General features: G+C 31.7%; 3 protein-coding genes across 4 annotated transcripts in view; 2 read left to right on the plus strand and 1 right to left on the minus strand.

The window, feature by feature from the left end:
* The window catches only part of LOC115890523 (long-chain fatty acid transport protein 4-like), an 8,474-nt gene extending 6,909 nt beyond the window's left edge, over nt 1-1,565 (plus strand). For both annotated transcript variants that reach the window (XM_030910772.1, XM_030910780.1), the window contains one exon: nt 1,096-1,565. In XM_030910772.1, coding sequence (XP_030766632.1) covers nt 1,096-1,407 — 312 coding nt within the window. In that variant the 3' untranslated portion in view covers nt 1,408-1,565. The remainder of the gene's footprint in view (nt 1-1,095) is intronic.
* A 1,374-nt stretch (nt 1,566-2,939) lies between these two features.
* Nucleotides 2,940-11,797, plus strand: LOC115890534 (Bardet-Biedl syndrome 2 protein homolog). Its single transcript, XM_030910791.1, has 11 exons — nt 2,940-3,454; nt 4,822-4,984; nt 5,047-5,480; nt 7,054-7,276; nt 7,343-7,590; nt 7,816-7,998; nt 8,051-8,165; nt 10,010-10,266; nt 10,316-10,479; nt 11,042-11,190; nt 11,261-11,797. The coding sequence occupies exons 1-11, from the start codon at nt 3,329-3,331 to the stop codon at nt 11,359-11,361; spliced, it is 2,163 nt and encodes a 720-aa protein (XP_030766651.1). The 5' UTR covers nt 2,940-3,328; the 3' UTR covers nt 11,362-11,797.
* Nucleotides 11,209-60,608, minus strand: LOC115890541 (tubulointerstitial nephritis antigen-like). Its single transcript, XM_030910805.1, has 9 exons — nt 60,377-60,608; nt 16,377-16,542; nt 16,096-16,303; nt 15,785-15,952; nt 14,720-14,908; nt 12,900-13,031; nt 12,643-12,845; nt 12,432-12,583; nt 11,209-12,347 (listed from the first exon to the last, which is right to left on the minus strand). Exons 2-9 carry the CDS (start codon nt 16,540-16,542, stop codon nt 12,201-12,203), a joined length of 1,365 nt encoding a protein of 454 aa, XP_030766665.1. The 5' UTR covers nt 60,377-60,608; the 3' UTR covers nt 11,209-12,200.
* Between the last annotated feature and the right edge of the window lie 340 nt (nt 60,609-60,948).

Here is a 60,948-nt window from a genome sequence, read left to right on the forward strand (position 1 = left end):
CGTACCTGTATTACAAAACTATTGAGTAAAAAATATACATTTCCGTCGCTTTCTACGTAAAAAATGTCTCTTGGTAAAAAACGCTACGAGTAATGGTTCCCAAGATATTTAGAATCGAAATAGTCAATACATGTCATAATAAAATTATAAAAATTATACATGTTGACTGGATAATTATTAGTCTAATATAATAAATTTGAAATGTTGTTGTGCCAAAGATTCAACAGAAACTGTTTTATCGTATTTTGTTCTAAAAAAATTATGATTAACTTAAAAAAATAAAAAGTTCCCAAATTTATCATTTCAGTCAATAACTATCTCGTCAACATGTTTATTTTTTGTCAATAATGACATGTATTGATTATTTCCATTCCAAATGTCTTGAAAACGTATATTTGAAATGTATATGTATATTTTTTACTCGGTAGTTTCATACAGGTACGGACGAAAAGTTATTACTCTTCAAATTAGTTAAAACATTGCTAAAAACTTAAAAGTGGCGCCCCCTACAAGTAGAAGTCATAGTGACATCGAAATCAAATTTATAATGCAAAAAACTCACCGACACCAATTTTACTCCAAATATAGACGTTAGTTCAGAAATGATTCATAAAAAAACAAAATACAAATGAAATTTCTACACCCTGTATCTATGAAACGAGGCATTTTAGGACAAACATTTATACGAACTTTTTTACTTATTTTTATCTGCGGAATATGCTGCTGAAGTTTCCCTAATACAAGTCGGACCACCCTGTATTTTTAGGACTATCCAACTTTTCCCTTAACAGTGACTTAAACCACAAATATTCATGTTTTAAAGTTTTATCACTCTTTACGTTGTATCTTCTTTTATTTTGAACTGAAAATAATCATCTTTGTAAAAAAGATATATGTATATTAATAAACAAAACAAAATAAATATTCCTCTATTGAACTTAGTTTTGACAAAAAATATATTTAACACGCATCATCTACATTATTCTTCTTTAAATTGACAATCGTTACATCACTACATACATGATAGTTTTCTTAAATTGTGTAAACGATTAATTTCAATGCTCACGGAATACTTTAATTAAACAAAAATTTCAGATACCCGGTACTGAAGGAAAGGCCGGCATGGTAGCCATCGTCGATCAAAGCAAAACCATAGACTTAAAAGAACTAGCCAAAGAACTGAAATGTAAACTACCATCTTACGCCATACCCATATTTTTAAGAATACTCTTATCTGCTCCAATTACAGGAACGTTTAAATTGCAGAAAGTCGATCTGAAAAAAGAGGGTTTTGATGTGAACAGAATAAAAGACGATCTGTACTTTTATGACGCCAAAGTGTCAGAATACGTTCCCCTGACGACTGAAATCTATGAGAATATTATAAGTGGCAAAATTAAGTTATAATTTAATATTTTATGTGACATAAATTGCTTGCATGTTTTAGACAAATTTTAGATTTATATTTATATAAGACTGAGTAGTTACGGTGTTATAAATAAAATAGGTATTTAATATTTTTATACCAGTAAAGAAGAATTTTATAAAATAAAACAACCTCAATATTTTTTTGTTTTATTCATAGCTTTGAATTGGGCTAGTAACTAGAAAACCACGCGTGGCACTCTGTAAATTAAATAGCATTTCGGTGACTGCAAAATGAAAACAGTAAATCACCACAATACACCAAAACACTTTTACTTTTACACTGGACGCGCGTTTCGCTAACCATGTTAGCATCATCAGCAGATCGTTATAAACTAGTTTAAAAAAAATAAAATAGTTTAAATTAGTCTAAAATAGTTTATAATCATCTGCTGATGATGCTAACCTGGTTAGCGAAACGCGCGTCCAGTGTAAAAGTAAAAGTGTTTTGGTGTATTGTGGTTATTTAGTGTTTTTATTTTGCTGTGTAACACCAAAGGTTCCAACCCTCAACTGTAAAATTCGGTGACTATTGTTTTGTACGATTGGATATGGTTCTTAGTGTCGAAAATTGTGCAAAAATCATTGATCTTGTTGAAGATAGTCGAAATTATGAATATTCGCTTGGTCCTTGAAGAAGAATGGAAAAACATAACACAATATATTTGCAGCCTCTATAAATCGACGTCTACAGACAGTTAGAGCAGTCGGGGGAAGCAATATAAAATATTAGGATATTTTTTACAAGTTTTTTGTTTGTACACTTAGTTATTACAGTTGTTATTTTTTTAATATCTTTAGTTTTGTTAGTGTAGCGATCAAGAAGTCTATACTGTCGTTTGGTCATTTGGTTTCCACAGGTTGACTATTAGGGTTTGCGGAACTGGAGCTGTTTTTCGGAACCGAGAATTTTGGTACCATTCCTTTAATGAACCAGGATTTCACGGTTTTCTCGGTACTTTCGGACGAATGGTACCGTTCGTCAAGTCTATCTTCGGCTTTTGATGTATTACATCATTTGAAAACTTACACCGCTTTCAAATGAAGCGGAGCGTCCGCGCGGACCGTCTGCGACTTCGAGCAAGTACCATGAGTTTATATGAACAATTGCACATGGGTCGCGTATGCTCCGTCCGGATGACGATCATATACATAAACACATTAATCTAAAAACACGCGAACGGTCGGCTCCATCTGAAAGCGCTGTTAAATTTGTTTATAAATTATTTCCTCCTATTTTTTGTATTTTTGCGATAAATTCCTACTTACAGCGCTTTCAGATCGAAAAAATAATGTGTTTATGTATATGGCCGTGATCCGGATGGAGCATACGCGACCCATGTGAAATTGTTCATAAAAACTTATGGTACTTGCTCGAAGTCGCGGACGATCCGTTGCGGACGCTCCGCTCCACCTGAAAGCGCTGTCGTTTACTTTAAATATCTACTATAAATTTCAGATTTGTGATACAAATGCTTGGAATATAAGAATAAGTTTAAAAAATGAATTTCTATGTATCATATATTAGAAAAAAGTGTCTTTGGAATAGTTCATAATTATTTGGAGCTACTAAGTAAAAAATTGTAAAAAAGCGCACATTCAGAGCGTTTGCACAAACACCGACAAATCCGGGGCCGGCAACCGGCACCATTTGCTGTCCAATTTAGCGCATCAGAGTATGTGTGAAGGAGGTAATTTATTTTTATTGCAATCGATACCAGTACCGGCAGCACCAGCACCGGCTCCGGTTTTACCGGTGTACGTGCAAACGCTCGAGGACAGTAAAAAATCGATTAAATCACCCTGGCTACGCTTCAATATCCTATTTGTTTGTATTTCCCACAATTTAACCTATACTTTCCCATGTTGTTCTTTTAATATTTCAATATAACCGAATATACAAATGGATAAACAAGTTAGGCCAGTATTTACACTGGAATTAGGTTATAAAATAGTACCAGCACTTGTGACAATCGGTAAATATGACGGAACGCATCCGTGTATTACCGCAGCTACTAACACAGACAAGGTAATACAAAATATATCTATTTTTTAAATGCATATTTTTTATACTTATTGGAAATATAATAAACCTTATAATATATTTATATACCGAGTGCGTCTCACAAGTTAGATAAAAAAACGAGATTTGGTATATACCAAATCTATTCTAACATTAGTATATATAACATAAATTAGGATTGATTGACGTATTCAATCCTTTTCAGCCACTTCCTGTTTCACCGAAAATGACTACAACTTCTGATTTTTAAATGACACCCTCGGTATATTTTTATTTAATTCGATAGAAAATGACACTCTGAATAGAATGACATATTATCTGTCAACTTTTAACATTTTCGCTTAAATCAAAATTAAATTTCAATTGGTGTTAAAAACACTAATTTTTAATCAAGGAGCCTTGAAAAAATACATTTGATCGTCTAAAGTTTTTAGTGTCTTGTCCTGGCCGGTTAAAAGAAGCCCAAATCGTATTTTTAATCATATCTCAATTTTTTCAAATAGAACGAGGGTGGTTCATTAGCTTATTTGGAAAAAGCATTTTTTTACGAATAATTGAACCGCTCTTGAATAACCCCACACTGGATATTTCGAGTCAAATTGTCGTTATCGAGTGGTGTCTCACTTGGGTAAAAAATGTACATGTACTGCGAAGAAGACAGTATATGTATATGTCTGCTATATAATTATAGACTGCCGTAACACTGATGCCAACGGCGGCCAGCGCATCCAGCGACTGCCATGGAACTGTATACAGGTTGTTAATTTGTTTATTTCTCGCGGCAAGAGCTTTATAGTTGAAATATGGCAACCTCGGCCCGCTCGTCAATAGACAACGCGACAGGACGAATCGGCAGAAAACCCTATAAGTGCAGCCGTTCTCAATAGGCAGTGTTGCCATTCTGTTTCCCGTTGTAAGTAACTGTTGAGTTAACAATCTGTATAATTCCAACAGTGAGACACAACCCTTCGTTCATTATGAACCGCATGTTGCAATTTCAAATAAACCATATTCGAAAATGTCAAAAGTTCACATATGATATGTCATTTTATTCAGAGTGTCATTTTGTATCGACTAAAGTAACAAAATAACGATGGTGCAATTTAAAAATCAAAAGTTGTAGTCATTTCCGGTGAGACAGGAAGTGATTGCCGAAAACAATGAATACGTCAATCAATCCTAATTTATGTCATGTACTAACATATAAAAATCTCGTTTTGTACCCTGAAAAAATATGGAGACGGGAGTCACTTTTGAGACGCACCCGGTATTTCATAATTCATAATGGAAATTCTGATACCCGTAAAAAGTTTAGAATTCATGTTACAATTCTTTTTTTCCCTTGTTTGGTTCAATATTTTGATACTTTGTAGATATTAATACACAGTCCTCACAGAAAAAATGCACCAAGTATTGGTAAAATTGTTTGGTCAGAATCTAATAAGGAAATAGCAACTCTAAACATTAACCAAAATATTACAGCTCTAGTATCAGGACAACTTATTCCAAATGAAGAGAACGACGTTCTAATAATTGGTAAACTTTATAAAAATTATCCAAAAAAATGTAGGCATATATATTTTCTTTAATTTAATCAGGTACTGCTTCACATTTACTAGTGTACCACGTTCACGATAACAAAGACATTTTCTATAAAGAATGCGAAGATGGAGTTAAATCCGTTGCTCTTGGTCAATTCAGGACATACAAGACTCCTGTAATTATGGTGGGAGGGAATTCCTCAGTTCATGGTTACGACCACAAGGGTGACGAGATATTCTGGGTAGCCATTGGTGATATGGTGACCTCAATAATGTTAATGGATTACAACAAAGACGGGAATAATGAGCTTATAGTTTGTTCTGAAGACTTTAACATCAGGATCTACAAGGGGGACCAAATTCTCGCAGAACACAATGAAACAGAGGTGGTTACTGGATTGATTTCACTCACAGAGAACAGATTTGGATACTCGGTATCAAATGGTACTGTTGGAGTATATGAGAACAGTCTAAGGCTATGGAGAATTAAAGTAAATACACTCAAATGCAAAAAAAAACGCAACGGAACATTTTTTCATCAAGTTTAAAGTGTTATATATATTTTTTTTAATTTTCATGAATTTTTTAGCAAACTGTATATAAATCTATCAACTTTTAATCATAAGCTGAGTTTTTTATAAACTTTAGTATTTGGCTTGAATCAATTAAAGGGTAATTTTTTACCCTAACTTTAAAAGTTTCTGTGCAATAATTTCATGAGTGACTTTTCCTAAAACATTATTTTTCTATATTCTCTTCAGACCATTTTCTTTTTTCACTCATATCAACAGATGCCTTGCGGTTAATTTTTAAGAGCAAAATATGAACTTTAAGAGCCACTAACAATTTGCAATTTGGTCAACTATCATTACTTTATTATGTTATTTTTAATTGTCAGGAGATAGCTTGTCGTGACTATTATCGTAATATCATATCGACACTGATTACAGAGCTGATTAGAACACTATATTAAAATTTAAAAAACGTTAAAATATATCGATAACAGGCTTGATTTTAATAAATACCGTATGATCGAATAAAAACGGCGTCAGCGATCCTCATTTCATAGCCATCGCTGACGCCGTCGCCGACAACACTAGAAAAACTAAGGATTTAAAAAAAATAACTGTAGTAACTAAATGTACAAACAAACAAAAAACTTCTAAAAAATACTCTAATACTTTGTATTGCTTCCCCCGGCTGCTCTTACTGTCTCTAGACATCGGTTCATAATGTTAATGAGGCTGTCACTATATTATGTTATGTTTTCCAATTCCCTTCTTCAAGGACCAAGCGAATATTCATAATATCGGCCATCTTCAACAAGTGACTTTTGCACAATCTTCGACACTAAGAACCATATTCAATAACTGTACACAACAATAATCACTACAACTACCTCGCCATTATGAAGAATAACATCAAAAAGTAACGATAATTGAAAAATTTGCAAAATGCTTGTAACAAGTTCATTTTGCTCTTGAAACTTGACCGAAAAATAATGTTTTAGAAAAATTTACTCACGAAATTATTTCACAATGTGTTTTAAAGGTAGGGCAAAAAACAACTCTTCCATTAACCCTGTATAATAAGCCAAATACCAAGTTTACGTTGAAGTTGATATATGTATATACAATTTGCTAAAAAAATCAAGAAAATGGGGCTAAAAATAAAAAAAACATAACATTTTCAACTGACCAAAAATGTTTCCGTTGCCTTTGTTTACATCTGCGTGACATTACAAATTTGTTTGAGATAAGTACCAAGTAATAGACAAAAGTATTTTGTTGTGATTGAGTTAATTTTTTTTCAGTGATCTCTTTGAGAGACTTGATTATTTATTTATTTTTATTTTTAAAACGAATACACTAAAGCATGTCCCACGAGATTATGTGACAAATCTCAGTCATTTTAATCTGTGATTTTAATTCATAGGAAAATTGTATTTACTGTCATTTTATGAATGTATATTATAGTATATCGAAATCTTCCCTGACTCGTTGTACAGACATTATGGATTATATGTTACAAATAATATCTTTAATATAAAAAAAATCTTTACAGTCTAAGAATTTTGCTGTAACTATGCATCAGTACGATTTACTAGGATACAACACACCGCAGCTTCTCACAGGCTGGTCTAATGGTAAAATTGACTGCAGAATACCAAAAACTGGCGAAGTGGTATTCAAAGATTCCATGGGAGCTGGGGTAGCAGGAATAGTGGAGGGTGACTACAGATCTATAGGCAAAAACGATTTGATATGTATTTCAGTAGATGGTGAAGGTAAGTACACTTCTTAATATTAATTATTTTGGTAGTACAATAATTAAAATTTGTTTATTTCCATAGTTAGAGGTTATACTACCACGAAAATCGTATCAAGTGGAGGTAGTTCTAACGTTGAACAAGATACCATTAGAGATTTACTGTCTCAGAAACAGGCGCTACTAATGGAGCTCAAACACTACGAGAGCAACATAAAATATAATTTTAACTCTGGAAATCAAACTGATAGCTTTGAAGACAGTGGAGTTATTCCGTCCAATACAAGGCTACAGATTATCGTTAATACTAACTTGGAAGATAAACATCAAAAAGTATGTTAGACTTTTTTTAACGTTGTGGAAATGAATCAAAAGCATTAGATTTTATTTTTTCTCATACAACATTTTAAGCAGATTCGTCACTGTCCATTATCAGGTTCCACTTAATAGCACATAGAGGCGCTTATGTTTGAAACGTTGAATAAGTAAAAATAAAAATGGAGACAATATGTTTTTATAATAAAATTCAGTTTTTAATGCCTGTATATTTTTTTATAGCCACACGTTGAAGTATACATAAGCACCAACAATGCAACTATCATTAAGGCAGTGATTATTTTTGCCGAAGGCATATTCAAAGGGGAGAGTCATGTTGTTCATCCAGAAACATCAAAACTATCATCAGATATGTCAATACCTTTGTATTTACCGCGAGATAACGCTGTCGACATCCACATTAAGGTAATATATGTAAATACTTTTTATTTAGTTAACATGTATTATGGTTTTTAAGGCTCTGATAGGATACCCTAACAGTGTACAGTTTCATGTATTTGAAATAACCAAACAATTACCATGTTTCTCCATGTACTATTTAAAGAAAACTCCAGGAAAAACTAGGCCAGAAGGTAAGGCTGTAATTTTTAAAATTTTTGTCAAAAGTCATCTTCAAATGCCTAGAAAAAGGAGTAGTTTATATAGGTATATTTATATAGGCATCCAAGTGTAGACTTACAGATTTTATTATTTTACTCCAATCATAAATTCTAGACAACAACAGTGGATAGTTCGTATAGTCAAATTTACGGTAGGCCTTATAAGCAAGGGCTGCCTTATAAGACAGGGAACCAGTAGGCTCATTTCGTAGGTCTATTGCTGGGTTTAGGAACAAAACATTAAAAGTACCGGGTGGCCAACTAAGAATGGACGCCGCCGCCGGACAGAAACTACTTGTCGTATAACTTTAGGGAAGAAATTATAAGTGAACTCTGATCAAGAGAAATCGTTGGAAATTATTTTCAAGTTCGAAAAATGTTCGCTAGGGGGCGTTTCTCTGATAGCCAATCAGGAAACAGAGTTTTTCTCAAAAATATGCAGGTGAACAGGTATTTTAAATATTACTGTTGTAATAATCGAGAAATTTGTATTTTTTTATGTACAGTAGTTTGCTCTATCTCATAAAATAAAGTGGTGGGGGAAGGTTAAACTTGCATTTATTAAACTAAGGATAACTCAGGTTTGGGTTAGCCGATTTAAACAAACTAGGACTCGTTTAAAAGAGTTTTTCTTCCTTAATGATCTCCAGTATAAATTTTGTTTCCATAATTTTTTTCGTGGTGGCTAGAGGGCGCTGTTTGACATCATAACAGATATTGCGCTTTTGCATAAAAATTTAAATAGGAGGCTATATTTCACTTTGCACAGTTCAGAGCACAACATTTCCAAAATATCAGCGCAAACCGCAACTTTCTACCTTCTCTTTAACCGGAGATATTAATAGGACAAATCATGTTAGGCTGCCGCTTACGATTATATGGTTTAAAAATTATAGTACTAGGCTAGGAAACAAAAAGAGGTAATGTATGTATGGTCATCGGATTCAATATGCCTGGGTTTTAATTTATGGGCTCGAATCAAGAACGAACATGGATAAATAACAATTAAATGGTATTAAAATGAAATTAAAATATATGTTTTGATATTTTGACCAAGTTATCTTTTTTGTTTCTTAGCCTACTACTATAATTTTTAGACCATATAATCCTAAGCGGCAGCCTAACATGATTTATTCTCTTAATATCTCCGGCTAGATAGAAGATAGAAAGTTGCGGTTTGCGCTGATATTTTGAAAATTTTGCGCTCTATTTAACGGTGCAAAGATAAATATAGCCTTCTATTTAATTTTTTTATGCAAAAGCGCAATATCTGTTATGATGTCAAACAGTGCCCTCTAGCTACCATGAAAAAAATTATGGAATCAAAGTTTATACTGGAGATCATTAAGGAAGAAAAACTCTTTTAAACGAGCCCTAATTTGTTTAAATCGGCTAACCCAAACCTGAGTTATCCTTATTTTAATAAAAGCAAGGTTAACCTTCCCCCACCAATTTATTTTATGAGACAGAGCAAAACACTCATCAAAAAAATTACAAATTTCTCGATGATTATAATAGTAATATTTAAAATACCTGTTCACTTCATATTTTTGAGAAAAACCCTGTTTTCTGATTGGCTATCAGAGAAACGCCCAAAAATAATTTCCAGAGATTTCTCTTGGTTGATTTACTTTGTACAATTTTTTTTTCCAAAGTTATACGATAAAAGTAGTTTCTGAGATACAGCCGGCGTCCATTCTTAGTTGACCACCCGGTACATTAAGAGTTAAAATCTGATGTTCTCACTCTAACTCTAACTATTTTCAATACTTCTTTTTTCTTATACCTATCGACACTGAAATAATTTCATTTTTCAGGATACCTACAATTTAAAATTAATGAAAGATTACAAAGGATATGCATGTGGATCAATCAAAACTTCTTGTTTTCATCCGATATAGAATTCGAATCCGGTCCAAACTTAGTATTGGATATAAAATGTTTAAGAGACGAAACAGACTTAATGCTGGTGTTTGAAATATCTGGAAAAGTTACTTTTTACACCGACAATATGTTCTTAGCCGCTGATTTGCTTCAGTCTCTAGCTGGTTATCTTAAACTGGAAAGCTTAGAAGTAAGAAGTTATTAGGTCATTTATTTTTGTTAACTTAGTGTTATAATAGTCTAGAGCCTCGTTTTTGCAAGAAGAAGAAAACCTGAAAAACCTAATGCAGAAATTGAGTGACATTCAAGAAGCTAGACTGAAACTGGATACGGATGTTGCTGATAGACTGAGTCACATCAGAAACTTGGTAATCAGAGCAGAAGACAGCAGAATTAACGACATGTAAGTCTCTTTTAGTTTAAGTTCTCACTATGATCATCATCATCATTTTATGTAGACTCCCTCACATATTTTGACACTCTCTTTGTAGTTGGGACCATTTTGGTCTATTGTTGGCTATGCGGGACCAAGTTATCCCTGCTAATTTCGTAATAGCATGGTCCCATCTCAGGTTTGGTCTTCTTCCAGGTCTCTTAATTCCTCGTGGATACCATGCTGTAATTTTTGTGGTCCATCTGATGGACAACAAACCAAACAGATTCTATTGTTCGTCTTTCTTGCCAGGTACCAGGTATCCTGTCCATTGCTACTTGAGGGATTTGATTCTGTGGATATGGCATCTATTACCGGTGTCTTTTGTCGTATCCACTCTATTCTGTTACGGTTTTTTGGTTACTCCCAGCATATTTCGTTCAATTGAGCGTTGTGCGACCTGCAGTTTCCTTAAAATGTCCGTTTTAATTGTCCAGGCATGCATCGGTCATGACTGGTAGTACACATTGGTAGAATATTGTCTTCTTTAGATAAAACTCACTATGGTAATGTTAATTAATCTTGTTTCTAGTAAAGAGATGATTAACCATTATAAAGACTTGGATGGTATAAACAAAGAACTAATAAGTGGATACAACATTAAAGTTCATAATTATAATGAAGGAATTGAAACGATGAAAAAAATCAACAACATCCTTCAAAAAGCGTCGAGGCTGAGAGGTATAAAAAATATCAAAATATTACAAAATGTTTTTTATTACACATTTACATATAAATATTAACTTTTTAGTTGGACAAAATTCGGCAGTTATGATCAACCATTGCAGGACAGCTATCAAAAATAATAACATTGAAGGCTTAATGAAAATTATTCGTACAGGAGAACTGTAATAAGTAGATATAAAAATATAATATTAAAAAAATCTTATTTTTTGTATTTTTTTTTTGTCAAATTGAATTTAGTAGTTAGATGTACTGGATTTATATTGTAAATTTATTTTATATACAAAACTATTTTGAATACATATTACAGTTATATGTTATTAAATTATCTATGTACTAATGAAATAAAATTTTTAAATTAAAAATACACAATGTATAATGCTGAAAGAAAAAAACTGTTCAGCAATAATATAATTTAAAAAATCTATTAAAAATATCTGATGAATACGCATTATTTATATACCGCTGCACACTATAAGTGTATCCTTATTTCCGTCGAAAATCAATACATAATACATATAATAAAAAATAAAAATAAATAAATGTACTCGAATTATCAACAGTGCGCTTCTCATCTGAACACAATTCTGTATGGCAGTTAAAAGAAGAACACATCAGATCAAAAACACATGTTTTTGCGTCACTCGTTTTAAAAATGGCAGTAACTCTAATATTTTCGGGTAATTTTCCTTACAGTCAAAGCCCTCTATTTGGCGGGAGAGAATATATTTCATAAATATATAATGAATATTAAATTAATATACGCACTTTCTACAACCAATATACAGAAACTTTAGTTTGAAACACTTTAGTAGGTACCTTTAAATATGTTTTTGATGTATATGACTGGTAAAAATGGGCATATTAAAAATATATATAGCGAATAAACAGCTTTGATTGTAAACAAAAAACTTAAAAAAATTACTATGAATAAAAAGATCTGTACAAAAATAGTTTTATAGCTACATAAGCTAAAAATGTAAACCTTGTTGAAATTGTGCTTAGCTTTATATACCGTTAGATACCAAGATTCGTCTATCAACTTCAGACCACACAGCCAGCACAAAAGCTTCTATATCACATTCGTTGACACCTCTTACAATTCTGAAGTACCCCGCCTCACCCCAGTCGGTACCCCAACTATTTGCAACTTTCTAAAAATACAAACAACTGCGTTAAAAACTCTCCATAATAATTTTACAAACACAAATATTTAGTCAATGAATCAATAACCTTACCCAATATTTCTGCAAACCATTAGAAGTAAATTCTTCTCCCCAACCAACAATCCTCACCGAATGATACCCTTGCTGATGAGCCAGAGACAAATCAGTATGTTTATAAATACCTCCAGTGTAGGAGAAGAAATCATGATAGATCTTTAATGTAGCTGAAATAAATAAATACAATTAAAACCCAAATCAATAATATGCCATACTTTTTCTTTACCTTGAACTGGTCCAGATCTTAGAATTTCGTACATAATATCGGTCTCATTTCCTAACCTATAAGCTGGACCAACTTTGTATCGTCCAGTACGTTCGCTGTACCTAGGAGGAATACAATGAGCTTCTGCCAAGGAACCTATCCTCCTGATAGAACATCTGGTATAATTTGAACCGGTATATGGGAAGCATGGTTCATCAACAACTCTGAAAGATATAATGTAGGCAAATATTTTATTATAATAAACGACAAAATCTTACCCATATTTTCTTACAAAGGTCCAAGCTCTATCAAGCCGTCCTCCTTCACAACCTTTTGATCTTGGTATACAAGAAATGATATTTTGGGCACTTAATTGTACTTCCTCCTTGCCTTTAGATATAATTCCATATCTAGAATAAAGGAAGTATTATTTTTAACCACAGCTTATTGAGTAAAAAAAATGGCGCGAATATAATGTCCTCATGGTATATGTGCTTTATAGACTACAACAAGGCTTTCGAGTTTGTCAACTGGAATAGGTTATGGGAAGTACTCAACCAAATGGGCGTTCCAGATCACTTAATTAACTTAATCAAAAAGATATAATGACTCGAGACTTCCACCCACAAAGAGGTGTGAGACAACTGTGCGTTTTATCTCCTACATTTTTTAACATATATGGCGAAACTATGATGGGGGACTCCCTAGATGAGGTGAAATTCTTGTTGGGGAAGATCAAATAAGCAACTTACGCTGTATGTACTGATTTAGTTGGGTTTGGTTGACACCACCATATTTGCTGTAGCGGAGAAGAAAATGGCAGTTCTCTTAAACATATTAGAGCCAAAGAGTGGAAAGTTTGGTCTAACAATAAACAGAACCAAAACAAAACTAATGATAAGCCTAATGTCGTAAACAGAACTCACCTGCTTGACGATCTCGAAAGGGTAAGCAGCTTTACATATCTGGGGTAAATAATAAGCAACATGGGCGGATGCGTAGAGGAAGTTAAAAGAATAGCCTTGGCCAAAAGTGCGATGCTGAAACTTACCAACATATGGAAAAGCTCATACATAACTAAAAACACTAAAATGAATCTGGTCCGAACGTTAGTCTTTCAAATCTCCTCATATGGCTCAGAATCGTGGACACTTAAAAGAACGCAAATATATTGATTACTTTGAAACGTGGTGCTACACGAGATTGCTTAGAATTCCCTGGACCGCGAGGAGAACTAATCAGTCGATATTGAAAGAGTTAAATGTATCCACCAGACTATCATCATTATGCATGGAGAGAGTGTTGCAGGATTTTGGACACATGGCTAGAAGACGAAATGGCAATATAGACAGGCTTATAATGACGGGAGAAGTACAGGGAAAGAGAAGTAGAGGCCGATCGCCTATGAGATCAAATCAAATAAGTCACAGACGGGTCCCTTCACGCCAGGTTGAAGATCGAGAAATGTGGAAGAAGACAACAGAAAGAAGAATAGAGGCATTCCAAAGAGATCACGGCGCTCATGACTGAGGAAACGAGCAAAGAGAGAGAGAGAGAGAGAGAGATTCAGTACAAGCCGGTCATTTCCGCTTGCTTTCGAGTGTCACCATATTGTGTGTATTTTCGACTAAAAGCACCAGACTCAATCGTGTTTTTAAAAAAAGTTGTGATGGAGTTTAGAACCGGACTTGTTACTTGTTACATAGCATAAGGTAAGTGAATATCTAGGAAAATATGCAGATTGTCATGTAAATGATCATACGACGTAGCAGGCTTGTTATGATTCTTGGTTTTGATTCTAACCATAGCCAATTGAGTGTTCCTAACCAAACCACACTTACGGTCTTTTAAATTTTAGAATTTAAAATCCTAACATAGGTATTCGTTTATCCCATATTTTGTAACAAGTAGGACTGTAAGCTTTACTGAGGCCCCTTTTAACAAAAACCATCTAAACATCTAAGTATTCTGACAACTCGATTTTATAGAAGAATAGGTGTAGTAGGTGTTTCGCGGACTCACTAAAAGACACGAATTGTATAACTGTGTATTGAATATCAATATATATGATCAAGACTTTGTAAAAAATGTGTTTTACCTATCGGAAGCCACAGCAGCTGTTGATACAGCCCAAGAGGAGCCGCACCATCCCTGATCTTGAATACCTGTAATGTACCTAGGCCAATTGACGGAACTGTCAAATTGTCTAGGTAAACTGGCTGGATCGTAGTATCTTTTTACCGGATTCATTCTCATAACGTCTTTCTGAGGTTGTAATGTTCCCAATCTAGAAAAATTCAATCGAAAAAATACAAATCAGCTCGTATTATACCGGGTGCATCTGAAAAGTAGCTCACCCCTACAACTTTTCATTTTTTCAGATAAAAAAGCGAGATTTGGTAATGACATAAATTAGGATTGATTGGCGTATTAAATGTTTTTTGGTCACTTCCTGTTCCACCGGAAATGACTACAACTTTTGGATTTTAAATGACATCCTCATGACACACTGAATTCTGAATAGAATGACATACCATGAAATGTCAACTTTCGTTTAAAAAAATTGTATTTTAAATTTCAATCTAGACTAGTAAAGTAGTATTAAAAACATTAATTTTTAATCCAGGAGCCTTTGAAAATAGATTAATCGTCCAATGTTTTTCGTGTCGTGTCCTGGCCGGTTAAAAGATGCCCAAATCTTATTAATTTGTAATCGTATCTCAATTTTTTCAAATGGAACAAGTGTGGCTCATTAGCATATTTGGAGAAAACAAATTTTTTACGAATAATTTGGTACCACACACTTGGTATTTCGAGTCAAATTGTCGTTATGAACAGTATATTACAATATATATGTTCATTATATTCATTAGAGTCTTATTTTCTATCAAATAAAGTAAAAAATACCGAGGATGTCATTTAAAAATCAACAGTTGTTATTTCCGGTAAAACAGGAAGTGACCGCAAACAATTCAAACACGTCAGTCAATCCTAATTATATTTATGTCATATTCTAACATACCAAATCTCGTTTCTTATCTGAAAAAATAAAAAAGTTAGGGGTAACCCACTTTTGAGACGCACCCGGTATATAATCATGATCAACTGGCTCTCTGTTTAAGGTATTATTTTTACCTGAATCATTAATATAAAAAATATCTACCTCAGCCTAATGCCATCGCCAAGTGTTCTGCCCCAGAACTTTGAGTGGTTTGATGCTCTCCAGCCATGACGAAAATCTGCATTTACGTTGTAAACAATATCAGGCTCAATAAGGCAAACGTTTCTTTCACACAACATCTCGAGAGAGCTGCCAACTTGTGCACATCGACTACAAACAAATTTACTTTAAGTACAAGGAACAAAAAACAGATAGGTATAATTTGCTGTAACAACTGCTGATAATTGGTGTATTATTATAAAACTATCCGAGAAATTACCAGCAAAGAAATAGAGTAAAAATGAAAAACTTACCATTCGTTGCAATTATTTTTTGAAGTTTGGTTAAGAAAAAATACCCTGCCTTCATGGAAACATGACCTTACTTCCTCTGGAGGAGGTCTTGGTGTTGTGGGAGGTAGAGGAGTTGGAAGGTCTATTCCTCTGCAGTAAGACCAAAAATCGGGACAACAGTCGTGCACGTCTGTTCTGTTACAGAAATCATCACAGTAGCATAACGTTCCTGTATATAAAAAACCATTAATACCAAAGATTAGTAAGTAGGTTCTAATAAGACGAAAAAATAATATTTTTACCTATTATAGGTTTTGAACAGGTGTCTTGTCTACTTGTACAGCATCCGATTTGTTCACAGTATGGTCCCCGAAGATCCGCAAAATCATCAATAGGTTGTAATGTGACTAGAGTAAAGAAAGCTGCGAACAGAACACTGCTGGTCCAAATTATCCAATTTGATCGCATCTAGAACAAATAAAATCATTTAGGTGCTAAATATTTAACAGTTATAGAGTAAAAATTAATTAATTAATTAGTGATGAACAAGACTGGTCTTGTGGTATTGGTCCTGGTCTTACACAAACAGCAAGACCAAACTTGACCAAACCAAGACTAGCGTTTGATCCTAGCGTTTTTACCTGTTTGTATGATGGTATTATATAGGAAATTTCTTATTTGTTCAAAATGATTGTTTTAATTTATTACAAATAGTGTTTCCCGACTCTTGCATACAATTTTAAAAAAGAAATGCTGTCGATACGATATATTAAAAAAATAAAGTTTCATTTGCACTGATTTACTAAAATACAATAATTTATTTAAACATGTATTTCAAAGTCCGGCAATAGTGTGCCGGGCATCTCTAGCTCCTAGAATAAAAAACCTTTTTGTTTAAGTGCTAACCTAAAGTATGTACGAGCCTATATAAACAAGGGTACGAGGATGTATCTTCTATAGGGTGACTTAAAAAAGTATGAGTTTGGGATGATTTTTTTAAATGGAACACCCTGTATTTTATTGCATTTTTGTTAATCCTAAGATATGAGTAAATATATTTTTGATAATTTCAGAGATATTAATAAATTAAAAAATATATATTTTTTTCAACCTTCCTTAAAAAATTATTACAAATACAAGAATGGTCGTGAAATCAAAACTGTATTAGGTATTCAATATTCAATCATGCAGGGTGTTCAAAATTCTACTCCAAACTTTTTACAATATAAAATAATTTTTCTTTATTTTTTTTAAATGGAAAACCCATATACTACAGGGTTTTATTATTTTTTAATAAGATGGAGAGTTAAAAAATTAACATTTTTTGTATATAAAGTATTTCAAAATTTTGAACGGTTTTGCAGATACACGCAGTATTACTTCATGTGACTCTTTCAACGGTAAAATACAAGAGAAAAATCATTGCATGGCTTTGATAAAAATGTACTGTGGAAAATACCATATGAAATATAAAACCGCGAATATCTGCAAAACCGTTATAAATTTTTTGAACACTCTAAATACAAAACAAGTTCATTGTTTAATTCTGCGTCTATTGAAAAAATAATATTATTAAAATTCTCCATCTATTAAAAAAAGGAAGAAAAATTAGTTTATATTTTAGAAAGTTTGGCATAGAATTTTAAACATCCTGTATGATTTACGATTACCATAATTATTGCAAAGTAAGTACAGACTATTTGAAGTAAATACCTTAATATAGTTTTCATTTCAGGCCAGTTCTGGTTTAATATTTTTTTTAAAATAGGCTGAAAAATATATTTTCTTATTAATTTATTAATATCTCTGAAACTATCGAAATATACCATATGATCGAAAAAAAATGGCGTCCAGTTGGCTTGGAAATGACGATCGATGACATTTCCCATATAATTTTACATATAAAATGACAGCGATCTTCATTTCATAGCCATCGCTGACGCCGTTTTTATTCAATCATACGGTATTTACATATCTTAGAATTATGTAAAGTGATCTGAAATGAAAAAAAAAATCTGAAAAAAAGCGAAAAATGCAATAATATACAGGGTGTCTTCCATTTAAAAACAATCATCCCGATGTACTCACACTTTTATGAGCCACCCTGTAGAAGGTAAAATATTTTCCTGAAAAACAAAATTCCCAAGTTCCCTGTATGTAGAAAGTGCCTCTACTAAAGATGTATTAAAAAATGCAAAATTTGCAATAATCTTGCGGCAAGACCACAACCAAGACTATATACTTATTACTTATTAACTGCATGACCAAGGGAGTCTTGGTCTTGCATTTGCTCATCACTAGTAAAAATCCATTGACTGTGAAATAGCAAAAACTGATCTATGTAAGTGTCTATTTTACTGAATATTCTGTTTCTAAAGAAATATTTTGATGAAATACAGCTATACACTAAGTAATCCCATAATAATAAATTATAAAGAACTAATATCCACATCAAATAAATTAAATAAATTAAGACATCTTATGAATCCGATTTGTTAATGCCTCTATAAGTACAGTACATTTATTAGAATCCATAGAATCGTTTTAATACCATTTATATCGATTAAGATAGATATAGTCTATAAAAGCACTTAATGCAGCTCGAGCAGTGCGGGTTCAGGGTTAAAATTTAAGTGAATCGTCAATGAACATAAAATAGTTAAAATATAAATCTGAATATTTTGTAGCGAGGTCTGTTGGGATGTGTTAGATGTCGACAAAGATTTTATTTAGATAGAAAAGTATTATCTGTGGTATTATGTGAAACATTTGTTGATCTGTGAGTTGTGCCAGGGATCAACGAATTCAAGGACTCCTTCACTGGTTTTTCTTAGAAAAGTATTCCAATTCCATAATATTGTTTAAAAGCTACATATATATATTTCCGATTGTTAGTTTTCAAATCGTCACTCTGTATATTAGGAAGTTGATAATACAAAAAAAAATTATTTCTTTGCTGATGGCTGAATATCACAAGAATTATAGTTTTATAATATTTAAAGCACTTTATATTTAAATTCTTTTGATAAGAAGAAGCCATACTGGTTTTAATTGCCTATTAAAGCAAGTAGTAAAATGGCAAATAAACAGAAGGAGTGACGTATGCAGCTGCTTGAATAAAATAAAAACAATGCTGGAGTTATATTTGTAACACAAAGGCATCAATTTCTTTTAATCCATTTGTAACTGTAACATTGTACTTAAACAAACTGATATCTATTTTTCTTGGATTTATTTACGTTTCAAAACCCTATGTGATGCAGTTTTTCAGAAATACGTCTGAGGTTTTCTTCCCTTATTTTTAAATTTGGAATTTAAAAAAAAATAGAAATTTTTTTAATTTTAAGTTAAAAATCATAATATCTTCATAATACGGCAACATCAGTAGTATATAAAATTTACAAAAAAAAATCCCAGAAAAGATGGTGGTTTTCAAAATATAACCAAAAAATAATTTTTCTCTTAAATTTTCAAAGTAAAATAATTTGGTTATTAGGAGTTATCTGAAATAGGGTAAAGAGAAAAATATGTTTCTTTTATTGATATCTACCAGCCTATATTCCATTCTAAAAAATTCAAGCATTTAAAATTATTATCTAATAAAATGTAATACTAAACAAATTAGATCATAAAATTATTTGCTTTTGGTACATCACGATTTTAATCGAATTCTTTTTTTATTATTATCTAAATATGTCTCACGTTGAAAAAATGCTCACTTTGTTTACATACTTACGTTACGTCAACGTGTTATAAACTGGAATGACTTAATGTATTTTGAAAGCAAAGGTTTCATACCTGAGTAAATCCATATGTTTGGATACGATCCAAACAAAATATCAACATTAATATAAGAGCCTCTCATTACATATTTTTTAGTGTTTAATAATTTAAATATTAATTTCTATTATAATCCTATACTGCCCTCAAAGTTAATTTTTTTTTGTTTAATTTACCGTCCTCTGCCTTGTAATCAGTGGTAGTTCAATACTTGAGGGCGCACAACCTTAGAAAAAAAAATTATAGGCTCAAATTGTCAATCTAAGGCTGCAAATTAAAGAATATAATTTTATTAAAAATCTAAAAAACTGTGCAAAAGAAATAAGGGGCCCACAGCGGCGTAACAAAGATAATAAACTGACTGATAAGACGAAAGCACTAATAAGGCACTAATAGGCACACAATAAGAAAGGGGATTGCAGAAGACATCAAAAACTACAATGAAAAACTTGTACAAACAGCAATTGAACACAGAAAAAGCTATAAGAACGCTAAGAAATACCTCATCAACAACATCAGAATAACAGGCAAGAACGAAATAATAAGCCTGGTAACAAAATTCTGTACATAAATCTACTGAAAACATACATGAAGAAGAAAGACTGTCCCTGCCACAAGACGACGCCAGAAGAAGTTGTCGTGGGAGAAGTAGAAAAGGTGCTTCAAGATATGAAAAATAGAAAAGCAGCAGCGAATGCTGGAATAGCAGCTCAAATACTTAAGTACGCCGCGGTAGCAGAACTTGGAAAATCCTAGCGAATATACACCACTTATCTAAGAGAATACATATACCGCAAGACTGGAATAGAGCCAACATAATTCTAATACAAAAGATAGGTAGACCAATAAGCTACTACCAGTAACATACAAGATATTAATAAAAATAATAAACAACAGAATACAGAACACGCTAGACGCTGAACAACTATGAGAACAAACAGGCTTTAGAGCTTTAAGAAGTGGTTTCAGCACGATTGATCACATACATACACTAAGAGAAACTATGAGCCGAACGAAAGAATACTTCCACTAGCCATAGCCTTTATAGACTTTGCGAAGGCTCGATATATTCTAAGGCAATAATAGAAACCCTAGCGAAACAAGGTACTGGACAGGCCTTATACAGAAACTCTCGCCAATATATACAAAGAGGCAAGGGTAATGATATATAAAGCAACACCAGAGTTCTCAACTGACAAAGGATTACGTCAAGGAGATGCGATATCCCCAAAGCTGTTTACAGCAACACTAGAAAAAATCGTCCGTCAACTGGTTTGGACCAACAGAGGATAAAACATATATGGAGTACCTATATCTGAACCAATTAAGATTAGCTGATGACATTGTCCTAACCGCCAATGGTCCTGAGGAACAAGCACAAATTAACGAACTAAATACAGCCAGCAATAAAGTAAGTTTCAAAATTAATTTAGCAAAAACTAAAGTAATGTTCAACGAAAAGACATTCTAATAAATAACACAACACTGGAAATATTAGATGAACATGTTAAATATTTGGGACAACTAAGACACAGCTCGGAATCCCTACTACCAGAAATCAACAGAAGAATTAAGTTAGCATAGGGAGCATACTTTTTGAAGAAACCCAATCATATTCAAATCTAGAATGCCACTTTATCTAAAGAGAAAACATTCGACCAATGTGTACTACCGGTCATGACCTATGCGTGCGAAACCTGGTCACTTAAAACGGGCATTATAAGGAAACTGCAGGTCGCACAACGCTCAATGGAACGAAATATACTGGAAATAACCAAAAAAAAACGTAAAAGAATAGAGTGGATACGACGAAAGACACAGGTAATAGAATCCCATCCATAGAATTAAATCCCTCAAGTGGCAATGGGCAGGACACATGTCAAGAAGGACGGACAAAATATAGACCACAAAAATTACAGTATGGTACCCACGAGGAATTAAGAGACCTAAAAGAAGTTCAAACCTGAGATGAGACCATAATATTAGTAAATTAGCCGGAATAACTTGGGCCTGCATAGTTAACAATAAACAACAATGGGTCCAACTACAAAGAGAGTATCTAAATATGTAAGAAAAGCTACACCATAATTGGAAATGCTGGAATAAGCTGAAAATGATGATGATGATACTAAAATTTATTGCCTTGAAATCGAGCTTGAAATATTGCATGCTAATGTCATTTTTCTATTTTGCAAAATTAGTTCAAGTCTCAATCAGACGGTGATAAGTGATAATCCCAATGGTACGGATTACATCTGCACACGAGCCAGCTTAAAACATTAAAAAATCGCTAGTGTGTCGAGAAATTGAGTTTTTATTTGGCATTAACACCAAATAAAAAAATCGCTTTTTAAGTATAAATTTAAAGTACCTATATGACAATTTTTTTTGGAATAGAATTGACGAAAGAATGTTAAAATTTAACAATAGTTTCTTTTTTTTCTCAAAAAGAAGCATTAAATTTGGGGGTTCACCTGCATATATGTAGTTATTGAGGAGCCATCACTGCTTGTCATAATCCTTGTCATAATGCTAATTTATTTAAAAAAAAACATAATAAAATTAAATTAACATAAAATGTTTTTCTTATCTGCATTTCTTGAAACTTAGTATTAAAAATGAAAAGGGATTAACTGAGAAAACTTAGACACATGCACATGAAATTATACACTTAACTTGAAAGTTACGAGTTAAAATTGGAGCCGAACTCACAACATCATTTAATATAAGTAAGGGCCTCGACATGGATGTGGTCTATCTTCAATTTTATTCAATATTTACTTGGATGCAGCATTGGAACAATGGAGACGAAAATGTAGTGGAATGGGCATACCACTCGAAAATAAAACAATATTACCATTCACTAAGCCGACTATCAAGTAATACTGGCCCGAGATGTAGATGACATTGAGTACATGTTTAGAAAATTAAATGAGGAGTATGATGGGGTTTACAAATAAATTTTAAAAAGACAGAATATCTATGCGTGGGCAACAAAGGACAAGACCTAGAAATGGAAAACGGAAACAAAATAAAATCATGTACTGAATTCACATACCTAGATACTAACATACATAATAATGGAAAAAGCGACAATACCATCAATAATAGAATCAACAAAGCCATTACAGGGGCACTAAATTCTATTCTTTGGCAAAAAAATATAAATACCACAACAAAAAAAACCCGCTGAAATATGGCAGATGAGCAAGCCCAATGAGTGCTAAAAGGAGACTAAATGCGTAGAAATGATGTAATTATGAATGGAATGTGTTCTCAGATTAATAATATAAATTGAAAAACCTTATTGTACCAAACGAAGGTACCCGAGATAAACAAACCAAATGTAGGTAAACGGAAAAATGCTTGTTACACTTATTAAAAAAAATATTAAAGAAGTTCATTTAGAATTATTACATAATTTTATAGTAAATCACTAAATCATAAATTTTTTCTTTTTAAAACTGGATGTGGCGTTTTGCTATGTCAGCATCATCAGCAGTTTTAAAACTGAAGTTTTAATCATATGCTAACACAAAGTGCTGGTGTATTGTGATGAATTAGTGTTTGATTTTGCAATCAGATGAGCAAGCCCATGGAAGGAAAGCTTTTAGCAACTGAAATGGACTTCCTCAGAAGATCGACAAGAAAATCAAAATTGGAAAAAGTGCGAAATGAAGAAATAAGAAGAATAACGAAGAAAGAGAAGGCCATCATAGAAGAAATCTAAAAAAAACAATTAATCTGATATGGGCATGTAAACAGAATGGGAGAAGAAAGGCTACCAAAGAATATAATGAAATGGATCCCAACTGGAAAAAGAAAACGAGGAAGACCCCAAGAGACATGGTTAAAGGGGGTAACAAAGGCAATGTCATTGCGCAATTTACAAGCCCATGACTGGATGGACAGAAGGCAATGGCGGCAAGGAACCGGAAGGCGGATCATGCTGTAGAACCGGACATATATATACTTGAAAAATTTATTATTTCATGTGTACAGGATGTGGCAACATTGCAAGACCTCGAATACACCGAGAATGAACCTGCGGTACTAAAAAGTTTTTTTAATTTTCCAAAAAATGTCGGGGAAAATCTAAAATGTTCAACAATTTTTTTTGCAAAACATACCGTGTGGCTAGTGTTTCTAGTAGGGAAAATACTTGCACTTATGAATTTAAAAGAGTCTATAATACACACATTTTTATTAAAAAAATCAGGCAGTTTGAGTAAATATACTTATTATGATTTACTATTCCTTGGTCTTGAATATGTTTTGTTATATAATTACCAACAACTTAGTTACATGTATCTGATTAAAATTAATTACATGAATAAATAATAATCTGACGGTAATTGCTGAATAGATTGATAGATTGTTTGTAGATATTTTCATATTTACATATTACATCGTTCATACATCCAAGTGTAATGGGCTTGATATAAAAGAATTAAACCCTTTTGTTCTGAATTTATGATACAAGTTCAACTGTATTCAATTCTCATTTACCTACGCGTAAGAAATCTTTACTTTCCCCATAACATTTTTTACACGAGATGCGAGTGTTATCTTTTATATTTTATATAAATATAGAGCAAAATAAGTTAATAATTTTTATTGTGGTCAAACCAAACCAAACCAAAGGTTCCAACCCCCAACTGTAATAAATAGAGAGGTAGAAAAAAAGAGTAGATAACCTTTAAACACTATATAGTTTTTCAAAGTATTCTCGATGAAGAGAAATGCGTTTTTTTTTTGGATTGGAACCAATTCTGGAAACAACTATTCCACTCGTTTGTTGGTAACTTCAAAATTGCGATTTTGAAGGCATCTTCTTGGGATTGAAACCTTTGACTACGAAGTTCATTCTTAATTTTTAGAAAAGTATTGTGGAAAAATCTTAATATTTGGAAAAGTAACTGTATGGGGGATGGTCCAACAATCTGATATTTTTTTGCTTTAAAATCTCAATTGTTTTTCGAGCTATGTGGGAACTTCCATTGTCTTGGTGGAGAACCATTCGTTGTTGAGGGTTGGTTTTGAGACACTCAGGAATTGCTTCCGGCAAAAATTTGTGACAAATCGCCACCATCTTTTTGGAAACACTTCGAGAACGGATAACTTTCGTCGGTTTTGGTTCATCCCGGATTTTAATGATTTAATTGGTGTGAGTTTTTTGACACCAACTGACTCAAATAACCTTTATGTTCATTCATCAACAGATGCGGTATCCAACAAGAAACTATTTTTTTACAGATAATTCACCACGTAAAATTTCTTCAATGAGGTCTTTGAAATGCTCAATGATGCTTCGATTTCATGATATGTAACATGTCTATCTTTTTGGATCAGCTTACGTACAGCATCGACGTTTTCCTTCGTTTGATATATTTTTTTACATCATATCAAATTTTCTGAATGAGGTTTTCGAAATGCCCAATAATGCTTTGATTTCACGATATGTGGCATGTCGATCTTCTTTTATCAGCTTACGTACAACTTCGACGTTTTCTTGGTTGATTGCCGTTGCCGGTGGCCCTGCTAGTAGTCGCACGTTTATATTCTCCATTTAAGTCCACGTTTATATTCTCCATATCAACGAGAAATTGTCGACTGATGGGGTGCATTATGCCGAAAACAGAAACCAACTCCGCTAGCCATTCATGTTGAGACAACTATCTTCGAAAATTGTAAAAAATGATTGGCCAAAAATGTTCTCGGCTTAAATTCCATATTTCGACTGACTCGTCAACAATTCGTCAACTTCAAAAATTCAGTTTCGGTATCTATGATAAAAGAAAATAATCTTCTATGTTTCGGTACATTTTTAAGATTATAGGTAATTTTGACAAATGTCAAATGATATATGTTGACAGGCACATAATATTGTCTCTATATGCAAAATATAAAAGACAATTTTCATATAACATTGGATTCTGGACTATTGTTACTCAAGAATTAAAAATAGAGTAACAGCTTGACAGCACATCAATAAAACGCTAAGCAGGTGATTTATCACACGTGCAATTTTTCCGATGCTAATTTTTCCTGTCGAACGTGTCCAAATTTACTAAACGACACCAAGATACTAATTTTATTTGAAATGAATATATACGGGGGCGACGCGGTCCATATCAATTAGTCACTCGTTTTTTATTGTTTTTATTTTATCATTTACATTGTCATTACATAATTGGGTGTTCATTTCAATTATTTATCTATTTGTTTACAATGAGTGCTAAAAGGAGACTAAATGCGTAGAAATGATGTAATTATGAATGGAATGTGTTCTCAGATTAATAATATAAATTGAAAAACCTTATTGTACCAAACGAAGGTACCCGAGATAAACAAACCAAATGTAGGTAAACGGAAAAATGCTTGTTACACTTATTAAAAAAAATATTAAAGAAGTTCATTTAGAATTATTACATAATTTTATAGTAAATCACTAAATCATAAATTTTTTCTTTTTAAAACTGGATGTGGCGTTTTGCTATGTCAGCATCATCAGCAGTTTTAAAACTGAAGTTTTAATCATATGCTAACACAAAGTGCTGGTGTATTGTGATGAATTAGTGTTTGATTTTGCAATCAGAATTGAAAAATCAATCAGTTTTCAGGTTCCAGTATTCAATTTTGACAACACCACAGTTGTTTATTTACAATTTAAGGCCAATTGAGTTATTTGACTAACTTTTTTATAAAAAAAATCTGTATTTGGACGTTGTGCATGGGGAGTATCTTTTTATGAAAGTAAAACATTGGCATATCTATTTATTTAACTAATAAATTTGACTGTCTTTCTAGATTTGAATTTTGAATATGCTATTTTCCCACTATTTTCCGTTGGACTTCTATTCTATAATATACAATGTCTAGTACGTCACTGATTTAGCGCAAGCTGCGCTAGAAGCAATTCTGGACATGCAATCAATCCACGGGCTCGTGAAGGATCTAGCTGCTTAGGGTGCCCTAAGATTAAGGGAATCCAATCTGTGGAACCAGACCAACTACGGTCACTAGAGGATATTGCCAGTAATAGGGAAAATCATGGCTAACACGAGTCCACATCTGCTAGACCAGAAAACGGACTATATGCTCATCAAACTTGATTTTGGGGAAAAAATAAGGATTCGCATCCCGACAAGAGAAGAATGGGAAAGCAACCGCGTAATGAACATTCAAGAGATAGCAGTCTACACAGATGCTTCCGCAACTTCAGGGGGCACAGGTATAAGCATCTTCTCAAAGGAATTAGACACCCGACAATCTTTAAGGCTATCGGATGGCTGTAATGTTCTACAAGCAGAGGTTTACGCAATAAAGGAAGCCACTAGTTGTATACGAGAGAAAATTGATGATAGACCAATAGGGGATATCGTGATATACTCTGACAGCTTGGGCCCTTTAAGAAACTTCACCATGCAATCAGTGAGATCGAAAACCGTGACTGCCGAGAAGCACTGTCCTGGCTGCGCCAAAGCGGGGCCACTCTGTGCTGGGTGCCAGGCCACAGCAATGTGGTGGGCAATCAAGAAGCAGACAGACTCGGCATTAAGGGGGCCAGGGGAGAGGCCGTGGCAGATGCCCACTACTTGTGACGATCAACACACTGAAGGAAGCTATAGAAACTACAATCAAGGCCAAGCAGCAAGAGACGTGGCAACACTGTGAGGACTGGGCTACAGCTCGAAGACTATGACCAGTGGTAGGTAGCAAAAAGACAAAACGACTACTAGAGCACAAAAAGAACCTAGTACGCATAATTGTAGGTATCATCACTGGAAACTGCCCCACCTCGTGAGATGGAAGATTTCCAATGACGACTACTGCAGAAAATGCGGAGAGGAATGAGAAACCATAGAGCCTGCTGTGCCAGTGCCCGGCACTGGAATACCGACACTTTAAAACTTTAGGGCAAGGTTTTTTGGAGGGATTAGAGGAAGCAGCAGAAGCCAACATCAGCGACATTGGGAACTTTGCAAAGAGCTGGAAGTGTTTTAACGCAAAGAAAGCATGAGAGGAAGGTTTGGTACACCAATACAGGGGTATCGCAATAAGCCCCAGACCTCCGAGTGAGGGACCAAACATGATCTCAAACCCCAGCAACCTAATCTAACCTATTTCCAGTACATATCCATTATTAAGGCCTGTTTACACTACGCGCAATACGGTGCAATGGCAATTTTAGTTGCCCGAACGCATGCGCACCTCACACTTTTCGATCAGCTGATGCAATTTTCATTACATTGCATGGAATTAGAACACGCGCTAATTTGATTGCACGTAGCATGCAATTTTTGCTTCTACTAACCAAAAAAATCAAATTTATAATTAAAATAATATAGTTTCTGTTTTACAATTCATGTTATAGGTACAAATAATAATAAATTAAGATACGAACTCAAACTACAAAATCTAAAAACCTTTAATAAGACATACACAACGATACCTCGAAGATAAAATAAAAAAATAAATGAAACAGTTGTTATATTCATTTTATTTAGGTTGGCACAATAGATTCTCAAAATTAAGGCATGTATTTCGTTGCACCCTATGTAAACGGTAAATTGCGCGTGCAACAGAATTGCATGCCATTTTTAAAAATTGCGTTGCATCCAATTGCATCTAGTGTAAACACCGTTTTACAAATAAACTATCAGCGTGCGTGAGGTCTGTCAATGGTGCAAATGCCAAAAGGTGGAGTGGGCTGTCAATGGTGGAAGATGGCGAAGTTCCAAACCTAATTTATTTACAAAATAATTTTCTGTATACTTTTTTTCGTAAATTTTTCCGATATTTAAATAGTTATTTTTCTATTCGCAGCGAAGGGGAATCCAACAAATCAGAGATCATTACAATCAAGCCGTTCTTCATAAATGTTGTAACGAATGTAATAAGTTTAATTATTTAGATAAGCATTCTAAAATATCTTTAATAAAGAAAAAATTGATCAATATAGAAATCACACATCACACAAATTAATTTGTATGCGCTTATAAAAAAGTGTTTCAAAACCGATAACGCCTCTGCACTGCTATTAAGATTTTATTGTTTATTATTTAAAATAGGTATCCGTTTATGGATATAGGCAGAATTCCGCGATTTTATATAGCCCATTGTAATCAAGGCGCAATTAAGATAAGTATGAACAGACTGCACATGGAGCAGATATACATAACATACGTACATAATAATGTAGGTTAATAGGAGGAATCAATTCACCCAGTTCAATGAAAAACAATGTCAAGGAAATAACCTCAGAGATGAGCCCGATGACATTTGCATCTATGACATAGTTGTATAAGGGGTAGTCCTCGAAGTTAATTCTTTTGTCATAAAATTTAACGAAAGGATCAATTTTATATTCTAGAATGCATTGCAATACGTATTATGTTTTGTAAATGATTGCTAATAAAACTCAAATTATACATAAACTATAATTGTCTGACTGTGGTAGTAAAATAGACAAAATATTAGTGTCTTGTCTTAGTAAATGTTTCAAATTTAATAATCTGTACCGACAAAATGTAAAACAAGACCAGATTCGTACGTTACGAATGTAATAGAGTATCTGATATCAATTAAGTTGATAGAACTCGGTCAGGCGGACATATGGACATGTTATGCCCAGCACGATGGAAAAATTAAGAAAAAAATAAGTGTAAATAAACCCGGCGCTTAAAAGTATGAACAAGTCCAGGTGGGTCAGGGTTAGCCACGGAAATGACAATCAATGCAGTGGCGTACTCATAAAACTAAAAGTAGAAGTATATTTATAAAGAGATCTCCAATCCAGGCTAATATATGCTATTTATGAAGTGAAGCTTCTTTGAAAACCGTAACACAGCGGACACACCGTGACCGCTCGTGTCCGACAGCTAGCGATTTTACGCGTATAAAACTATTTGTTACACGTAAAAAACCGTTTTGTATACGTATAAAACTATTTGTAACACGTAAAAAACAATTTTTGACGCTTAAAAAAACTATTTGTTACACGCAAAGCACTATTTTTTTATGCGTAAAAAAATATTTTTTTTTTAATTTATTACTTTTTCAACATTTCAAACTACACTTTTTCAAACATGTCCTTCAAATCCTTCAATTTAATAGCTTAGTAAGAAGTTTCACTTCAAATATGCGCACGTAGTGCACACACAACTTTTGTTATGGATTTTTTCAGAATTTTATCATCTAACAGCCACAAAAACTCCAACAAAATAAAAACTATTATTTTAAATAAAAGACAAAGAGATAAGTTTTACTAATGTTCTTTTAACATTTTTTTTTTTCAGGTCCCAGCGAATATACCATTTATTATCATTATTCCAGTTACGCCACTGAAGAAAAACATTAATAATGTTTGTTTTTGTAAAGGTATTTCGGTAATGAAAAACGGGTAATGGTCAACTTGGCCTACAAAAGAAGACACATCAATGTTTTGTCGAATTTTACTTTTTTTCTCAATTCAAAAAATCGATTAAGGGTGCTGATTTGTTACGTATCATGAATTTAAATTGGTAATTTTCTTTTTTATGTCGTGTACCTGCATATTTAATTGCAGGTACACACAACTGCGATTTCATTTTTCAAACCTCTTTTTTGCATTGATGAGAAATTTTTACAGATTTCATAACAATATTAAGTGAGAATACGTATTGAAAAAAAAAATTAGATATTTCCCACATTATACAATATTTTCAAATTTTACTTATTAGTATTGAGTAAAACAAATTACAATAATAAATAAAAAAAATCTTAAACTCTAACAAAAAATACAACAGTCAAACAAGTGCAAATTCTTTCAGGGCGGATAGATCTCAATAAAACAAACATATTTTCTTTTAACCAATTTTGAAATATGTCCAAAATACTAAAATAGCCGAGTTTTTTTTTGTCTGAAAATTAATAAAAATCTATTAAAATAAAAAATTGTAAATCTGTTTTTGCAAAAAAAAATCATAGCCGTGTTTTTGCTTTTTATTCTTAATCTAAGGTTTTTGCGATCGAAATATGCAACTTCTAAGAATATTTTTTTTTTGCACCTATATAATCAGTCTACAATCAAAACGCACCAAGTCGGATTTTTTCATTGTTTATTAACTCATTTATACAGGGTGTCTCAGAAATAAGTGCAAGTATTTTAAGAGGTTGTAGATCTGTCCAAAAGAAATATATTTTCTCTTTACTATTTTTAAAATAAATTAATAATAACCGAGTTATTTAACTTTGAAAATTAAAAAAAAAATAATGGCAACATTTTGAAAGCCGCTGGCTCAATTTGATAATCAATACCAAGCAATTACCAGCATGTTCGACATCCAGTGAAAACTAACATTAAAAACCGGGACTCCGACAGATAGCAGATCGATGTAATCAGGTTAAAGCGTCGTTTTATCACTTTACCTAAAATCGCAACTCTACACTTAACAACACTTCATATCACTGTGATTTTTGACAGCACTACTTGGCACTACATTGCGCTTACACGTATTTGGCACAAAATATATAAAGGGTGTCTCAGGCTAAGCGTTCCAATGCTAGTTTCTAGAGAACCACAATATCTAGATCGGAGATTTTTTGCACATCTTTATTTCACAACGAGATCTATCGATTAAAAATATTTTCAATATGGCGGCACTTCCAGAAATACCGGAAGTTGACAACAACTTTCTTATTTTAAATGGGTGCCCCCATTTTTTAATACATACTTAAATTCTCTGTAACATTCTATGAATATTGATGTTAAACACTCTATACCGTTTTTGAGAAAAAAATATTTAAAATTTTTGGACGAAAAAAACTACCTATCAGAAAACTTTGTATAGCCTAAAAGCATAGATAAAAGAAAATAATCTTCTATTAAGATAGATATGAAACTTAATAGTAAAATTTTGGGTCAAAGCGCCCCTCCGTGTTCTTAGTAGAGACTATGTTTAACCCAGCGCTTTCGCCTTTTCTGCTGTAAATATTTTTTATGTTTATATTTGATTTCAAAGGATTTAGTTTTAAAGTTACACTGATATATTAGTATATCAGAGTAATAAAACATAAGAATATATATATTTTACAGTATATTAAATATAAATTTTGACTACAAGGTAGAAAGTAAATCACAATATTTGATAAAACTTATAAGTATACCATTTTTACAGTTAATAAATAATAAAACTATTTCTGACTATGATATTTAAAATTTAGATAGATAGAATATTAAAAAACATACCGGTATTTGCAGACGCAGACCCAAATTCAATAAAAACCAAAATTTTTCCTGCGAAAATCGGGCTTTTTTCACAGAAAAGGTATTTTTTGATTTATCAACAATCATTGTCGAGTTGACAATATACAGAGTGTTTTCTAATTAGCCTAAAAAAGTGTAGTGTGATTCCTCATGTGTTCTTAAAACAATTTTTATATAACCATTAGGTCTAAAGTACTTCCTTTCTGATCTACTGGGTGCTTTTTTAAAGAAAATATATTTTTTTCTTGACTGGCCATCCTTTTTCAACAAATTTGATCTTTTGAGTTTTTCTTGTTCATCAAACGGTTGCCGAGAAAAAAATAAATATACTTATTAAGAGCCCGCCTTAAGCCGTTTTCTAACGATTTTTTATTTTTTAGATTAATTAGGAAACACCCTGTATATGCATATCACAGGCAACCGAATAAACTAGTAACCCCTAAAAATTATTTTTCCTACCACTAGCGACATACCGTGTTTTTAGTGAGTACTAAATTATTTTATCAAAATTTCACCATATAAGTTTCCAGGCAATGCCTAAAAGTCAAATTTAGTGATTACCACAGCCACTGTGACATAAAGAGAAGAGATGTGGCTATCTATTTCAAAAATTAAATTGTTCAAATGTCATATAATAGTGGCAGTAGCTGTCATGGCGATTAAAAATTTCAAATGGAAACCCACTTTTTTTATTTCACTAACGAAAAGGATTTTCAATTCGTTACTTTTTAACTACACATGTTCTTATAGGTACCTAAAATAAATCGTTTTTAAGTTATTTAAGATTTAATTTGAAAACATTTATATTTTTCTTGATTTTATGATATTTTATCTAGCTTCCTTTGACATTAAGTGTCAAACGGTCAGAGAATTTATTTCTGTCAGAAATCGAATTATCTGAATTTCCTATATTATAAATACTGTCTGCTTAAGAGTTTAAAAAGTGTATTTATAAGAATATATCTCGTATTTCTCGTACTCTTCGCTCTTTAGTGATATCTAATAGTTGATATTATTAATAATATTCCGTATGATCGAAAAAAAACAGTGCTAAGTTGGCTCGGAAATGATGCTGCTTTTTGAACAAACCGTCACAATATGACATGACCAGATCTATTGTTTTACATCACCGTTTAAAGTTATAGGCTACTGGTTAAAGTCAAGAAAAATATACACTTTAAAACTAAATCTTAAATAACTTAAAAACGATTTATTTTAGGTATAGGAACATGTATAGTCAAAAAGTAATGAATTGAAAAACCTTTTCATTAGTGAAATAAAAAAGTGGGTTTCCATTTGGAAAAAATTATTTATGATTATTTTTTAATCAATCAATTCTATGACAGCTGCGGCCATTATTATATGACATTCGAATAATTTAATTTTTAAAATAGATAGCCACGTTTTCTCTTTATGGCACAGTGGCTGTGGTAATCACTAAAGTTGACGTTTAGGCTATACACATATTTTTGACAGGCAGTTTTTTTCGTTCAAAAATTTTAATTTTTTTTTTCTTAAAAACGGTCAATGTTAGATATAGAGTGTTTAATATCAAAATTCATAAAATTTTACAGAGAATTTAAGTATGTAATAAAAAATGAGGGAACCCATTTAAACTAAGAAAGTTGCTGTCAACTTCCGGTATTTCCGGATGTGCCGCCATATTGAAAATAGTTTTAATCGTTAGATCTCGTTATGAAACTATGATGTGCAAAAAATCTCCGAGCTAGATGTTTGTAGTTTTGTAAAAACTTCTAATGCACGCTCAGCCTGGGACACCCTGTATACTACTACAAAATATATAAAATACTGTTTTGAGTAAAATCTCAAATGAATTGGATAACCTAAAAATGCCATCAGCAGATCTATTTAAATCTAGGTAAACGTTGACTATATATATATTTAGAAATCTAATAGAGGGCGCTGATTCTGAGCTGTTGAAAAGCTGCTATAATAATTGTTCATTATTTAGTTTCATTATTTCTATTTACTAAACTGTAAAACAATATGTATTTAAAATATAATATACGTTGCACTATAGTTAATAGTAAACTACAATGATTAATAAATATACAGTGAATAAAATTAATTTAAGTATTTTTTGTAGAAATTTAAAAATGTGAACTTATAACATATAAAAATACAGAATGTGAATAACGTAGGAGATATGTTCATGGACGTGTTTCTGGGGTCTAACTATACTACCTGATAAAATACTTATTTCTGGGACGCCCTGTATAATTTGACTAGATGTATTCCAAAATATAGAGCAATATTATATTCTGAAAAAATCCTAATAGCTTCTAAGAATAGTTAGTTTCATTTGTAAATTACTAAATTATTTTCTTATTCATTAAGTTCATAATACGATATATTTGTTCAGGAAAAAAAGCATTAAAATGATTTTTCTCAAACGTGACTAAAATATTAATTTTTGCGACGTGATTGGCAATATAAAAAAGTAATTGTAACGTCTAGGCATAAAAGTATAGCACTTATGCGTCTAAGCACAAAAGTACGAAAATCTAGGTATATTCTTTAACGAAAATATATTATTAAACTGACATAAAGTGTCACATTCAACGAGCGTAACCATAGTTTCTCGATATATAATTACTTAGTATACCGAGTGGTGCATCGTCGTTTGATTGTTACCTATTCGGTTTTAATTTAAAAATTGATGCAATGTTTCTTAAATTATTCAAAATCGACTGGTCCAAAAATTTTCAAATTTGGCATGTGTATTTTGTGTATTTACCATACATAAACCTTTAAAAAATATATTTTCGACTTCCCTGTAAAATCAATATGGGAGCCAATATTTAAACAGTTCAAAACTTGCATGGGATTTCCTATGTTTTCAATGACGATGCATCACCCTGTATATACCTTTTAAATTTTTTATGTTATTTGCAACATTTGAAATTGTTTAAAAAATTATTTGTGGTGTTTGCAAAAAAATAGCATGTTCTATTCGAGGAAAAAATGACTTTTTGTATTTTACTCCTAATAAAACAATATATTATTTTCGACTAAATCGAATTTTACTCTATATTATAACCACAGTTATAACCAATAGTGCCCAAAATTACTTTTGTCAATAAATCGCAGTATAATAATAGTATGACGGTCACTAACTAACTTAAAACAATATAAAATCTATTTCTAGTAAGTAATTTACTGCTGCAGAACGCGCTTGTTTATTTCGCGCATTTATAATAACTTGATTACCTCAAGTCTGGAAATATCAAAACAAAAGTGTCTAATTACTAAACACCGACTGGTATCGAATCATTTTATTTCAGGTATTTCAGCAGCTCTTTTATCGTCAAATTGCGAAACAACTTTTATTTGTGTTTAGAGTAATAATAGACAGCCGAATGTAATTTTCTAATATTATTATTTTGACGGAGGGTAGCCTAAAGAAATTTGAACCTAATGCATACGAGTGGAATTATTGAAATACCTTTCTAATTTTCTGTGTTGCTTAATTGATACTAGTCCACTTTTTTTCTTTTAAAAAATGAAAACAGTTTTTTCTATTTTTTTCAACTGTAGTAAGCCGGCGACGTTGATTCGTCCCACTCTTTGAATAAAAATATTAAGGAAGGATTATAATGATATACTAGGTGTTTCCAAAATTGGCTCACCCCCTATAACTTTTTTATTTTTTCGGATAAATAAACGAGATTTGGTACATTAGTATATGACAAAAATTAGGATTGATTGACGTATTCAAAATTGTTTTCGGTCACTTACTGTTTCACTGGAAATGACTACAACTTTTGAGTTTTAAATGGCACCATTGGCATTTTTTTAATTTAGTCGATAAAAAATGACACTCTGAATAATGACATATCATACACACATGGCCAAAATTATTGCATATAACAATATTTTTATTTTATTTTGGACCTAATATGATTCTTTTTATATTTTTGGACATATTGGCTTACTATATACACGACTAACTAATATAAAATTAAAAATCTAAGTGCAACTAGGCAGTTATTATATATTTATTTCATAATGAGTGAAAATCAACAAAAACAAATTTTATTTTAAACAGAAAATATTGAAAACAATTTGAATTATTTCTCACAACTAATAGTCTGTATTGCCTCCTTGAGCCTCAATGCAAGCTGTGGGATATGCCGTGGCAGTGCTCTCAATTAAGTTGTCCAGAAGATGTTGAGGAATGGCTTCCCATGTTTCGCGCGCAGCAATTTTCAATTCATTTAAGATACGGGGGGGGGGATCATTCTTTCCTTTTGGCAATATGGCGTTTTAGCATGTCCCAAGCATGCTCGATCACATTCATATCTGAAGACATCGGTGGCCACTACAGTTTTCTTATTCTCCCTTCCTCACAAAATTCGTGAACCGCTTAAATGCGATGGGGAGGAGCATTATCGTACATGTAAACAAATTCATTCCCCACTGCCCCTTGAAATGGACGCACAATAGGCTCTAAAACGTCTCTAAGAAATGAGGCACCTGTCATTGTGCCATCAATAAAAACAAGAGAAGTTCGAGCTCCGTGCATTATATCTGCCCATACCATAATGCTTCCCCCTTGAAACGGAACCCGGGGTTGAGCTGCATTCAAGCGTGCTCGTCTTCCAGATGCTCTACAGACCAAAATTCATCGCGAGTCTGACACTAGGCCTATTCGTGTTTCATCACTAAACATGACGAAATTCTAGTTAGGTCAGTTTGCTCTCATCTCCTCAGCCCATTATAATCGCGTAATTTTGTGCTGTAAATTGAACTTCCGAACACGTAGAGGCCTCCTTAAATTCAATCCTCTGTCATGGAGTCTTCTTGCTATGGTCTTTCTTGAAACATTTACTGCTTCAAGGCAAGCTAACTCATTTTTAATAGCAGTACTAGAAAGCAGGGGATTGCGTCGTGTAATTAGGGATATTAATTTTGACGGTCTTGCACAGCAGTAGTAACTCTCTTTCTACCTCTTCCAGGCCGGTCTGTAACCTCGTTTGTCTCCTTGATTTTTTTTAATATTCGCGAAACATCGTTTTGGTTAACTCCTACAATTTCAGCTATTGCAAATTGCCGGTAACCCTGTTAAGACAGTGTTACTATTCTGACTCTATTAAACTGTGAAATAATGTTTCTAGGCATTATTATTAAGGCCAAAACAATGGTCAAATTTCTTCTGAAACCCAATGACCACAAATCAAAATATGCAAGAATTTGTAATAATATTGGGTCTAAACGATAAACATTGTTTACCATATACCATAACCATTTTAACAAAAAAATGTTTATTACAGATTATCAAAGCTATGTATAAAAAAAGATTCTTTAAATTCCTTTCCGTATATTTTTAAACGATATATGCATAATTTTGGCCATGTGTGCATGTCAACTTATGACGTCTCACTTAAAAAATCGACTTTTAAATTTCAATCTAGAGTGCCACAAACTTAATAAAAAAAATCAAAGAGCGTTGGAAAAATAAATTTGAGCGTCTAATGTTGTTCGTGTCTTGCCCTGGCCGGTGTAAAAATGCCCAAATCATATTTTTAATCATAACTCAATTTTTTGAGATGAAACGATGGTGGCTCATTAGCATATATCGAAAAAGCATTTTTTACTAATAATTTGGTACTACACACTTGTTGATATTTCAAGTCAAATTGTCGTTACATTTATGGCTGTTAGACTCATATGCCGAATTCGCCCATTGAGCGAAATAAATACCTGTGTAAATACTCATTTGGCTATATGATTAAATGCTATTATTTATGCAATATGCAAATATGCAATCAAAACTCTTTCGTGCAACTATATATTGGTAGTTATAAATAGTCTTTATATAACTTCTTTGCGGATAGGGCTATTTTTTATATAATATAACAACAGAAGATTAACCCCCTCCGCATAGAAGTTGAAACCATTGCAATCAAAACTCTTTCGTGCAACTTTGTGGATGTATTTATTTCGCTCAATGGGCGAATTCGACATAATATGAGTCTAGCATGACCATGACACTATAAATTGAAATTTAAAATAGCTTTTTTTGTGGTAACTTATATTTTTATTACTCTGAGTGAGAGTCTGAATGCCAGACAACATAAATAATATCAAAAATTTACAGGTAGAATTCATTCATATCGTTATTGATAGACCTGCCGTCACTCTGGTATCAAAAAAATACTAATTCAAGATATATCAGCTGGCATATAAAAAATATTTTTAAATGTTTGATTTTATGAAAACATTAATAATGAAGAATTCGATATTAAATCATTTGAAATGCCGATGTTATGAACTGGAAATTTATAAATATTCATTAACATTCTAAGCTTTAAAATATGTTTTTATCGTTTTTTTTTAATAACAAATGAAATTATACCTACAGTATGCCTCCGGATTGTCTTTACAAGAGGAATAACTTTTTTTATTATTGATATTTTGAGAAAAATGAGAAAAATTTGCTTGTTCTGAAATAGTTAATCCCGTTTATACTTTTCCAAATTGTCATACCGTTTCCGAGAAAATTATGAAAAAACATGAAAATACGGTTGAATTTTACCTGGTTGAAAGTCCTAAAATCGAAACGCGTTTCTATAGTAATAAAACTTCGTTTTCATTCTTTGATAGATTGTTATTCATAGAATTTTAATTAACGTCATAATTTTTTGTTATTTTAGAATGTTAAAGAAGCACAAAATGTATTTAGTTCAATGCTACCAAAAGTGTGATGATGCTAATAATAGTTACCTGAAAATGTGATACATCACCAACAGCAAAGAATATGACGTTAATCAAAATTACTATATAATAACCATCTATTTATGAAATCGAATTGATATTACCATAGAAACGCTTTTTAATTTTTAGAACTTAGAAGAAATTCAACCATATTTTCATGTATTTCTTAATTTTCTCTGATATGATATGGAAATTTCGAAAAGTAAAACGGTATTAACCATTTCAGAACAAGCATTTTTATGAAGAATGCATTTTTCTCAAAATGTCAATAATAGAAGTTTTTCCTCTTGTAAAGACACTCCGGGGACATACTGTATACAAACGGCTATACTATTTCATTTGTTACAATGCTACACAACAACACAAGAAATACAAAAAATGTAAATTAGATATTTTTGTGGTAATTATTACAACTATACCAGTCGTTGTAAACTCAACAGTAATGTAAACTCAGCATGAGATACGGAACACCCTGTATATAAATGTAAACTAGCACACTAAATGAGTATGTAGGTAAACTATCCACGGCAGGTATGTCATCATGTTTATTTCGAACAAATAAAACACAATAAAAAAAATAATAACAAACAACAGTCCGAATTCCAATGAGACACCGTGTGATATCGATGCCAAGTGACGTCAGGACACTTTCGTATGCAGAATAAGTAAGTTTGTGATGTCATAATCTCGATTTTTATATTAAGTGTCCATTAAGCCAGGATAATCGCTTTACAATAGACCTGAAAAATATCACAATTGGTATGGTGATGACTGAAAAACGGCATTGAGGTGAAGCATTACAATGACGAAGGGATGCATATATTAATGCTCTGTTATATCATCACTCGTTTTAAAAAATATTTTCATTTTTAGGATTGTTTGTTTTGATTTCAATATACTTATTTTTAATGTTACCAAGTTACGGGAATCATTGTAGATAATTTTAGGGCGCTATACCTATAGATACAGATTTGATTTTGATTCTACAGTAACTGCTTGAAGTCTCGCTTGAAGTGTATCAAAGCAGGCAGTGAATAGCCTGCTTTGATATAGATTGCTTTGGTTTAAACCTTTTTGTTTGTTTTCTTTCGTGTTTATCTGTTAAGTTTCAGGGGATGTACGTGAAATTTAGCAACATCGACAGCTGTGTTATTACTGGCGCGAGACGACAGTCCAATATTTGCAAATACATATATTTGAACATTTGTATGAATAGCAAGGCTGGAACTTGCTCAATTTAGGCGCCCCTCACCTGCTGTGCCTGTTCTGGTGGGTACACATGCAGGCAGTCAGAGTAGACTGGCTATAGTGGATGAATAGGATTTGATAATGTGTTTAATACTTGGGACTAAGATTTTGTTTTAAATTCTAAATCAATTTGTTTTACCTAATAAAAAAAGCTACAAGTAAAAATATTTCGTTTAAAAAATTATGTTCTCTCAAAGTTTAACTCAAAAGTTACATATAGGGTATAGGTCTAAACCCTTAATTTGTTATTAAACATTAAATCATACCACTTGTGTGTTACATCAATTGCAAAAAGCACATAAAATGTGTTTTTTTTCAAACGTCACAAAAGTATTAATTTTTGCGACGGGAATGACAATATAAAAACGTCATTTTAACGCCTAGGCATAAAAGTGAAGCACTTTTACGCCCATAGATAAAAGACTTATACTATTAAATAGATAGGCAACTTATAATACATTTCAATTTTATTATACAAGGGCGCCTCTGGTAGTCGGAGGAAGAAATACTAATGGAAGAGAGGGGTGCGGGGAAGGGGGGTTGTTTTAGTTAATTTAAAATAAATTTAGACATACATGTAAGAACACTTTGTGTGCTTTTAATTAGGTCGAACATATTATAAACGATAAATCAACTTAATTAAAAGCATACAAAGTGTTCTTATGTCGGATATTAATTAAAAAATATATTAAAAAGACTAGAAATAGTATATATTAAGTTGTTACAGTTATAATTTAATCTTTGGCGGTTTTCAGCAAATAGCAGGCAGTTTTACATAATTTTCCTCCCTTTGAAGTGAATTGGAAACGGCTATATAATTTTGGTGTAGGCAAGATTCCCAGTTTGTTTTCCGTTTGAGACCTGAAATAATAAAAACAAATTAAATTAGATGTAATCATCTGCTGATCATGCTAATATAACACAACGCGCGTCCTTAATTCACCGTAAAAATTAAATAACTGCTCAGCAAGTAGCATTTATTAGCAGTACTAATTTAAAAATCTATAACTGTAAGTAGATATGTTTAATTTACTTACCATTGTATCCTTCGGAAACCAGGTGTACAACAATTAAACTCCATGATAAAAATAATTAAGAGTCTATACAAAACACAAATTGTCCCACCATTTTTAAAAAACATTGTCTAAAACAGAATACTGGCAAAAACTCTGAAGGAATTTAATTTTACAATAATTCGACAAATCAAAACGAAATCAAACCGTAAAATCACAACAAAAGCGTCTCTGAGTCACAGTTAAAAATCAAATTTTATTATTGTCAGATATTGACATTTGCATTGATAATATTGACAGTTTTAATATTTTGCACCTCTGCATCTTGGAGGAAAAACTATTTTTAATGAACCGTCATTTCCATTTAAGTTTCTCAGCCATGTTTACGCCTAAGCACAAAAGTATGAAAATATATTATTAAACTGACACAAAGTGTCAAATTCAACGAGCGTAACCATAATTTCTCGATATATCATAATTACAAGGTATTAATTTTCAATAGATATTTTTATATATGTATAATTTGCAACGTGTGAAATTATTTGAGAGGTTTCAAAAAAAATAGCATGTTCTATTAGGAGAGTAAAAATTACTTCTTCTTCTTCTTTTTTTATGAAAAATGTCTTTTTGTGTCTCGCCTGTAATGTCAACGTACAACCTCGCCGCGAAAAGTGTCATTTTTACTTCTAATAAAACAATATACTATTGTTACAATTTTGATAATTATTGTTTATTATTTGAATTGTATATTATTTTATTAATAATAATTTTGATAATAATTATAAAACGTGTATATTTCAGTGATATGATAGTACCGATAGTACGCTATTATGTTACAATACTCAATATATTTCTTATATCTATTTTTGTCGGTTTTTGAATTGTTGTGATTGATCAAAATTTATAATCAAATTTTGATACACAAATGAAGTTTAACAATTTAATGTTTATTGTAGTGAATCATTTATTACGTATAACAGTTATTCTTATCAAACCCATATATTTACTCTAAATTATTACCAGAAATTTTAGAATTTTGACTCAGTATTGTTTACCATCTTATATTACGGTTAAGGTCCGATGTCCGGTTAATGTCGACATTACCCGGTTAATCTCGAGAATAACACGCAACAAAACAACCAAAGACATAACCAAACCCAAACATTAACCTGTTAATGTCGACATTAACCGGACATCGGACTTTAACCGTAACATATACATTATACATCAAAGATGGAAAAATGATCATACAGTTGCCTCGAATAATTATTGATAACCAATGATATTTTTTTGTGAAACCAACCCCTCTGTGACATTTAATAATAATTGACATAAATAATTTAAAAATGAATATTTAAATTAATTGAAAATAATTGACGTTTTAATTTATTAAAGCACAGTACTAGTCAGTAAGTCAGTTAAAAAATAGTGACGGTTGTATTTGGATTAAACTATCATCTATGCTCAATGCTGTCATGCGGATAAAGATTGTAAATTTCTATTCTCTTGTTCAGTACCTTTTGGTTAACCTACCATACCAGGGAATAGCCTGGAAATATATCGAAATTTAAGGCTCATTTACATTTGACACAGGAATCCTGCACAATCCACATTGGAGGAATCGGCCAGAGTGGTAAGTGTAGATCCCCTCTAATGTTTGCTTCATCCATAGATATTTTGATAAAAAAACTCGTTCCTCCATTTGTTCTGAACTTATTGTAAATATTGAACTATAATTCGTTTTTGAGCACATCCAATTATCTATACAGGGTGTCCCAGAAACAAGTGCAAGTATTTTAACTGGTAGTATTCTTCGACGATATTTTTCGGAAAATATTGAAAAACTTTTGAGTGCCGCTTGTTCGGCTTCCGAAAATTTGTTTATAGTGCTTCGGGAAAATGCAAAGTTGTCACCTCTTCTGCCACATGCTGTATGTTTATAAGTTATAAGTTTACATTTTTAAATTTCTACAAAAAAAGTAATTTAATTTTATTTACTGGAGATTGTTTAATCATTATAAATTACTATTAAGTAGAGTGCAACGTCTACAATATTTTAAATTCCTTTTTTTACAGTTTAGTAGAATGAAATAGTCAATTATAGCACAATAGCACAAATAAACAATTATAGCATGTTTTCAACAGTTTAGAATCAGCGCAGTTTCACCAGTTCAGGGTACCTATTCTTGACCACTCGCATCTTCAAATATCACTGGCATCTCCCAGAAAGCCATATAACAATACATGTAAATGGTAAAGTGCGAACGATGTCAAGAATAGCACTACAGAATCAATAAAAATTGTTCGATGCAGTTACCATCCACATATAATTCATGTGAACAAATAGATATATTTCATATCAATTAAAATTTTAGTTACGTAATCGAGGACGCAATTTTTAAATTCATTGTTGCCACCATGGACATATTTGGCGCCGTGCTGACTAACTGGAATTTAAATTTCGCGCTGGGGATTCAGGTGGCTGCTGTAAAAAATGTCAAGTTGCCGCATTTATTTATTTATTTCCTGACATTGTCATTCGTTTTGACACTTTAATTTTGTATATTACGAGTTTTTGGTTTAAATAAATAGTGTTGTGATGCTTTAAGCTAGACGTGTTCGGTGTTGAGATTTGAACACCGGTATTAGGTGTTGATGACCACCGGTGTTTCAGTCGGTGTACCGGTGTCCATTTCAACACCGGTGTTTATCTCGACATCGGTGTTAATCTACAACACTGGTGTTTATCTTGACACCGTGTCTACAACACCGGTGTTTATCTTGACACCGTGTGTTTACCTCGACACCGGTGTTTATCTCAACACCGGCATCGTGATGAACACCGGTGTCGAGATCAACACCGATGTCGGTGTCGAGCTCAACACCGATGTCGGTGTCGATCGTCGATGTCGATGGTGCGGTTTGTTTGTTTTTTTTTAGTTTTTTAATGTAATATTTTTTAGTTTATTTTACAGTTAGGAATTTTTGTTTATGTTTTGTTTTGTTTTCTATTTGTTTTTGATTAAACAATTTTTTACTTTATAGTTGTTTATCTGACGCTTCTACTTTATTTTAGTGATTAGTCTGACAGAAAAATTATATTTAAATTTGAAAGCTTTAAGTTAAAGTCGGTGCGCTTTAATAAACTATAAAAATAAGCACCGATACGACATTATTATTATCAGGTTTATTTTGAACTTATTAATTATCATTACTTCTTCTTTAACCCGTTTACAAATGGCCGGTGTCAATATTAAAACCGGTGTCGTAGTCAAAACCGGTATCGAGATGAACACCGGTGTCCAGACCAACACCGGTGTCGAGATGAACACCGGTGTTGTAGATGAACACCGGTATCGAAATTAACACCGGTGTTAAAACGGTGTTCCGGTGTTTGGAACAGGCCTACTTTAAGCTTAAAAATGTTTACCAGCAGACCTTGCAGTTGAACTGTGCTGTTAAGAAGGTGAGTTTTGTTGATGTAAATAATAACTGTTTATATATTTATAATTAATTTATTTTTGTTTCCTAAAATATTTTGATTAAAAAATATATAAAAGTGGGCAACGCTGTGCCGGTCAAGCTTAATCACGTGATTAAAAGTTTATTTGGTATGAACTGTACTAATATATTTTATAATGCGTTTCGACTATTTTTGTTAGTATAAAACGGTAACAGGTCACTTTAGTATTTTAAACATTGACAACCTTCTAAAACTTTAAACAATTCTCCGCTTTAATGTTATTATAAATGTAATTAAGCAAATCGAAATGTTCCAATAAAACAACAAAAGCAATAACTATTGTCGTAAAGTACGAAATCTAATTATAATGCATCCGTAAACTAGCTATTTTTAAAAATTCCAACGAATTTTTCGTGTTCGACCTGTTCTCCAAAAAAACGCAATGAGAAAACAGTATTAACATATGGAAAGCTTCAACCTACCCCAACATCTATTCATGTCCTAATTATAGGAATTGGCACGACTTTAAAAATGTAGATCAACTGGAAACAGTGCGAATACTCGATTTATCAAGATACCAGTTATTGTGTAATTTTTTTTTGATAAGGGATATACATGTTTTTTTATAAAAAATGACACCTGAATAAGCAAAAGATAAAAAATAGGTGTTTACCCAAAGCAGTTTTAGTAATTTTATTATCCAGACATATGAATGAATGTCCAGACATGTGTAATGTCTGGTGGTTTACTAAATTATTCATACAATATCAAAAATATCTGATGAAACTGAACAGAACGTGTGAGAAAAAAGACTTTAATAAAATAAAATTATTTTTTCAAAATTTCGGAAAAACGGTAAGAACTAGAAAAAAAAGTTCAAACAAAAGTTCTGGGGCGTCAAATTCTACATAGAAATGACCCTTATACTTTTTTTGCTCAGATCAAAATTAACCAAGATATGGTGCATGACTAGAAGCTAGAGGATGATAGAAATTTAAAAGAAATTATAAGTTGCTGAAAAATTCATATACATTCAAAAAAACGCAACAGCGAAATTTTTGGTCAAATTTATTTTTAAATTATATTTTTGTTATTTTTAGCCTTATTTTCATCATTTTTTTAGCAAGCTGTATATAAGTATATAAACTTTAATTCATAAACTCAGCTTTTTATAAATTTTAGTATTTTGTATATTATACAGTGTTAATCGAGGAGTTGTTTTTGTCCGGGTTTTAATAAACATTAATAACGATAACAAAACTAACGATATGAAAACATCTATAATACGTATAAGTTTATAAAAATCTGAGTTTACGAATAAAAGGTGATGTATATTACAGGGTAGCGCACCTCATTCGCCTCGGCTGATTATACGAAAACGGAAAGATGTAGAAACAAAAAATTTTATGGGTATATGTAGTGAGGCAATGTGCATAATTTAAAATTATTTTGACATGTAGAGGGTGTGTCAGAACTAAGATCCATACCAAAGTTATATTTTTTCTTATGGAACACCCGGTATTTTATTTCATTTTGGATTCTTGGGCGTAAAATAATACCTTTATTACACGGGTTTAATATATTTAAATGCTTTGGTTTTTGAGATATTTAAAGATATTTAAATATACATGCTATAATAAAAAAGTTTGTCAACACCCTGTACATTACTTTTCAGAGTTAATTCTTCTTAACTTTGAAGCCGGAAAAATAAACTTTACTAAAAAATTATATTGCTTCCTTAAATGTATACAGGGCTATCAAAAATTGCTGGTCTATTTTAAATATTTATTTTATATAAAATCTTCGTTATCTCAAATACAACACAAAACACAAGGTATTTATAAAAGTCCATAAACTAATGTCGATTTTGAAAATAGCTACTAAGCGTCACTAGAAAATGCCATGGCGACACCGGCCATCTTGATTACAATTTTATTGAAAAATCGCTTTTTATTCAAAATCTGAGCCAAATAGGTATAGGATAATATATACAGGGTGTTTCAAAACAAATGCGAAAAACTTCAGGGGGTGATTCCTTGTTCAAAATAAAGGGTAGTTTGCTTTATAAACGTTGGGTCAAAAATCAACCATTAGGGAGATATCGCGGTACAAAGATGGCGGAAAAATAATGTTTTTATTTTTTTATCTTGAAAACGAAAAGAGATAGACTAATGAAATTTTACGGAAGCATTACTGTTATGAAAACACACTTTCTGGTAATTTTTGCACTTTTTTAAAATGAGTGGAAGGGGTTGAAATAAACTACCCCTATCATTCTTGTTAATGAAATTTTAAGAAAAATCTTATCAAACACATGCAAAAAAAATTAATTTTGATAGTTTAGTTTATTTAGAAACTTTTTATCTCTTGTGTTTTTTGATAAAACTCACCGATTTGAAACTAAAAAAATATAATGTAAAACATTACATGTCAGGACAAAAAACATTTTAGATAAAGAATCTAGTGGGCAGCTGTAATTTTTTAGGAAAAATCTATTCGGCCGCTGTCACTTTTAGGATGTTTCTAATATTGTTTTATTTGACATTACCCTACTGCAATACGTTATTATCTAGATTATTATTATTATCATTATTATCACTAGATTCTTAATCTAAAAATATTTTTAGTCCTGACATGTAATGCTTTACATTTTATTTTTTAATTTCAAATCGGTGAGTTTTATAAAAAAATACAAGAGATAAAAAAGTTTCTAAACAAACTAAACTATCCAAATTAATTTTTTTGCATGTGTTTGATAAGATTTTTCTTTAAATTTCGTTAACAAGAATGATAGTGGTAGTTTATTTCAACCCCTTCCACTCACTTTAAAAAAGTGAAAAAATTACCAGAAAGTCTGTTTTCATAACAGTAATGCTTCCATAAAATTTCATTAGTCTATCTCTTTTCGTTTTCAAGATAAAAAATAAGAACATTATTTTTCCGCCATTTTTGTACCGCGATATCTCCCTAATGGTTGACTTTTGACCCAACGTTTATGAAGCAAACTACCCTTTATTTTGAACAAGGAATCGCCCCCTGAAGTTTTTCGCATTTGTTTTGAAACACCCTGTATATATCCTAATATATTTTGAAAGAGCATTTAAGTCTGCTTCGACTTATTTAAAAAAAATACATAGTGTTGTATTTGAAATAACGAAGTTTTTATGTAAAATAAATATTTAAAATTGACCAGCAATTTTTGATACCCCTGTATACATTTAAGGAAGCAATCAAATTTTTAGTAAAGTTTATTTCTCTGGCTTGAACGTCAGCACAAGAATTAACTCTGAAAAGTAATGTACAAGGTGTTGACAAACTTTTTTATTATAGCATGCATATTTAAATATCTTTAAATATCTCAAAAACCAAAGTTTTTAAACATATTACACCCTTATAACAAATGTCTTATTTCTTGTCCGACAATCCAAAAATGAAATAAAATGCCGGGTGTTCCATAAGAAAAAATATAACTTTGGTATGGGTCTTAGTTCTGACACACCCTGTATATTTCAAATAATTTTAAATTATGCACGTTGTCTTTCCACATATACCTATAAAATATTTAGTTTCTACATCTTTCCGTTTTCCTATAATCAACCGAAGCGAATGATGTGCGCCACCCTGTATATACAGCTTGCCAAAAAAATCATAAAAATAGGGTTAAAAATAACAAAAAATATAACATTTTAAATCTGACCAAAAACTCTGTTGCGTTTTTTTTGCATCTGAGTGTATTTAACATTTTTATTCAGTTTGCTTGGAAAATTATAAATTTCAATTAAGATTTTTTTAAATTCACCCCGAGAAGTAAGTGTTTTTTTTTCAAATTTCGGAGAAACGGTAGGGATTTTGAAAAAAAAAATCAATGAAATTTGTCCTCTAGCTTCTATATAGCCACCCTATCTCGGTTAAATTTGATATGAGCAAAAAAAGTATAGAGACTATTTTTACGTAAAATTGATCGCTCTCTTTCGAAAAAATAATTTTATTTATTTATTTCACCCCTTCTCGGGGGTGAATTTAAAAAAATCTTTCAGAATTCGTTTGTAGATCTTTCAAAGCAACTTTCAAAAATTCAAGTTTCAAAAATCAAAAATTCAAGTTTTTACCAAAACTTCGTATTTGAAGGCCTATTTTCTTGGACTAATTATGCAAATTCGACTAAAGCAAATTTGTTCAATTAACTTAATTTGACTTCAGCAATTACTGCAATCAATAACCATGCCTAGTTCCTAGTACTTTTACTATAATTATCATAAAATTCAATATACATCTAGCATAAAGATGATTCTAATCATTTAATTTGCGCAAATGTTTACCAATGCGACTAGATCTAACATGATATCAAGAAAAGAGTTAAATATATAGGTTAATCACACTAAAGATACTGTACACGCCACAGAATATTGTGCTGCACGCTAGGTTAACCGTTTTTGAACTTTTATCTTTAATGCATTTATAACAGACGTAAATTTAATAGCGGCTTAAATTCTGCTACACATAAATTCAAAGTTCTGAATGGGACATTAACCGTTATTTGTTCTGATTTTGTATTTGTTTCTAGTGTGCATATAAAGGTATTTTGTTATTTTAATAAAGTACCTATAGGAACCTAGATTTTATCATTGACCTATAGCAAAACTCTTATATGGTTATATGGTTAGCTCCAGTCCTTTCAAAAAATTCGAATAAATAAATGTTTCTGTATTATCAAAGGAAGATTCTGTAGAAGTCGATTTTTAAATGCTTTGTTTAATTTTTTTTCAGTGCGAGATTGCAGTTTTTTTAAAATACTATTTTTTACATATCCCAAAATAGTATTAGCTCATCTCCAGGTGAGGGAAGTTAGCATCAGTCATTGAAAGCAGGAATTATAAAATACGATCCTGTTTGGGCTGCTACAATCCTGCTTGATCCTGCTTCAAATCCCAACCCAGCAACACCTACCTATTTTGAGGTATAGTTACTTCTATTTTGGTTGCTGACTTCCCAGTTGGCAACGCATGGGAAGCAGGATCGCCAAAACTGGTTCCTGCTTGCGTTGGTTGGTTACACTTGCTGTTTTTAAGATACAGCAAGTTTAAATCTGATTAGTGACGTCACACATAGCAAAACAATAAAAGCAGGATGGATGAAACAAGTTCCTGCTTTGGCTGCTATAATCCTGCCTTATCCTGCTTCAAACCCCATACCAGCCACTCTTGTCGTTTTTAAAATAGAACGAATCGATTTCTGGTAATCAGTCGCACATTAAGATTAGGAATGATTTTTTTTAACTTGATAAGTTTCAGCTTAGGCTGCTATTTTTTTGCATTATTTGTCTAAAATATGTATAAGCTTCCAAGCCATAAATAATTATTCCGAACAGTTGAACAAAATAAAGCAGGTTCAGTGTTCTCAGGAGTAACTTTAATGTTTTTAGTGTTAACATCCGAAAGCGCGTATTTAACTTACCTGCGAACGATAACCACAAATTTAGTATTCTTATTGTATATATTTGGGTATTCTTACGTAATTTACTGGCAGTCTCGTTGTGAAAGGAATCATTAGAAGCATTTTATATTTGATCTTTTACAGGCTACACGATTTGAAAACTCCAATTCCCCAATTCCCGATTTCCAGTAATCAAAACGAAATTTGCTGTATTTCAAGCAAACGGCAAGAGTGGCTAGTGTAGAGTTTGAAGCAGGATGAGGCAGGATTATAGCAGCAAAAGCAAGAACTTGTTTCGGCCATCCTGCTTTTATTGTGTTGCTATGTGTGACGTCACCAATCAGACTTTAACTTGCTGTATCTTAAAAACAGCAAGTGTTGCTGGGATGAAATTTAGAGCAGGATGTAACAGGGGTATAGCAGCGCAAGCAGGAACTAGTTTTGGCGATCCTGCTTCTCATGTGTTGCCAACTGGCAAGTCAGCAACCAAAATAAAAGTAACTATAGCTCAAAATTGGTAGGGATTTGAAGCAGGATAAAGTAGGATTGTAGCAGCCCAAGCAGGATCGTATTTTATAATTTTTGCTTTCAATGAGTTGCTAACTTCCCCGATCTCTCATCTCCTGTCTCTCTCTCATAGAATTATTAGAAACGTCATGTTTTCTCTCTGCTATTTTTCAAAAATATATTTTTCTTTATTGCAGCAAGAACATTAGGTATTCAATAATAAACCACAAAGTACAAATCTTGTATCCTGCTAAAAAAACAAATTATAAAAGGATGTAATATATTATTGCTGATGAATAATAAATCATGCCTTAATTTAAATGACTTAAATCATTTGCCTATTAATAATCCTGTGCATGATTACACGTATGTAGATATAAAATTGTTACTAAAATTGTCTGTTCTGAAATTAAATTTAATTTTTTTGTTATACAGTTAATTCCAGAAAGTATTTTCAATTTCAAAGTTATTAACATTAATTAAATATACTATTATTTTTTACTGTACAAAGATACTATATACCGTATGATCGAGAAAAAACGGCGTCAGCGATGGCTATGGAATGAAGATCGCTGTCATTTTATATGTAAATTTATATGGGAAATGTCATCGATATTCATTTCCCAGCCAACTGGACGCCGTTTTTTTTCGATCATACGGTATTTTCCTCTATATTCCCACTAGTTCCTAGATTATATTTTTTTTCTATATACCGGGTGCATCTCAAAAGTGGCTCACCCCCTATAACTTTTTTATTTTTTCAGATAAAAAAACGACATTTGGTATGTTAGTATATGACATAAATTAGGATTGATTGACGTATTCAATTGTTTTCGGTCACTTCCTGTTTCACCGGAAATGACTACAACTTTTGATTTTTAAATGGCACCCTTGATATATTTTTACTTTATTCGATAGAAAATGACATTTTGAATAGAATGACATATCATAAGTCAACTTTTGACAAATTATAACTTGCGGTACGTAACGAAAATTTAACTCGAAATGCCAAGTCTGTGGTATCAAATTATTCGTAAAAAAATGCTTTTTCCAAATATGCTAATGAGCCACCCTCGTTCCATTTGAAAAAATTGAGATATGATTAAAAATACGATTTGGGCATCTTTTAACCGGCCAGGACAAGACACTAAAAACATTAGACGATCGAATATATTTTTCCAAGGCTCCTTGACTATAAATTATTGTTTTTAACATAGCCATGGTACTCTAGATTGAATTTCAAATACGATTTTTTATTAAGTGAGAATGTCAAAAGTTGACATATGATATGCCATTCTATTCAGAATGTCATTTTCTATCGAATAAAGTAACAAAATACCGAGGGTGCTATTTAAAAATCAAAGTGTAGTCATTTCCGGTGAAACAGGAAGTGACCAAAAACAATTGAATACGTCAATCAATCCTAATTTATGTCATATACTAACATACCAAATCTCGTTTTTTATCTAAAAAAATAACAAAGTTATAGGGGTGAGCCACTTTTGAGACGCACCCGGTATATACAGGGTGCTACAAATTCGAGATACGAGCATTGGTATCTCGGTAACCGTAATAGAGGCGAACATGGTTAAATTGGGGCAAAGTTGTGTTATTGGGATGTTCACAAAGATGCCATCAAAAAAGTTTTAAAAATTTCAAGGATTGCTGAGTTTTTTGGAAAAAACCGATTTTTTTGAAAATTAATTTTATTTTTTCATGTCGTTACTTTTTAAAAAATCAAAAAACTAATTACACATTCTCATAGCCACTTTATTAGAGCTATCTGACAGTATTTTTAGATTTTCAAATTAGCTGATAATTTGTGAGATACAGAGGCCAACTTAGTTTTTTTAAATACGGACCTGCATTTTTTATTTCAGGTTTTGAAAGAACTCGGTCTCCTGAATACAATGATATTCCACACTTTATACTTTTTTTTGTTTTGGATATCTTAACAGCAACAAAACTATTTAATTAGTTTTTTTTAATTAAAATAATTTCAAGTCCGACTCTGGTTTCTTAAATTATTTAATCTGATTATATTCATCGCAACAATATTGATCAGGGCTAATTAACATTGAATAAGGAAAATCGAGCCAATTGGAAGATTCAAATTAATAATATCCACGTGAGAGATTTAAAGATATTATTTTTATCAATATTGTAACGATGAATAGATTAAATATTAAAAAAAACAGAGCCGGACTTGAAAATTAGTTTAAATAAATTGTGTTCAAATGTCTAAACAAAAATGATCAATATTTTAGACTTTATTATTACTTATTTGGACTTTACCACCAATTAAAATAATTGCACTTATTTTTGGGACACCCTGTATATTAAGGTGGATGGATTTATATTTACTTATTTCTCTGAGACACGGAATATCTTTACATAAACACTTTTCTGCTAAAACTTTTTTATTCCTTTATCTATGGCTAAAACGTTGCTAATTAAACGGTCAAAATCAGGTTGTAAACAAGCTGTGTAAACTGTTTGACCATTCCGAATATTAATGAGCATTTTTATCATTCCAGTTGGCCAGACTGACATACTATAATTAGAAGATTATTTTATTATTTACCGGTGATGTGGTTGATATGAATTGACGATATTCAAGGATGAAAAACAATAAAACGCTGCCTACGTTCATCAATCAGCTGGTAGAGTAGGGTAAGTCTGGAAACAAATGTGTTTCAAAATTCAGTTTCGACAAGATTTTATTTGTTTTACAACATTACTTACAAAAAGAATACTTTAGCAAAAATGAGTACTATGATTAAAAGTTTGACACTTCCAATTGAAATATTCAAGCCTTAGCTCCCACCTCTGATTGACAGCCACAATGTACACAGATCTTTAGTCTTTTATCTCAGATACACAGTAGCAAACAGTAGGTACTTTACATCATAAAAATTCTAAAGTAAGAAATGTGGCATAGTTATTTTTTAGACAGACAACAGTTTCACTGTTGTCTAACAGATTCTTCAAATTTAAATAAGAGCACTCTTAACTGGATTATAAAAAGTCATTATACATGTTTTTAGAATTGAATAAGCTGGCAGTACTGCGGTAGTTTATCAGGGGGCCTTTAAAGCACATTATAAGATAAAAGTATATAAAATGCATTACAATGTCATGGGTAGATGTAAAGTAAAACCAGACGGTGTCTGCTTACTTAACTGAATATTTATGTTAGCATTGTGTACCATCAGCTCTTTTAAATATAATTTAAAAATATCTATATGCATTTTAAAATAAGTATATACCGAGCGTTTTTCAAAAGTGGCTCACTCCTATAACTGTCTTATTTTTTCAAAAAAAAACATGAGTTTTTATATTTGGAGGGATTGATTGACGTATCCAATTATTAGTTTCGGTCACTTCCTGTTTCACCGGAAATTACTAAAATTTTTGATTTTTAAATGGTAGGTACTCTCGGTACTTTTTACTTCATTTGATTGAAAATAACATTTTAAAGAGACTGACATACCATGCATGTTAAATTTCAATCAAGTGCAAAATGGCTGTGATCATAACGACAATTTGACTCGTACTGCCTGAATTAGTGGTAGTAAATTATTCGTAAAAAAATGCTTTTTCCAAAAATGCTAATGAGCCACTCCCATTTCATTTGAAAAAATTGAATTATGATTAAAAATACGATTTCGGCATCCAGCCTGAATAACGAAAAACATTAGACGATCAAATATATTTTTTCCAAAGCTGTTTGATTAAAACTAGTGGTTTTAATAATTAGGATTGATTGACGTATTCAATTGTTTTCGGTCACTTCCTGTTTTAACGGAAATGACTACAACTTTTGATTTTTAAATGGCACACTCCGTATTTTTTTTTACTTTATTCGATCGAAAATGACACTCTGAATAGAATGACATATCACATGTCAACTTTTGACACTATCGCTTAAAAAATCGTATTTTAAATTCAATCTAGAGTGCCACGGCTATGTTAAAGACACTAATTTTTAATCAAAGAGCCTTGGAAAATAGATTGGATCGTTTAATGTTTTTCGTGTCTTGGCCGGTTAAAAGATGCCCAAATCGTATTTTTAATATCAATCATATCTCAATTTTTTCAAATAAAATGTCATTAGCATATTTGGAAAAAGCATTGTTTTACAAATAATTTGTTGCATATGTTACAATTTCAAATAAAACATAAACGACACTGTCAAAAGTTGACATACGATATCTCATTCTATCGAGAATGTCATTTTCTATCGAATAAAGTAAAAAATACCGAGGATGTCATTTAAAAATCAAAAGTTGTAGATATTTCCGGTAAAACAGGAAGTGACCGCAAACAATTGAATACGTCAATCAATCCTGATGTATGTCATATACTAAAATACCAAATGTCTTTTTTTATGTGAAAAAACAAAAAAGTTAAAGGGGTGAGCCGCTTTTGAGAAACATCCGGTAAACTAACATACTTTTTTTTGTCTGAAAAAATAAAAAAGGTATAGGGGATGAGCTACTTATGAAAACTCGGGATGTATGAATATACAAAGTGACAATTTGAAAAGTCAGTGATAATTGAAAATATATCTTAACAAAAAATGTAATCAACAAAAATTAACTTTGATGTCCTCGACTACTTATAAGAGACTGTTTCTAAAGAAAATCTATAAAAAAGTGCAAGACTTGCAAGAGTACAAGATGAAAACCAAGGATGGTCTTGATCTAGAATTATTTGCTCATCACTACTTTTCAACACAAAAATCAACTTTGTGTATCAACGATACACAAAGTAGGTTCGTAGATGGTGTTAAAAAAAGTTGAGGTCCGTAGCCCCTTAAGGGTAAAGCAGGGTAAGTCAAAAGTACTCATTTCGGTTTCCAGTAGAATACCCCGATATACAGGGTGGTCCGAATTGTATTCCGAAAAGTTCGGCAGTATATTTTGTAGATAAAAATAAGTAAAAAAGTTTGTATAAATGTATGTTCTAAAATGCTTAGTTTTGGAGATACAGGGTGTAGAAATTTCATTTTTATTTCGATTTTTTCCAAATAATTTCTGAAGTAACGTCAATATTTAGATGAAAATTGGTGTCTGGGAGTTTTTTAACGTGAGAAATTTGATTTTGATGTCAATATGGCTCCTAGTGGTAGAGGGCGCCACCTACATGTGTTTAACTGTTTTGAAGAGTAATAACTTTTTGTCCGTACCTGTATAAAACTACCGAGGGAAAAAATATACATCTCTGTGATTTTTTACGTAAAAAATATCTCTTTATAAAAATCTCTACGAACAACCGTTCAGAAGATATTTAGAATGAAAATAGTCAATACCATGCCATTATTAACGAAAAATAAACACACGTTGAGTAGATAGTTATTTCACTGAAATAATAAATTTGGGAAATTTTTATTTTTTTAAATTAATCATATTTTTTTCTGCAAAAAAATGATGATAAAACAGTTTTTGTTGAACTTTTGGTACAAAAACATTTCAAATTTATGATCTCAATCTAATAACTATTTAGTCAACATGTTTAATTTATGTCAGTGATGACAGGTATTGATAATTTCGATTCCAAATATCTCGAAAACCATTACTCGTAGCGATTTTTACCAAGAGACCATTTTACGTAAAAAGCGTCGTAAATGTATATGTTTTACTCAGTAGTTTTATACAGGTACGGACGAAAAGTTATTACTCTTCAAACTAGTTAAAAAATATGTAGGTGGCGCACTTTACTAGTAGAAGTCATATTGACATCAAAATCCAATTTCTCACGTCAAAAACCTCCCAGACACCAATTTTCATAAAAATATTCAAGTTACTTCAGAAATTATTTCGAGAAAATCACAATAAAAATGAAACTTCTACACCCTGTATCTCTGAAACTAAGCGTTTTAGGACATACATTTATACGAACTTTTTTACTTATTTTTATCTGCAGAATATGCTGCCAAAGTTTCCGGAATACAGTTCGGACCACCCTGTATATTTGAAATATTCCTGATAGTACTGTATGGATCGAAACAAAAAAAAAACGTCGTCAAAGACGGCTGGAGAATGACAAGCGATAATAATTTTGGCAAGGTCAACCTCTTGACGTCATTTATTAAAAATTGACATAAAACTTGTCAAAATTAACACTAACTATAGAAAGATTAACAAAAATAATTAGTTTCCAGACACACAAATCCAGTTAAAAATAAGTTTTACTCGATATAAAAATAATTAAAACCTTCATAAGGCCAACTGGCAGTAAGCGCCATTAAAAATAAAGAAGCACTGACGTCTAGGGCGTGACATCGCCAAAATTACATTGATTGTCATTTCCAGCCGGCTTTGAAGCCTTTTTTTCGATCGTATGGTATTTTGTGTTTAAGAGATAAACACCATTTTCTTATCTTCAAAAAATTCCTATGGGTATTTCGTAAGAAAATCTACAAAATAAAATAATCATTTTTTGTAGACACCACTGCGTTAATCCAATGGAGACTTTTACTGTAAGCCAGAATTTTTGCTCTTTCTGATTGTAATTTAGTTTTAATTTCCAACTAAGCTTACCATAAGATGTCTGTGATAAGTAATTGTGATAAAAATAATTATCAAGCATTTTTAAAAAAAATTACCCTTTTGAATTTGTTTGTGATTGTATTTTATAACCTGACCTCTGTATGACTATATTAGAATTGTTTAACTATTCTGAATGCAATTTGATTATTTTAGCTTTCTGGACCTGAAGATAGGAATTAATTGAATCCCGAAATATGTCGCCCCAATTTTAAATCAAATTAAATTTTGAAATAACCATCCTAAAAGATTGTGAGTTTTTTGTGTCCCCTACCCCTCGTCAGAGGTTTTTACATTATTTAGATATTTTTTTTGTAAAAATCGATACAAGCATCCAGATAAGATAATAATTATACCAATTCCCATTTACAAGTTACTAAACTCGATTTTTAAAAGTTTTTCAATGACGTTTATTTTGTTTTACATTTGTCAATTAGAATCCAAATAAAGAAATATTTACATATGTCGAGCAAAGGACAATTAGCACTGACATAAATTTGACCGATCGCCTTGATATACATTTAAAAAAGAAATACACCAATTTAGAGGCGCCATTAAAAAAATTAAGAATGATTTATCCTAAATTTGAACTGTGGTAACTGACCAAAATAACTGACGAAGAAAAGGTTACAATAACCATGTTTATGTTTATGTTCTTTCTGTTAATTATAAAATTTAATAGCAAATTTAACATTCTGCTTAAAGTGACATTTTCTATGATGTACACATTTTTAATGAAATTTAAACACACCGTGAATATGTAAAAATATGTACTGAGAAAAATATTTCATATAATGAATTAATTTAATAAATCTTACTAGGAGATAAAAAAACGGCGTCGGCGATTCCAGTCGAGATTTCCAAGCCAGCTAGACGCTATTTTTAACGTACGGTATAATAGATATAATAAATATTCAAGTAAAAATATCTGGAAAACATATATAATTAAAATTAATGACCTCCAAATTTGGAATGAATGACAACAGAGCATAAATCACAATAGACTCTTTCAGAAATATTAAAAATAGTATATTGTTTTGTTAGGGGTAAAAATGACACTTTTTGTGGCGAGACTGTACGTTTGACATTACAGGGGAGGCACAAAAAGTCATTTTTACACCGAATAGAACATTCTGATTTTTTTCAAACGTCACTAAATATTTTTTTAAACAATTTCAAACGTTGCAAATAATATAAAAAAAAATAAAAATAATACCTTGCATGTAAGTAATTATTATATATCGAGAAAATATGGTTACCCGTTGAATTTGACACTTTATTTCAGTTTAATAATATATTTTCGTGTGTGTTTTGCGCCTAGGCGTTAAAATGACTTTTTTATATTGTCAATAACGTCGCAAAAATTAATACTTTTGTGACGTTTCAAAAAATTATAGTATATTATTTTATTAGGAGTAAAAATGACATTTTTCGTGGCGAGGCTACGGCATTATTGAAAAATGACTTTGTATGAAACGTACGCGTTTCATACAAAGTCATTTTTACTCCGAATAGAACATGCTATTTTTTTAAAACGCCACAAATTATTTTTTAAACAATTTCGAACGTTCCAAATTCCAAATAATATAAAAAGATTTAAAAGTCATACCTTGGTATGTAATTATATATCGAGAAACTATGGTTACGCTCGTTGAATTTTACACTTTGTCAGTTTAATAATAATATTTTCGTACTTTTGTGGTTAGGCGTAAAAGTACTTTACTTTTAAGCCTAGGCGTCAAAATGACTTTTTAGCCGACCATACCAATAGGTATGGTAGGCTATTAAGATCGGCAAAAAAAAGTTTTTTTAATTTCACTCAAAATGAGTTATTTGGGTCATAAATGACCTAAATACAAAATATTTTCATGGTGTCTGTCTATCCGTCTGTCTGTTCATCTGCCTGTCCGTCTGTATGTCCGTCTGTAACACTCAAAAACTCAAAAACCGCTAAACCGATTTTTACCAAATTTGGCACAAAAATACTGTGGCACCCGAGAATCTGGCCATTAGTTTTTGGTGGTGGTGGGGGTTGGTAAGGGGATATGGGAGGGGGCTAAAAATTTTAAAAAATCGTAACTCCAAAATTACAGTAGCTAGCGAAACGCGTTTTTCAATTTAAGATTAGGAATAATATTTGCAATAAAATTTGTAATAACATCAAAATCAGTCAAAGTCGCAGTTTTTGAGATAAAAAAAATTGAAAAAATTCCTTTACTTTGAAACTAAAAGAACTGCCTACCAACTTTTTATTAACATATTTTAGTATGGGCGGCTATACGTGCCTCCCGGCGCCAATTTTTTATATTGTCAGTAACGTCGCAAAAATTAATAATTGTGTGACATTTGAAAAAAAAAGAAATTATGCAAAACAGTACATTTATTTAACCGTAAAAATAAATTGAAAATAAATACTAATAATAATTATAAAGTATCGAAATATTTTTGATTACTGATTTAACTAATATAATTGACTAATAATAATTATGAATAAGATAATAGCAAATAATTATATGTAAATAAAAAATACATAAATATTCAAATTTTTACAAAATAGGAATGGTTGCGGTTAGATCGAGTAGCATTATGCTCGCAGCATTTTTGTTAATAACGTTTTGTACTTCTTTTTGGATATAAAGGCATTTAATATTATTATTATTTTTAAATGAATATTAATTTTAATGCTATAATTCAAAAATATAGGTAATGGCCCCGGATTGTCTTTACACGAGGAAAAAGTTTTTTCTTATTGACATTTTGAGAAAAATGCATTTTTCGTAAAAATTTTTACTTGTTCCAAAATGGTTATCATGTTAAAAAATGTATTAAATATTATAAACATAAACTATATGACATTTTCCTATAACTATTATCTTTCCGTAGCATTGAACTAAAGAAATTTTGTGCCAAAAATATGACGATAATTAAAAATCTATCAATGAATGAATACGAAATTATATTACCATAGACACACGTTTTTATTATTAAGAATTATTCAACTATATTTTCATGTTTTCTTTAATTTCCCTAAAACGGTATACGAATTTAGAAAAGTACCTATAAACGGGATTAACCATTTTGGAAGAAGCAAAAATTTTTATGAATTATGCATTTTTCCCGAAATATCAATAATAAAAAATGTTTTCTTGTAAAAACAATCCGAGGACAAAAATAATTAACTTTATTTCAATTTAAAAATTAATTTTTATTTATTTGTCAATAATCGAAAAATATAAACAGAAAATTAAAAAAAATGGCGTACGATCGATAAAAAAATTATCTATTTTCATCAAATTAAAAAAAACATAAAAAAACTCACTTTTGTTTGGAACTAGGCACTTTTGGCGCCAGACTCACTTTTAATTACCACAACTACAACGTTCGTATGCAAGTCTGAATGACTGGCTACCACTCACTCCACTCAGCCAAGCAAGTGTGAGACTACTAAATCCAATCTGATCGCGCCTAACATACTCTGCGAACACCGTATATTCGTCCCTTACCCAGATGAAACGATATCACCACATAAAAGTCCATTTTAAAATGCAATGCCAATGATATATACCTATTGCTATTTGCGTACAAACTCCGAAACGTTGTTTATCCGCTGTATACCGTCAACTCAGAGTACTAAAAAATATAAAAAAATATAAACAATTAAAATTAAAAGTAAATACCTTAGGATATAAAAGATAGACTAACCATACACATTCATTAGTGAGCAAACATAGGGCCTACCAGAAACATTTTTGTATTATAAGGGTATTATTAAACAATTTTAAAATTTTTGATTGGAAGATTTCTTTCAATTTTTGAAAAAACCGAAATTAATTTTTGTTTTTATAATTTTTCTACGTATTTTATCCAAAAATTTTAAATATTGTCAAGAAA

Source organism: Sitophilus oryzae, unplaced genomic scaffold (genome assembly GCF_002938485.1).
Source record: "Sitophilus oryzae breed Bouriz unplaced genomic scaffold, Soryzae_2.0 scaffold_1178_pilon_pilon, whole genome shotgun sequence".
NCBI lineage: Eukaryota > Metazoa > Arthropoda > Insecta > Coleoptera > Curculionidae > Sitophilus > Sitophilus oryzae.

Bases quoted from the DNA above. Each gene is read 5' to 3' on its own strand.
- LOC115890534 (XM_030910791.1), top strand. From the start codon at position 3,329: ATGGATAAACAAGTTAGGCCAGTATTTACACTGGAATTAGGTTATAAA. The intron at 3,455-4,821 runs GTAATACAAAAT...GATACTTTGTAG, and splicing joins CAGCTACTAACACAGACAAG to ATATTAATACACAGTCCTCA. The intron at 10,480-11,041 runs GTAAGTCTCTTT...TCTTGTTTCTAG, and splicing joins GACAGCAGAATTAACGACAT to TAAAGAGATGATTAACCATT.
- LOC115890541 (XM_030910805.1), bottom strand. From the start codon at position 16,542: ATGCGATCAAATTGGATAATTTGGACCAGCAGTGTTCTGTTCGCAGCT. The intron at 14,909-15,784 runs GTAGATATTTTT...GAATTTTTCTAG, and splicing joins GGCGATGGCATTAGGCTGAG to ATTGGGAACATTACAACCTC. The intron at 12,348-12,431 runs GTAAGGTTATTG...TTGTATTTTTAG, and splicing joins ATGGTTTGCAGAAATATTGG to AAAGTTGCAAATAGTTGGGG.